A 72,089-nucleotide genomic window follows, 5' to 3' on the forward strand; every position below is an offset into this window, starting at 1 on the left:
ATGAAAGTTCTTAGGAGCAAAAACGAATGATATCTAGAATCAAGGTCAGATAGGAAAATGACATTCTAGGGGAACACAAAAAAAATTTTAAAATTCTATTTTGACATTTAATAGAATAGTTCACAATTTTGGCTATTATAAAAATGACATGTATTTTTGTTTGCTGATTTCTAATATCAAATTATTAAAGATAATATTAATGATTTTTGGAGGTCATTTTCAAATGTGATGAAAGTTTTGGAACAGAAAAATTGAAGTGAATACAGATGTATAAAGAAAATTCACACAAGATTTTCTACTAAAAAATGATGTATTTAACTATGTTTTACCATTTGTAACATATGAATTGCAATCAAATGGCAAAATGTACATAGAAAAATGACTGAATACAGTTCACTTAAAGAAAACTATCATAAAAACCACGGTTAGAACTTGTTTCAGCAACTAAGTACAATGATTGCACAACAGCTATAAGTCAAACGATACTGTGATAAGATTGGATATAAGAATAAACTGTGACAGCTAAAAGACTGGAAGTATAATTTTAAAATACATTGACTAGTATATATATATTCTAGATTTTAATCTATCAAAGATTATTTGGATGTTAATTTTAGTTATAGCTAAATTTTAAATATATAGTTAATTTTAGTTATAGTAGTTTATCAAATCACAACATGTGCCTTTGCAAAATGATCTCAAATTTTAATAAAAATCTTATAGAAACTTTATTGTTCATGATCAGAATAAACACAGTGATAATCATATCACAAAATGTGCTTCTGCAATTTTAAAATTTTTTGAATTAATGTGTTTTTTTGGTCTTAATTCTCTCTTTAAACTGTTTTGAAAATTGTCAAAATAGCTGTTTAGCAGAAAGTATAATGTAGAAAAAGAACATATTGCTAAAGTATATTTGCTTGGAGTTCATAGTTGCACCGTTCTGTAGTGCACACTTTCATATACTTTCTTGATCGTGGTATTAAAATTGAATATTATAACTAGTAAGCACTGAAGCTAAGAAAGACAAGAATCATAAACAACAAAGTTATCATAAGAATGTTACTGATCAAAGGTTGGATCATTTGGTTTTTAACTTGTTGAAAGCACATACCGAAAATATTTTTGAGCCTCAGAAAATTTGTTAAATCCAATTAAATATAATTTTATTTTAAATGATAAAAACTCGAAATGAGTAATTTTTGGTAAAAATTTTACTTTCCCAAGTATGTTATGAATAACTTTGGTTAATTTATCATATTTTTAAACTTAACATGTTTTAACAAGCTACATTTCATTTTAATTTTCAAATTACAATAATGGAATCTCTAGTAAATCTTAATGCCAGTTATTTCTGTCTGAATTAACTTGCAATCTTTATTGACACATGGAAAAGTGAAGGTTTCTTTTCTTGCTGATAATTACATTGTTCTGGCTGTTAGAATTACAGTGTCACTTCTTTGTTCAAAGCTGGTCAGGGCAAGTTTTTGAACTTGGATTTATTACCACTTACTCATCTGAGGTCTACCACCACCTCCAGAGTTGTGACGGAGACTCTTCAATTTATATTTTAGCGTATTAAACAGACAGGAACATCATCAGGTATAAATAAAATTTAGGAATATTTATTTATGAACGAGGAACATGTTTTACTACAGTGTGCCATTTTAAAAAAAAGTAGTCTTGCTTTAGATTTCAATTTTCTGAAATAGAATACATTCCCTGAATTTTATGTTTTTAGTTCACCTAAGAAAACAAGCCAATACATTTTAACAGATACACATTATAGCATTTTCAATCAAATTTGTCCTGTAATATTTTCCCTCATCCTTAAGTCCATGCTATTTTTTCTTACTACATTTATACTTTTCTGCTCCCACTTTACCTGTCTGTCTTCCACCCCCCACCTTCCTCCCATTCTCTTTCAAAGCATTTTTCCAATCAGCACATGAGGTACTGAAAGAATATTATTTAGTCTTGGCTCTCCCCTCAACTTTATTCAGCAAAGCTACTGACTTGAACAAAAGCAGTACTGTACCTGCTCCTGGTCGCCAGAAACAATGACGAGCGCCTTGATAAGATTAGATGTAATTTTAAATGCAATGGGGACAAAGACTCCCTCCCACTCACCCCACTCCTAACCCCCTACTGTAATTCCACCACAGTGAACAGTTGAAAAATCCCGGGCCAGAGCCAGACTGCTCCGTAAGCGGCACCTCAGACATAGAAACATGATCTGCATCATTTTCAGGCTTGGCAGACATTTTGTGCATAAAAAAGAGAAGAAAAGAAAAGGGGGGAAAAAGGCCATCTTTGAAACCAGACACAAGCAAACTTTACACATTCCTAGTTTTATAGTTTCAGGGATGACTTAAATTTAAAATCATCAAACAAAAAAAGAAAGAAAAGCATCATATTGAAAGCACATTTTACAATCAGTCTCTTAACTTGTTTTTGAGCAGCTATTTCCCTTTATATATAAGGTGAATTGTTCTGTGGATTGTGTTGTGTTCTAAACCACAGGAGTAAGCATATGTGGCTTCTTTATGAATCTAGGAAGCTAGAAACCCAGTGAGCATTTTTTTAACAGATAAAAATTTATCCTTTAATTGTGTAAAAACATCTACAAAGGATCAGAGTGCTTTCCTTTGTCATCTATCATTTAGATAAAAAGGTTGACCCAATAGATATCCTTACATCTATGTTTAATATTTCTTTGGGGGAAAAATTCTATTGACTCATCTTTTCATACATTAGTGAGGAAATAATAACTTTTCACTTAATATCTATTTATCCACCCATCATTTGCATAAATACAAAACACTGATTTTTAGTTCCTAAGAAGAGAAATTATATAGGCAGAGATGAAAATATAGTTGTTTGTTTACTTAATCAGATGCAATTCTGTCCACACATAGGCTTTTATAACATGATATTAAGTTTGAATTTTTGTGAAACAAATCATTTAAACTGCATTATGTAAACTTTTTAATCTAAGGTAACTCTTTTATTAGGTGGATAAGATCTTAATTTGTCAGTTCTAAGATGCTCTTTTGGTATCAAATGTTCTTTATAAGGGGGCATGACTGCATGCTGACAAAAAGTCAGATGTTGAAATGGGATAAAGAGCCTTAGCTGACTAAATTTGAGAGCCTCACTAATCTCTGAACTTGTGATCCCATAGTAGCAGATACTTTTGAGTTAATGCAAGAGGACAAATCTATACTCTTGGCTAGTTATGGAAATCAGTGGTGTTTGAATATCGAGCCTAACCATTAACTTGAGAAACAAACTCATGGGTGTGCTCTTATTCCTCTTATTTCTTGTCATAAAACTTCAGAAACCTGAGAAAATACCTTTAGGATCTTAATCTCTGTTCAACCCACCCTGAATTTGTATGCTGTGTGAGAAAGGAAAGAAGCCTGAACAGTAAGAATTTCCACAAGATTTCAGTTAATTAGCTTCCACTAAATATTAATGAAATGTACTATTATCCTTAAAAGCAATTAACTATATTGATTTTTTCAATTGATTGAATTGAAAAATTGAATTCCCTTTCTGCCTTTTTTTCTTTTTTCCCTCCTTCCTTCTTTCTTTCATTCCTTTCTTCCTTCCTTCTTGTTTTCCTTGTTTTAAAATCTGCCAATAGTGTCACAGATATCTTTAATGATCTTCTGTGTCTCTTTTGTATCTCCTTCCATCTGTTCCTGGGAAAATGTGGATAGGACCCTCTGCCAGTCTCCCCACAGGTGCTGAGCACCCTCTGGATATTTCCAGCTTCTCAGCAATCTCCCTGGGAAGTTCTTCCTTTTACTCCTCCCTCTCTCCTCTCTCCTTCAGTCTTCTATCTTCCTACACTGTGGCAGACTGTCTTGTGGATAGGGCTTGAATAAGAGATGAATACAATACTGTTCCTGCTGTCAAAAGGGCCATAGCCAGGACTGGAGTTGTCACTCAGTGGTAGAGAGCTTGCCTCCCACATGTGAGGCTCTGGGTTCAATCCTCAGCACCACATATAAATAAACAAATAAAATAAAGGTATTGTGTCCATCTACAACTAAAAAAAAAAGTTTATAGCCTGGTGACAAGACTGTCAAGAAAGGGTTTACTTGTGACCTTGTTTTCTCACATTCAGCTCCTTATCATACTGAAGATTCCAATTTTCTCATTCCTTCTACTTATTGGAACCTGTGACATGAATGCTAGCTACAATTACTGATAATAGTTTAAAGTGGTGCTCATCTTAGCATTTAAATTTTAATTCTTGCTTTCAAGAGTAAGATAAATAGTAAGGACTTTTGTTAGCAAAGAGCACAAATGAAAGAGGAATCCATTTTATATTAGGGAAGCTTCCTCAGGACAATTTAATCATGATAAAAATGTATTAAACTTAAGACTAACCCCATTTTCTTGATCCAGAGTTTATATAAATCCATCAGAATTCAAACTCAGAGGAATAAATTACAATATTTTATTTTTTTCATATTTATCATCTGCAGTATAGTCTTTGTATGAAAGAAGAATAAACCTGATTACTACCTATATGCCAATAAATACTCATCATTAAACAAGGAAATTTAGACATTTATTGAAAAATTATTTTGCATTACTAACATATCTTTGTAAGAATCAAAAATGGTTTCTAGCTTTAGTAAACCTATACTTAGAAACTCTCCTACCTGTATATTTGTATTAGCATTAATATATTTTATTAGCATTATTGTGAATCCATTATTAATAACTGTTTACTATGAAAATATTACAAGATCTACATAAATAAGAGAAAACAAAAAAATAAGATGTTATCATATTTGTAGAACTTGACATCTGCTTTCAATTTTTTATTCAAGCATTTTTATATTTTTAAACAAGTGAGGTCATTTTGTACACACAGTTTTTCTTTTTCTTTTCTTTTTTTTTTACCATTTTATATTAATAGTATATTTCACAAGTGTTTAAAATTCACAAGAAGGATGTTTACAAATATAATTCTATCGTTATAATGTCTGCATTGTGTGCAGGTAGAATTTATTCAGACCTTTCCTTCTCATTTCTTGTGTTCCTCTTCTCCTTGTATTATTACAGGTTCAGCATCCTTATTCTGACAATCTAAAATCCAAAATGTCCAAACGATGACATTTTTGAATGCTGACATGATGTCACAAATAGGAAATTCTACACACAAAACTTTGTTTCATATAAAAACTATTAAAAGCATGGTAAAAATTACCCAGGCTATGTGTATAAGGTTTATATGAAACATAAATTGGTGTTTATTATTGGTCCTACTCACCAAGATTTTGCTTTATGTCTATGCAAATATTTCAAAATCTTTATGTATATGAAAATATTTTGAAACACTCTGTTCTCCAGCATTTTGGATAAATGCCCCTCTACCTGTACTAATGTCTTCTATTTTGGCTCTTTAACCTCCAGTTTCCATGCCTGTTAGTCCTACCTGGTCCAAATGCAAAGCCTTTTCTTCTTTTATCTGTCTGTCTGGAAATCACATTCATTCTATAACATGAATTCTATAAGACTCAAGTGATAGGCCACTTTCTCAGCAGAACCGTGCAATCAGCTTCATCCTCTGCATTCCTATCATTCCTTTAGTGTGCTTTTTGGATGGAATTTACCACACTGTGTACAGAGTAATAGTGTTCTGGATCAGAGATCAGACTCTGCCAGGCCAGTAAGTGGCATTAGCAGTGTAGCCTCCTAAGTCTGTATGTTATATGCTCTTGAGAGAGGAGCCTGTAGATAGCATTTGGGAACTCCTTATTTTTTTCATAGATGCAGAAAATCCTGCGTGATTAAGTTCCATATTTAGCATCAGACTGAGAGTCCTGTGAGAAAGCACATGAATTCAAATCAAAGCTGTGATTCAAGCAGAAGCAAATAAGACTGAAGAAATGAGGGTTTCTCCAAAGAGATTCAGTTAAGAAAGTGATCACAGCTCCCCAAGAGTAAACCATCCCAGAGGCTGACTGAGTAGAAAGGTTGAAATGTTGGCAGGAATGATGGTTGCCATTGTACCTGGAGACTGTGCCTGCTCTTGCTTGACCTTTCTTGACCAGCCCTGCTCAACCTGGGATTGCTGTTGTAAATAGAAAGACTTGGGCCAGGAGGGATCTAACAGCTTGGCTGTAGAAACCACTCTGACAGAATGAGTCAAACTCAGAGTCAGAGGCACATAGATACAGTGCAGCCTGTGCTTGCTGAGGTCCCTGTGTGGTTCACTGTGGCTGGCAGCAGCATTGAGAGCAGCTTGAGAAGAGATATTCTGGTGGCAGAGTGCTGAGGTCATGTCACAGAAGAACAGAGCAAGTGCAAAAACCTTAAAGAGAGAGTCTTTTGGAGAAGCTCCCCTCCTTACTACCCCCCATCATCCCCAAATTGTTCATTGGCATGTGAGGAATCCCACATTTCTTAAGCATGCAATGTAATTTATTTTGAACTGTGATCCTATATCTCTTTACTTAGACCTGATGATGAAATATAAAATGAACATTGAAAATTACTTGGATTATATAATAAATATTTTTCATTTCTTAATATTCAAGATCCTATGCCTAATTCATGGAGAGAAAAAAAGGTGAATAACTGTTTCCATTTTAGGATAAGACCTAGTAGATTCATCCAGAGGTGTAGTCTTTCAAAATTAATGAGCTGTAAAGTGCTACTTTCCCTGACTGTTGACAGATCAGAACCTTAATCCAGGACACTCAGCTTGGGTGGGAGAGGGGACAAGGAGGAGATGCTGGGCACACCAGAAACAGTATTGTCTGAATTGCCTGTAACAGACTTGGAATGTTCATTCACTTATCCATGCATAATAAATGTGTACAAAGGGGTTTTTCTCCATTTCTCACTTGAGTTCCATTACTTTTAACATCCTATAGTAGATAAATTTGCCATAAAAATAATTAGAAAATAATAATTTAGAGATGAACAGCCAGGTCTTTTCTAAAGCTTTATTTGCTTTTAAAGATAGCTTAATCATAAAAGTAACTAATATGTATAACATTTCATATTTCATAAAGAACACACACATTTAATTTTTATAGAAATTTCACAAGCCCAGAATTTTTGTCTTAATTTTATAGGTGAGAAAATGAATAAAAGATATTAAGTAATATGTCCACTTTGATTAAGACAGGGCAAGAATTTGTTCAGTTATCAGAAAGCAAATATATAAACAAAACTATTTGTTTTTCCTCCCCATAGGGCAAATATAACACTTAAAATTTTTCAGGGAGATGCTGGTGATATGATGGTGTAACCTCTGCTTACAAAGACCTTATATTTGAATGTGAGTAAAGAAAACCATATATGTAAGACATGAATCATATTAAAAAGTGTAAAATATTGTGATATACATTGTAGACACAAATTCCGAGGTCGTACGGAGTAATAGTATAGTGATGTTAAGGCTATCAATTCTGGGGATACTGCTTTCTCAATGGGTAGGAGAGGTGTTGGGTGACTACCTTTGAATCGTTAGAAGTTCACTATAAAATAATTGTGGAGAAACTTGGAAAAGAAAAGTGGGTGTCTTTGAATAGTGGAAGATTTCAAGGAGAGTGAACCTCCTTTACAAAGTCTAATTTCTTTTTTCTTTAAAGAGAGAGAGAGAGAGAGAGAGAGAGAGAGAGAGAGAGAGAGAGAGAGAGAGATTTTTAATATTTATTTTTTAGTTTTCGGCGGACACAACATCTTTGTGTGTATGTGGTGTTGAGGTTCGAACCCGGGCCGCACGCATGCCAGGCGAGCGGGGTACCGCTTGAGCCACATCCCCAGCCACAAAGTCTAATTTCATTATTGGTGAAATGAAAATGACAAAAACTAAAATGCTATTTCATTTTTACTGTAAAGGATGATGTTTTTTAAAAAAATATCTTTTTACAAAAAGCATGAGAGATTAATTGAAATGCATCAGAAATTAAGAAGGAGTCCCTCTTAGTTCCGCAGTTTTTGAGCCAAGCATAGGACAATGACGCCTCCGCTAGCCTCAGTGTCATTGGAAGCAGTTGTAGAGGAAGTGTCTTCCCTTCTAGGAGAGCCTGAAGCAAAGGGAGAATGCAACCCGCACCTCCTGTAATGCAAGGTGATACTTGTTGAAGTAGAGGTTTTATTTTACAACAGACCTACAGCATATATTCCCACAGGTGTAACACTGACCTACACAGAGAGGTTGGGAGATATATACTAATTAGGTTCTGAAGGTTTTGAAGTGAAAAAGATTTTTAAAAGAAAAAAAAAAAGCTTCATCTCTCAAGCCCCAGGGTAGCTATCATTTACATGGACAGTGATGAGTTATATAGGTCAGGGAGTCTCAGCTTGCTGTTCTTGGAGAAATGGTGGAAGCAAGTGATCTGAAATAAATTGTTCCATTTAGATTCCTCTTTTTCAGTTTTGATGGGGTGGGTGGGGAATTCTCCAAAATGTTTTAAACAAGGAAACATACTTAATTGCAGAAAGCTCTGTTTTTTTCCCCTTTATTTTTGTAGTCAGTAATTATATAGGTGGATATTGCTTAAAGTTTTTATTCCTAGATTCATTCTTCATATATTTTCTTAGATTTTGACTGATAAGCCCAGACTAAGAATTTGTGCAAGTAAAACCATCATTTAAAACAACAGCTGGTTAAATTCTGGCATCATCCTGAATTATAACCACAAAATCCAAATACTTTGATAAAGTTGTTGGCTCAGTAATTTATAATAAGTTTTATGAAAATGTAATGTTTCAAATGAGCTTTACTTTTGTGAATGATATTAGGATCCCACAATTTTTACCATTATTTCCAGCTACTATTTTGTCTTTAAAAATGTTGTATACAGTGTTAACCGGAAGTCAAAGGGAGTCTCATCTGACTTTCCCATTACTTTAGTGTACATGTGACTTTATCCAGACCACTTAGTTTCATGTCTACGTTTTCATCATGTCCAAAAAAAAAAAAAAAAATATATATATATATATATATATATATATATATATATATATAAATCCTTCCCTAAGCTACAAGATCTAGAATGGCATATGAGAAGGTATTTGAAAATGAATTCTGAAAATGGTGAAGCCTTCACATACTTGTATGTGACTGTATAATGAATGTATACTTTATATACTCTGTATATAAGTATGATATATTCACAATTCAGAATATAATATGCGTTTTTTATTGATGGTATCAGAAATATATAGGCATTTGTTTAAAACTAAAATGAACTCTTTCCTGTGGCTATCCCAAGAAGCAATGTGGTGTAGTGAATAATGCTCGGGCTTTGATGTCCTGTATAACCTAGCTGAATCCTGGCCCTGCTGTTTACTAACTAGATGATCTTCTGCACATTATTTAACTAATAATAATGAGTCTGAATTTCCCCTTGTATATAACAAGAGTAATTATATCTATATATTTAGGCTTTTGCACAAATTAAGTGAAGTTCAGTGTGGGCCATAGCAGGTATTGACTACTAACAGTATAAGCACTTTTAGGAAGTTAATTGATATGTGAACACAGGAGTTAATTAATCAATATCTAATAGAATTTTTCACCACTTTAAAAAATATGATTATCGTGATAGTCTGAAAAAAATTATGCTCTTCAAAATGCCAGAAATTACCAGGAAAGAAGCAGTATTTTTTTTCTTTTTAGTTTTGACGTTCTTTAATACCAAAACATTAAAATTGTACATATGTAATGTTTTGGTACACGTATATTGTGCATAATATTTAAAACAGGTTAAACATATCTATCTCCTCAATCATTTACCAATTCTTTATGGTGACAACTACAGGTATTTAGTTTTTATTTTTTTAAAAATAATTAGTTGTAGTTGGACACTATACCTTTATTTTATTTATTTATTTTCACGTGGTGCTGAGGATCGAGCCCAGTGCCTTGCATGTGCTAGGCGAGCACTACCACTGAGTCACAACAATTATTTTGCCAGAAATAAAGTATATGGAATAATTGTAATATTATTTGAAACAATTTCTCCTACTTATACTGATTTCCACACAGAACACGTCTTATTTCCTAAGCTCTTTGGAATGAATGAGTCTTTAAGTGTTTACCTTTTATACAAATTAGTACAATTATATGCTGATTTTAAATTATTGTTTTTTAATGTTTTATGATAAGTAAACAGTTTAACTTGTACTTCAAGAAGTTTTACTTAAATGCAAATTTCTTATTTGTTCTTTTTAGATATACATAACACTAGGGCATATTTTTTATTGATTTGTTCTTTTTAAATGTACATGACAGTAGAATTTATTTTGATGTATTATATATACATGCAATATAACTTATTCTAATTAGGATCCCATTCTTCTTATTGTACATTAATGTGGAGTTTCACTGTTGTGTATTCATATACGAACATAGGAAGGTTATGCTCAACTCATTTTGCTGTCTTTCCTATTCCCAGTTTTTAAAAAATTCTTTTTATACCTTTATTTTGTTTACTTATTTTTATGTTGTGCTGAGGATTGAACCCTATGCCTCACATGTGCAAGGCAAGCGCTGTCCAGCTGAGCCACAACCCTAGTCCTAAATGTAAAATTTTAAAATTAAAAGTAATTGATGTGTTTATTATTAGATTTCCAGGGGGAAATGAGGCAAAAACTTTATGATAATAGAAATAATTTGTCATGAGATGTATCATTATTATAATAATGGAATTCTCAAATATTTTTATTACTTTGGAGAATTAAAAAATATTTTGCTTTCTTGTATTAAGAATATTTTTGCTTCTATTTCTATTTCTATGCTCCCAATCTAAAATTAAGAGTCATATTAAAAATGAAATAATAGTCATATTAATCATAATAGTCATACTAGAAGTAGAAAAAAGTCATATATCTTCATAGACATTAAAATAGGACAGTTGACAGATCACAGGTGCTCTTGACCATTTGTAATTTACTTAATATTTGAAGAAGCTAACTGAAGCTCTATGCTAGGTTTTGTCAGCTGTAAAACAAGCATTCAATATAGTTAAAAAGTGGTTTTTGGAAAAACAATTTAGCTATGAAAGCTAATTCTAGTACATAAACATACATTAATTTGGTTATTGTAGATTAATTTTTTAAAATATATGGAAAAAGCTTTCAGAAATAATTTTACGTATTTGTTCAGCACATCTTTATTGTAAACCAAAATGATATAAGAGATAATTAATAGAAAAAGCAAGTGTTTCATTAGGAGACAAAAAATTATACCATTTATTTGAGAATTATGATAACTGTGTTAAAGGGTTTGAAATGCAAGTATTTCCTTTTGGTTGGTAATAAAGTATATGATGCCACATCTACCCTTTCCCTATCTTAAAGTTATTTTCAAGAAATTGATTATTCAAGTTCACAGTGGAAAAATTGCCTTTTAATAATAATAGTTATTTTTGAATTCACATATGATATTTGTACATATTTGTGAGATGTACAAATGTGATGTTTTGATTTATGCATGCATTAGGTAGTGACCAACTCAGGGTAACTGGCATATCCATCACCTTAAATTTTCATCATTTCTTGATGGTGAGAACACACAATTCCTATCTTCTATTTTGAGATATGTAATGCATTGCATATTATTATCTGTTACTGGAGACAAAGAAGCCCCAAAATAAAATTTTTCTAACCTGAAAGAAGAACCTTGTGACTGGACTAGTTTCTATATTTTTAACAACAACAACAAAATCATTATCTTACTTGTCCAAATTAGAATAGATGTGGCTTTAACTTTCTATTAATGTGAACTAGTGTTTGTAGGGCATGGTGTTGATTGTTCTCTTCACATCTGGAAAAACAGAAAGAAACTTTGCATCCAACTCAGAAAGATCTAGTACTACAAAAAGCAATCAAAAAGTGCTTGGGAATTGAGAAGGGCTCCTTGTCTTTTTATTGTTTCCCTCTATTTCTTTTTTCTTGGTCAGTGTTAACGATTTGGGCAGATTCCCTGGAAAACAGAGCTTTGTGTGTGTGTGGTAGGCATTTAAAAATTCCTCTTGAGTCATTTCTGAATGAGAGTAGATAATATGTAAGGATGTCAGGATGTCAGGACTCTGGAACATTTTTTGTCTGGTAAAGGGTTAATTTTCAGAATTCCCACCAGTATCTGCTATGAATTGCTGATGCACTCATGAATTTGGCCATGAAATATTAGTACTTGCTGCTAAAGTTAATTTCAAATAAGCGGAGAAGGTACTGTGTTAAACTACAGTTCAAGTTGAGAGCAATTAAGAAGAGTCAAATCACCTTTTTCTTTTTTACAAAAATGAATTTAATGAATATGCCTATTTTATAAAAATGACTGATACAGAAAAAGTGAATGATACTTATGTGCCTTTTTAGTAATTTCAATTGCATTTTAAAATATTTTAATTCATTAATGAAAGGAGACAAGGTGAAATACTGACATGTTTTATCTCTGTAGTTATTAATATAGCAATTTTCAATACAATCGCTAAAAAAACAAACTTTATTTTATAAAAATATATATTCTCATAAAACAATATTAGTCTTCACATACTGAACTTAAAATTGTAGTTTTTTTTTTTTTTTTACACAAAACTCAAGACCCTTATCATTTCAAAATTTTGCAAGAGGTGAATGGGTCAGGTACATGTCTATCGGGAGATTCAAGCATACCAAACTTTAAATCAGGAATTGAGAATGTTTTGATGCATTATGAGGTTCATATTTTTCATTTTAACTTTTAGAAATTATAGACATAATATCAAAGAGTAAAAGCATTTTGCATATGCAAACAAAAATGGAGGAAAAAGATAAAAACTGGGTGGATAAAAACCTACATACTCACACTTATAACACTCATGCATGTACATGCAGGCATTGGTTATCTATTTTATACCTGGTCACAAACATTAGCTTCTATAGAATACTTCACTTTTCCACTAAGGCTGCTACTTGTGACTCAAAGTTACTAAATTAAAAGCACCTGTGCTTTTTAAAACAGTCACTAAATATCTTGTGTTTTATAATAACCTCCAAATACAAACTGGACACTTTGAAAACATTGGTAGGTACAAGAGAATCAAAGACTAATATCTAATTTAAGACAACTAAGCTAATACATCTTTTTAGTTTAATAAGTACTTTTACCTTAACGTTTCTGATGCCTAACTACTATGAATTACTTTTTACCTAGGCAATGTGCTTATTCTGCATGTATACAATCTTGTGCCTACCGATAAACTGATCTTGTGCATAAGCGATACTGAAACTGCAGCAGTTTTAAGAGTTAAAGTGGCCAGATAAATTAACAGGGCTGATAGTACTAAGTTACACATTTAAAAGTGACACCGTTGTCCTTTGATATCATTTCCCAACAAGGTTATCATTGAAACTTCTTCCATTCCAAAGAATTGTATTTCTCAGTCAGCTAAAGTAGCTGACAACATAGTGTGAGTTGACATGCAGCTCCAGTTTCTTCCTCTTTTTTTTTTTTTCCTTTGAGTTCTCTTAAAAGATTTCAGTTATCTGTCATTAGGCTCCAGTTTAGATTCTCCTGAGCCAACACAGCTTGGAATGTGTTGGTGAAGAGGACACTCCAGACAGGACAACATGCTTGTCTACAGGCTGAGCTCGAAGGAGAATGCTAAGAGGTTGTAGCAGTATTGCTTTGGCTGGGGTAAGCCATGGGAGGAGAGTGGATGCATTGGAAACAAATGCTGGTGCTGAAGGGTGCACTTCAAGCTTTCAGTTTGTACACAAGCCTCAGAGCAACAGCACTATCTGGCAGTTGGCCTTCTTATGCCTCATTTTCAACCCATAAGTAGGAGTGAGGTTGTTGAGGATATCCTCACCCTTAGAGTTATTCACTTTGCATAATGACTCTACTTAGCACGTTAGGAGGGAGTGCTGATGTCCAAGTGAAGATATGCTCTATGGTCATTACTGTGTACCCTTCAATTAAGAGTCCAGATATGAGTTCTTTTAAGATAAACTGAACGTGATTATGATGCACATTTGTCAAAATTCATCTAACACTTAAAATAGGTGATTTTATTGTAAGTAAATTATATCTCAATTGAATTGTTATAAAAATGTTGAGGGATCTCAATATAAAGAATTGTTAGATGAAAGTCAAAAACTTGCTGTCATCAGGAACATGCTAATTTCAATTATTATTACAGGAATAATCTTTCATGAGTTGAAAATTCATGAATCATTAATAATAAATAGTAATACCATTTCATAATCAACTTGTTTTGCAATGCTTACATAAAAAAGCCATGCCTCCTTTACCCCTCATTTTATCCCCAAGGATTTTTTTGTTTCACAGCACATAGTAATCCTTAGCATATAAAATATCATGTATTACTGCCTTAAAATATATTTCAAAAAATATAAAAAGGAAAGCCATGCTAGAAATATGTATTTAGTCTACAAATAAAAAGATAGTTTTGAACTGTTTTGCTAAACATCTTTTAATGCCATCATTCTTAACCCTTTTGGTATATTCCCTATGTTGGATGGTAGTGCACTAACTTGGATGATTGATATCACAAGTAAAAATCCAAGCTTATTAGAGTGGACTTGATTGTGATTGACCCTTAAAGGCAAATCAGGGGATTTCCTGACCATTTCATTTCATGTAGTTGATGCTTTTTACAACCTAACACATAGCTATAGGCTTACTTTGTATGATGGAAAGTTAATAAGCTTTAAAATTTTGCATTAATGAAGGTGACAGAGGCTTTGCTCTTTGTCCATGGACAACATGCACTGTGTTGCGTGGGGTTGCAGGTGTTTGGTATGATCTAAAGGAGCATGCTAAAAGAAGGACTGTGTCTTGATTTCTGCAGAATCTTTACTCAGTCCTATTATTTTCGTAAAACTTTGAAATCATTTAAATTATGAACTCAAAAGAGATAAAGAAAAAGGGAAAGAGAATAGGAGAATTTTCTGAGGTGTGATAGAGGATGGTGATAGCAATGGGTGGATAAAGTAAACACTTAGGGGAGATGTTTGGTTGGAAACTTTTAAAATTTATTTTATGTCTGAAAGAAACACAGTTGAATTTGGCACTGAACTGAGTGTCTGGAGAATTTGAAGATGGAGGGAGAGATGCCCTTTCTCTGTGGTGTGTTGAACTCACCTAAACACACTGAAAGGGAAGGGATGATAGCTATCATTGTGAAGTTACACACACACAGACACACATTGCTGAAGTTTGGAGCTAATGTTCTTTCTCTCCAATCATGCCAACTCTGTTTTTGGGGGAAGGGACAGTACTAGGGATTGAACTCAGGGTCATCCAACCACTGAGCCACATCCCAGTCCCATTTTGTATTTTATTTAGAGACAGGGTCTCATTAAGTTCCTTAGTGCCTTGCAGTTGCTGAGGCTGGCTGTGAACCTGCGATCCCCCTGTCTCAGCCTCCTGAACTGCTGGGATTACAGGCATGCACCACAGTGCTTGGCTATGCCAACTCTGATCATAGACTCATTTTCTAAATAATTTTTCTGTTACAGTATAAGCTGTTTCATGGCTGAAACTCTGTACCACATGCAGTATCTAACACATGATATAGTATTCATTGAATACTCGTGGAAAGATTGAATGTATAAATTAAGAAATAAGTGCATCATATATGTGTTTAAGTGCTTACTGTGGTGAAACACATTAATTGTCCTTTGGTTGCCATGTTCCCTTTCTCCCTACTAGAATGATCCAAGTTTAAGCTGAGCACATGACTGCTTAGGCAGTTTCCATTTTCACTTGTTCTTGCAGCTAGTTTTGATCATGTGACTAAGTTAGGCTAATTCTGATATCATCAGAAAATATGTCCACAGATTTTTATATATCCATATCAAGAGAGGCTACTGGCCTTGGGCTTCCACTTTTTTCCCCGCTTACGAGTTAGCATACTAACTTAATATGAGGAAGCTAGCCCCAATTAAATGACAGGATATGAAGATAGATGGAGTCTGCACCTCTGAATGAAAACTTGCAACAGGACCATCTTTCCAGCTTGGGCTATCTAAATTGGAGAAAGAAAGAAAAGTTAACATCTATTTGATTTATATTATTTTATTTGGGAGTCTTTGTTATAGCAGCTTAACATACATTTTGACTGATACCTATCATGTGCTAATACAAGCTGTGAGTATATAGAACATACATGTATGCAATCACATACCTCATAATTGAATTAAACTGGGAAGGAAGAAAATTAACTAAATGATCCCATTAAAAAACTCATTTGCTATTAATTCACCTCACATGTGAAACATAATGCTATGTAATATTCACCATTTTCTAGTGCTAAATGAGACCATTATGGAATATGAGAGTCAATACATTAACTTTTTACCTAATTATTTTGGGCATCATTTTCAAAATTGAAGATCTGAACTCTAAAATTGTATTTATTTCTGGAATTTTTAGAATCTTTTTTTTATTGGTTATTTTATTATACATGACAGTAGAAGTCATTTTGAAATAAGCATAAAAACATGAAATATAATTTGTTCTAATTTGGTCTCTAGTATTTTTCTCCCCCCTTCCTCTCTTCCCTCTCCTGCCCTCTTCCCTCTACTCTATTTATCTTTTTGCTACTTACTTGTAGTTATTTTTTAAAAATTATTGTCCTATAGATATACATGATTGTGAGATTCACTGTGGTATACTCAATTAAGTACAAAGGAAAGTTAGGTCAGATTCATTCTGCTATCTCTCCCTGTTCTATCTCTTCTCCTTAATGTTAGAGTAATATAATTTTTTTTAAGAATTGGTGAGGTAATTTCTCAATATCTCACACATGACTAAAGTATTCAAAATAAGGCTCATAAAAAGAAAAACCTAGCTTTTTCTAGGTTTTTTTTTTTTTTGTTAGCTTAGGGTATTTCCTCCACAGTTAATCATGGACACATAACCTTATATTCTATCACTTAGAAGACAGAATAATAAAATATTGACTAGCTTTCTTAGCAAAGATAAAAAAAAAATTAGGAATTAGACTCTGTGTTGTTTTCTTCTAAATTTTACTGTACAAAAATTTCACATACTCAATTCACAGAATATTTATTTTACTCATGAATGTGTCAGAGATTTACATTCTTAGTTTTATTTCTCCCAATGTTTGTTGCTCTGAAATTATTGTAAAAATTCATAGATGTTATAGCCATTTTGGGGAAGTCAACTGTAATATTTCCATGAGTCACACAAAGAGATTTTCAACATGATCCCTGCTTTAAGGTGCCTGAAGAGTCATGTTCAAAGAGAACCACCAAAAAAAAAAAAAAAAAAAAAAAAAAAAGAGAACCACACACACACACACTCACACCACTACCATTACTGAAAAGGTAGTGTTGCAGATCTTTGTTCTTAGAAACTCAGATGTGAGAGAGATGTGAAGAAAAATGGGAAAGCTGAAATTTCAAGTCTAAGAGTTGATGTGAAATTGAAATGAACCTTAACATATGAGCAGGCTGTAACTTAGAGTCTGACACTATGTTTTAGTCAGAAGGAACAGAGGTGGGTCTGTGTACAGCTTTCTGTAAAGTCAGGGGCAGCCTAGTTGAACTGAAGGAGTCAGTTGGGGTATATGTGGAATATAGGCTTTGGGGATAATTTTGGACCCAGTCAATTCCTGTCTTAGAGATTAATTTGAGAATTACATATTTTATTAATTTTTTAAAAGATAGAAAAAGACATAAAATCTAGGTTTTTTTTGAAGATTAATTTCAGAGCATTATCTTCAAAGGAGTAGAGGAAACAAGAAGCAGAGAATTAAGTTGGGGGGAAATTATAGTTATCCAGGAAGGACAGGATGTAGATTTGAATTAGAGGAAATGACAGGGTGTATGACTTTTAGAGCCTTATTCCATTGGCAAAGTGTATGTACGTATGTATGTGTATATATATATATATATATATATATATATATATATACACACACACACACACACACACACACACACACACACACACTGAAGATTGAACCCAGGGGTGCTTAACCACTGAGCCACATCCCCAGCCTTTTTTTTTTATTAAATATTTTATTTAGAGACAGGGTCTTGCTGAGTTTCTAAGTGCCTCCCTAAGTTGCTGAGACTGGCTTTGAACTATCAATTGTCCTGCCTCAGCCTCCCAAACTGCTGGGATTAAGAATTTTAACCAGTTTGGTGGTTTTTCTTCCCTCTACTGAGTATTCTTAATCGAGATCTGTCTTTCCATGGTTAACCCCAAATCTTTCCTGGCTCTCACACGAAGAATGTTTATGCTATTAATTATATAACTAAAGAAAGTAATAGTAGTAGTTTTTATTTGATAATACCTTTCACTAATTGCTTACTGTATTCTGTGTACTATCTTAAATAATTTACACATTCTAGTGAACTAAATGAAACTGACAACCTTACAGGTTAAAAATGATAGAAGAGCAATAATTCCATAACATTCACTAAATCCTCACAACAATTATGTGTTAGTTATTGTTAATAACCCCATTTTCATGCAAGAAAATCAATGCACAGAAAGGTAAACTTTGTGTTAGAGCTAGGATTTGAATATTATCTCACAGATAAGCTGTAAAACACTTGCTGTCTGCTTACGCTGAAACCAATTTTTCTCATGTAATCTTCCTAACAACTTCAGGAAGTAGGAATATTTCTACTTTACAAGTGAGAAAGTGAGGAGCAGATGAATAACTTGCCCATAATTATAAACACACACACACACACACACACACACGTCAAGATTTGAACATACTGTTCACTCTGGAATGTTTCTGCTCAACCTGGATGCAGTACTTGGAGAGAGGAGGTGGGATGGGGATCTTCTTGGCTCCACATTGATGTTTTCAAGAGATTGTTCTACAAATTTGTTTTCATCATCCTATTTTCTTGCTTAATTTATGGATGCTTTCAGCATCCAAAAGTGTTCCACATCTATAAGAACATTTAAAGTTTTATCTTGACACTACAATTCACCACCATCCTCTCCCTCCCATCACTACTAGACATCGCCTTCAACCCCATACTGACATTTTGGTTCCTTAATCCCATTTGATTTTACCTGTCTTTTGTCCTTTTCCTTTTCCACTTTATACACAAATCATAATAGATGTCAGTCAGTTATTTCATCTCCTTCTTTCTTATAATTTTCAATTTCCTACCTCCAGTGACACATTTGTTTCAGATTACAAGGTAATTCCCAACCTTGGCTCAACCAAACTATTAATTTTCCCTAATTCTGTTTTTAGGCAATATGAATACAGCTGGAGAAAATTACAGAATCAGGTGGATCAATTTCAATACAAATGTATGATTTTCAACCTAAGTTGGAACCTCTATATTATACAGTAATATGTTTAAAAAACTGTAACTCATTCATTTAATATTTATTCAAGTTTCTAAATACCTATAGAACTTTTTAAAAGCTGTTTCTTTTGTTCTCAAACTGCCAATCCTTTTTGTATCAGTTCCATTCTCCATTCCTAGTTCATTGAAAATTTAAAACTTTGTACTCCTTAGTTTCTCCACCAGGCTTGCTCACTTTCCTGAAACCAGTAGTCTCTCATCTACTCAGAAAAAAATGTTGTCCTCTTCCTCCACCCCCATAAAGTTAACCTTTCCCCAAGATTTTGTCTTCTCCTAGAACTTTGATCCTTAGATTGCCATTTCTTTTGAATCATGAATTGCCAGCTGATTCTTGACTGAATCTCTTGCCACTTAAATACACACTCAAAGCCAAAGTCCCCCCCCTTTACAAAAGGAAAAAGGCATTACAAAACAAAACAACAAACAAACCAAATCTGCTCTTGCTCTACATTCTACAAAGTCTTCTATAGTTATTTAAATTCGCCATATTAATCAATCACATCTGTCTATCTTCTCACAAAATGCTTCTTACACTTCTCCAGATCTTTCTCAACTCTCATCACATGCTGTTTGCCATTTGTCACCTCACCCTGCTCCTCTTCTCTGAGCTTAGCTTTGCTTCTGCTTTGATTCATGCTGCTTGATTGTTTATCTATTTATTTATTTTGCTAAGGACTGGACACACTTGAGTAGATTCCCTACTGGAGTACAATATGCCCATATAACAAGAATGCAAATAAAATTTCACTCTCTGCCACCTTCACTCCTTGATTAACCCTCAAGTCATTCCAAGAGTGATCTACATTTATTTCCTATGCTTAAACTGTGTTTGACATTTTGACATTTTGCAATCTGGCCTGTTCTTATCACTCTGTGAAACTACTCTTGCTCTGTGAATCCATGATCTTCAAGTGGAGTGTCCAAATCAAATGTTCTAATCTTCCTTTCTTCCATGTGGTCAAACAATCCTTTTCCCCATTCCTCTTTTCTGAGTTCTTTGTTAACATTTATTTATGAACTCTCTTAAGTTTTTAAGCATGTTTTATGTTCAAGGCAATTAGTAAGTACCAGCATTAAAGAGACCCATGAAATACTTCTTTTCTTCAAGAAAACCGATTTTATACATAGGGGGAGAGTCAAAAAAGTCAACTTTTAAAATAAATATTTAGCAAAGGGAAACCCAAAGAGAATGTGGTAGTATTAAGATAATAAAAGGACAGTTTCTCAGCTTGGAAAGGTATTTCATATTTCATCTCTCAGCTTCATCTATTAATTTATCCTCTCTTCCTGCTCCTTAAATGTAAGTTTTCTGTGAGTTACTCTTTTGCCCCTCTTCTTTTCTAATTGTAGTATATTTTCTCTGTTGAAATCTCATCCATACCCTATTTTACCTTACCGTTTAATGTGGCAATCAATATCAGTATCTCGGTTCCACCTGCCAACTCCAAGATCAACTGTTGACTCATGTGATCTCTTAATTGTTGAACAATACATTCATTTGCTTATCTATATGATATTTTTTCTCCTCTTGAGTTACCGTTCTTCACTAATGACATTATTCATCCAGTCTCCAATTCAGGGACCTCTCAGCATCTAGGAGACAACTCCATTGTAGATATGTTAGTGTCCCCAACTGGACAATGAATTAAAGAGAGGAACACTGCTCCTTTCACTGGTGACTGGACTCTACTTGGCCTATTTAAGGCTTACTGCTGTCTGTAAATGATGCATGGAAATGAAGAAACATTAATAATTATTAGCAACATACTAGGAATCAATGCAAAGTTGAGTCCTTGTGATGGGGAGAAATTCCATGACACTAATACTGAGTGAGGGAAAGAAGAAACATCAATTCATATTTTGTGTTGAGTATTTTAGTTTTTAAAAATTGATATGTTGCTCAATTTGCATGTAGAGATAATCAGGTTGTATTTGGAAATACTACTCTGGACTGGACAAAGGGACTTGAGAGCACTTACTGAAGAATGGGAAGGGAATGGCACCTTTAATACTTGGATGCAGGGAAATGGAAAAGGAAAATTGTGTTAAAACTTTTAACAATAGTTAATAGCCTCATCTTGGTACTATTGCAGACATCCAAGTAAATTTTTGATGTTTGTTTGAGGTCAAAGTTGGATATCCAAGAGGAAAAACCCCTGTAGATTTGTTTAGAAAACTATGAGGTGAAGGTAGAACTATTAAACTGTAACAGTGTCTTGTCACAAAAATCCAAGTTGATAGAATAATGATCTGTTAGTGTGATTAATCTAGAGAAAAAACTGCAATGTCTCTTTTCATTGTTGTATAGAACTACCAAGAAAAAGGACTCTTATAAAGAGGTGAACAGCTATGTTGAAATAAACTAAAGCTCAGTCTGACAATGAGATGGAAAAAAACCCACCACCAATCAACTTTTTCTTTGATTTAGTGACAAAAGTGACAGCAAGAGAATGATAGGACAAGTGTTAGGCAAACTAGGGGAAACAGGCAATAAAAGGAGGTAATGAACATAAAGTACATTTCAAGGAATTTTGCAGAAAATGGAAGAACAAATATAATTAGTCAAGCAGGAGCAAAGTCAGGATAATTTTATTTAATTTTAACTGCTTTTGTTTTCTCTTTTTTTCTTTCTTTTATTCGATAGGGATCAGGTGGTAGGGAAGTTCTTCCTATCTTGGTAGGTAAACAGAAAATAGGTGGAGTAGATGACAGGGAGGAGAAGGGATAATTGAGCATGAACAAATGGAATGAGTAGTTAACCTGGAAGATGCTCTGTAGTTGAGCATAGCCCACCCCGTAAATGTTCAGTAAGTCTCTTCCTAACACCAGGCTGCAAATAATTCTTTCTTGAGGGCATAATGCTACTTTGGTGGCCTGAGTCCTAATTCTAAGGTGATTCTTTTTTTTCTTAAATTGGGAATGTTCAAGCATGTAGAGCGCTAATCCTACCTCTGACCTTTACATACCTTCCTTTGTGGTTTTAAGGAAAATGGGCCAAGACAGTGAATGGAAACATGGAATTCACAGTTCAGAGGCTGGCTATGCATACAGAAAGTGTGATTTGCAATTTGACTATTTTACTGTTTTTTTTTTTTTTTTTTTGCTAACAGTTTTTTTTTTTTTTTTTTTTTTTTTGGCAGAGCACAAAGTATTTGCTTCAGTACCTCCCATGGGGATTTTACTATGCATAAAAAATAAAATAACTAAAAATCTTCTGTAGAAATTGAAGAAACATCATTTACATTTTATTGTAACATGTCTTTGTGAATACTAATTCACGTTTTATTGTAATTTGCCTTTGTGTACACCAATTCATTTATACTCATGTAATCAACTTTTCCATCTAAGACCTTATACAGAATTGACTGGTGCTACTAGGTTTTATCATGCTGGCATTATGCCTGTGTTTAATGTGGTCTTCTCTAAAAGAAGTTTTAAAAAAACTGCAACATGCTTTAGTAGGTATTTTTCTGATACTCAAACAAATTCATTTTAGAATTCACATTTATTTTAAAATACATGTTTTAAAACTTAAAAATTCAAACTGATTCCCACAGATACAACATATTTAATTTCGAAGCCTATAAAAAGCCCATGACTCATTCAAGCTATTTCTCATAAAAAGTTAACATTATGATATAATGAAATGAAACAATATTTTGCTTAATACTTAATACTTCTGCATTTTCAAATTATGTTCTGCGTAAAGAAATCACAAGTTTTTTTTTCACTATGTAGAAATATATGCATTTATAATTCAGAAAAAGGTCTAGAACTTTGTAAAAACATTCAATCCTGAAGAAAAAAGTGGATGTTTCTTGATGCTGTCATCATTTGTAAGGAGATTAATAGAAGTTGACAACATGTGCCATTTACACGTCATTCTGGTTGGCAAATTCTTTTGATATGCAGAATTATTTGTCAGGTAACATTTCTAGTTCTTTCTGCACCTTTAAGTGGATCTATCTGCTTTGGGTCATTCCTATGATATCTGATAGAGTGGCTTTAGCACAGTTTAGTGTTATGTATTCTCCTGTTTTTCCTCTTTATTAAGAATATTGTTTTTAGAACACCTATTATACTTTTCTTTGCAGCACTACAACAAAAATTAGGTAAAAAATGTGTCACATAATAGATTCTAATCACCAACTTGAGTATTGAGGAGCTAACTTCAATTATAAGTGAACTCCTTTTAGTATCAACTTTGTAATTCAATTTAGATAAATTATACAGTATCTACAATTTTTACATTGGCTCATTGAAGACAAATTACCATGACCTTTGAATTCTTCACAGGTTTCTGATTCCCAGGGAGTTTACAACTTCAACATTTGACAAACTAAACAAATAAAACAAATAAATTTTAAAATTATTTTTCACTAGTTCCAGGATTCTCACTTGCAACATTTTTATTGCCTTGAAGGTATATAAGATTGCACAGTTTGTTAGTAGAAGGCAAATCCATGAACTTAGGTAAGAATTTTTTTTCAGAGACTTTCCCTTTTTATTTTCTTTTTCTTCAACTCTAATTATGTTTCTTGAAATTTGCAATAGTTAACGCAGTTTTTTTCATTATCAAATTAACAATACTTCTATTTTGAGTAGGTATAGAATTATCATGTTACTGTTTTAGAAGATTATTCTGTGTGGTTTAAAAAGTTAAATCTGGGGAGAAAATGTATTTTTGTATCATTTTCCATTGGTTGATATAGAGAACTATGTCTCTGATATTCTAATTGAATATATAAATTGTTATCTATTAATTTCTGGCTTTCTTTTGTAACATAGTCAATGATCTCTTTGGGAATTTATTGTCTTTTAACATTGCTATAATAATAATTAAGAAATAATTTTACTTTTCTTGGCTAGGCAAAAATTAAACCATACTCATATATGATTTTAAACCTCAATTTAATAGTTTCTAAAACTATTAAAGTGCTCTTTAACATGTGAAAGAAACTAAATTTCCAGTGTATTATAATATTGTAACCTTTAGAGTAGTCCAGATATTTCAGTAAATATCAAACCTTTCTATACTCTATATTATTGAGTAAATATTTACCAACTTTTTAAATTCAAATTTGAATTTTTTTTAATAATTTCATCTAATTTTTCATTAAATTTAATTTTAACACATTGTATAGGATACAATTCATTTTAAAAGAAAGTTCTCTTTTATGTTTCTAACATATGGAAACTGCCTTTAAGTTACATTGATTAAAAGATGGATTCCTTTTAGCTTTGCTGGCTCCACTTTCAAGATCTGGCAATTAAAGAGTTATTTAATTGAAGAAGTTCAGAGTCGGATCAGAATTTCCGAGTGGCACATATCTTTAACAGTAAGTGTGGAAGCCAACTCAGAAGAAACACGTTTGAAGTGGCAGAACTAATCACGCAGAAGCAATTTGCGATTTTCTCTCTCAGCCTAGATAAAGCAGAGCATTATGACATTGGCTGCGCCGAACAAGGTCAATTTACTGTGAAAAGCCAGCTACAGACTACAACTTCAAATACACTTTCATCCTGCATAGCTAAAACCAGAATTTACCCTATTGCTTTCACTAAAGAATAGGAAAAATGAAGTGTACAATTCAATTAGGATGCACCCATAATTGTCACTTAAAAAAACAAAAATTGTTTCAGAAAATCAGTTAGTAAGCAGATATGAAGATTTCTCTTAACTCTGAGAATGAAGTATAAATCCTTGATCATTCACATGCTCTGCAATGAAGTTTATTTTTTAGTGTTTTAAATTTAATCAATGAGTCTACCAATTGTCTGTTTAAAAAATGTCCAGGTTTATTTCTTTTTATTCCATTAAAGTTGGGGGGGGACTTTTAAAAGAAATCTCTCAGGAATTTTTACAAATTGTCTTTACATTAACCTCATCAAAGAAAAAAATTTCAGTTCAACATTATATGATGTGCTATCTGAATGTTTTACTATTATCCCTAATATAGGATATACTTCATAAAAATTATCCTGCCTCTTCTGTTGGACTAGATGTAGAAGCCTCATTTCTTTTTAGAAATGATTATATTTATGGGAGCAATCATATAAATCGTTTGGCTAATCTCAGTGAATAAACACAGTCTACTTTTAGCAAAGGGGAAAGACTACCTTCTTTTCTGGCTGATGTCCAGAGTAGATTATTCTTAGGAAAAATGAAATGAGTGTACCTTAATAAGCTGTCCAAGGATCCTGCCATCTGGGATGTCCATGTTTTAGTGCATTTAACTTTATTAGGTGCATCTGATAGACTTCCTTTGTCCACACTCTATATTGATAATGGTGTTGATAATCAATTATATTCAAAATATCATGAAAGTGGGATGAGACTTGTTCTGGGAAGTCAAGCTAGAAAGTAAATGAAGTTATGATTAAATGTCATTGTTAGGGTAGCTCATAATAAAAATGTATAGCCATGTCTGGGACATAATAGCTCTAAAAATTAATGTACTCGTCAACAGTTTCTGGATTATCATCTGGTGCTCCTGTTAAGTTTGGCAAGTGATGGAAGTCCATGGTATTGACATTCACTCCTGGAACATTGGAGAAGCAAGTCTTTTAATGTCTTCATTGGCTCATGGAGATGCTGAGGTCAAGCATCTCGGTAAGCCAAGGATCACTGGGGTCCTGCTTTTGCTGACCCAGTGATTGACAGTAACACAATATTCTTTTAGAGTTTATGACTCTGGGTAAAGGACAGAGAAAAATATGTGACTCAGAACAAAAATGAAGATGAAGAAAATGAGATGTGGGGTGCTTATATTAAACTAAAGGGCAGAATCACTTGCTGCTATGGTAATTTAAAACTCAAATCATGATGATTGAAAATAAATATAAGGTCCTCCCCTGTCAGAATTAATGTATATTCTCAATGGCAATCAACAATATATTTAAAAATTTAAAGCACATATGTGAAAATTCATTTTGTGTTTTTTTTCAAATATAAGCATTTAAAATTAATTATTTGTTTATTCAGCTATTTCTTTTTACTTTGTGAAATATTACCTCCTAGATAATCCTTTGTAATGCAGGATCTATTGTGAACTTTTACTAGGGCTGGGAGATTGTAAGCATTATATTTCCTTGTAATATAGCATAACTCAATTCTATTCTGCATGACAAAATACAATCTCAGTGAATTGCATATGTTGTGTTTTCATGCACGTAATCTCTGAATTAAAAAATAAGTGATTTTTAGATATAGAATATTTATTTTGAACACAGGTTTATTGAATGCATATTATTCTGTAACTGTATATTAACTGTACTGTGATGGTTGTACACTAAAATAAATGATATCAATATAGTTATGTCACATAATTCTCAACCTTCATTGGAATTATCTGGCTTATTTTTTTTTAATTTTTTATTGGTTGTTCAAAACATTACAAAGCTCATGATATATCATCTTTCATACATTTGACTCAATTGGGTTATGAACTCCCATTTTTACCCCAAATACAAATTGCAGAATCACATCGGTTACACACTCACATTTTTACATAATGGCATATTAGTGACTGTTGTATTCTGCTACGTTTCCTATATCTGGCTTATTTTAAAATACATTGCATCTTGTCCCAATCCACAAAACTGTGATTTAATCTGTCTGGTGTATTGCCTGATTACACTATATAAAGAGTTCAATGTGCCAACCATTAATTGATCTAGATAACTCCAATTTACTGGTAGTTTACTATAAATTTTGGGACAGATGTCACAGACCTTAATAATTGTTTTCTATTTTTCCCCAGATTTTTTCTTTATTTCTTTGCTTATTCTGTGTGGAGCCTAAATTATTTTTATTGTGTGCCCTTGTGTGGTGTAGACCAATTTCTTAGAAACTGACTTTAGTACAAACATTTCAGTATTGCCTATATGAAAGAATCTTAAAAGTGCTTTTGAAATGCACCTGCACAGATTGTTTCTTTAAAACATTTGCTGTTTATCAGTCACTACCAAGGCAATTTTATGTTCAATAAAATTACTTTTAAAATGGTATATATGAAAGTGTTTATTAAAGTTAAAAAAGCTAAAGAGAACAAAGGTGAAGCATCTGTATTTAGGTACTATTTTTGATCAACAAATTCACTAACTTGAGACATCTTTATATTTACATTCAACCAGAGTCTCATCATTCTTATCATGAAGAACTTTTAAAGTATCTTCTTATGTAGTTTCATTGACATTTTACACTTAATCTACCCTTAATCAAACTTCTTAATGCTTTAAAGTTCAGGATTTTCATATTCGTGTGTGTGTGTGTGTGTGTGTGTGTGTGTGTGTGAATTTATCTTCAAGAAGCTCTCTTCACTGTTGTGCATATTTTCCATTTGGATAATTTAATCATGACAAGTTAATACTCTTGATTTAGTGCCTAAATAAGGTACATCTTCAGGCTTGGTAATTATCAAGCAAGTTATGGAATTATTTCACTTTCTAACCTGCCACAACCATGATGGTTGACTTGCATAACATAGTTTAAGTGCTCTTAAAATTGCACATACCCCTTCAAAGAGGATTGCATTCATGAGAGAAACCAGTAATCTCTGACTCAGTCAACTTTCTGCCTCTCATGTGCAAACCAACTCACCAGCAAAGATTAGTCTTATTTACATATGGAGGGATAAAATTATCTTTCATTTCTTACAATCTAATTGACAATATGCCATCTGCTAATGTACAATGTAGAAAATGAACAAAGCCAATTAATCATCTTCTCCTCTCATACACAGGAAATTATTTTCTCTCTGTGAAAAATGCAAAAACTATTGGGATAAATCAGATGCAGTATTCTTGACCATATCAGGCATGCAACATGTTTGTTTTAGTTAACCAATAAAATATGCTTATTCAATATTTCATGGAAAGATTTTTATAATTGAGTATAAAATTGATGTAATAACTACACAATACTCTTATATGGCAGAAATTTCCAGATTTATAAAAAAGAGAACATGAGGGCCAGTTCTATATAAAAAAGGTAGAAACACAGAATGATATAGACATTAATTTATAGAAGACTATATAAAATTTCCACAGGAGCAGGTACCAATACTTCATAACTAATGTGTTGAAACTTTGTAGAAAGATTCATCCTCTTCATTTGTGATATTAAGCTAAAAGTATGTTGTTTTGTATGTGTCTGAAAGCAAGAGAAGTAGAGTGAGATGGAGAGGAAGAGGGCAGAGAGGGAGGGAGAGAGTGAAATAAAGAGAACTGCGTGAGACAAAAATTACAAGTGGCTTTTTTTTTAAAGTAAGACTTACAATCAGAAGAAATGGTAAGATGACAATAAATGAGTGGTTATACTTTTAGAAGGGTTAGAGTAGAAAATAATTTTTGACAAGATATTTAGAACACCAGTACACCAAGTTAATTGATACTAAAACGTTGTCCTTCATTTCTTTTTAAAAAAAAATTTAAATTTATTTTTTATTTATATATGACAGCGGAATGCATTACAATTCTTATTACACATATAGAGCACAATTTTTCATATCTTTGGTTGTATACACAGTATATTCACACCAATTCATGTCTTCATACATGTACTTTGGAAAACAATGATCATCACATTCCACTATCATTAATAACCCCATGCCCCCTCCCTTCCCCTCCAACCCCTCTGCCCTATCTAGAGTTCTTCTATTCCTACTTCCTGTCCCACTATGAATCAGCCTCCTTATATCAAAGAAAATGTCCTTCATTTCTAAATTTCAGTGTTAAATAGATGTAAATGGAAGTTGCTTATTGGAGGGACACTGGCCTTAAGGACTTAGTTGTCTTTGAATCAGGACTATCCAGAATGGTAAGTAGAAAGAAAAAGACCTAAAAAAAAAAAAACCAAAAAACAAAAACTGAGTCCCTCTTTATTTTATCTTCAAGATCAATGTCTCCATCCACATTTAACCCTGGAGGTATTCCCCATTGTGAGAGTTTGTATTCCTCTTAACCTCAAATGCATGAACACTGGGGCAGCCAGCAGATTGTAATTCATTACTAAATAGCAGTAGATACTTTTGATGTTTTATTCTTTACACTTTTCTAGTATTTTGCTTCTACTGTTCTGGAAGGTTAGCATTTAACTTGTGAGATCTGCTTATGTTCACTCTTTAAAAGTATTTGAAGCCTCTTTCTCCCCTTTTTCTTCCTCATGAAGGCTTCTGCTGGCACCAGCACAGTGAGGAAAGGATATTGGAGTCTCCAGTACCTTGGTGAGTGAGAAATCAGCAGTTCCATGAAGTCAGGAGTCTTGAATTGATCTGACATAATAAGGGTACAGGACTCAATGGGTTAAAAATATGAAGTATTCTCATTCTCATACTATAACATGTCACAGTCTTAAGAGTCAGAAAAATTATATCTTAGAATGGTGTTGATTTTTGAAAGGCATTGATTATAATACTACCAAGGAGTGGGAAAGTTAGAAAACAGCATAGCCTAGTGGAAAGACAGGCTACGGAGTGTCAGGATAGCTAATTCTGGCTTTGACTTTGTAATATCACACAATTTAGTGGACTTCTCCAATTCCAGTGTTATTTTTTTGCAGAATAAAATTTTTTTTTCTTACCACAAAGAAGTACTAGGAATGAGTGTGAGATTAAGGACTGTTTGAAAGTAAATTGCTGCTGATAATTAAACTTGAAACTCCTCTGTGTCCTTCATGAGCATCTGGGGACTATAATTCACCTTCTTCTCACCTTCCTGTCCTCTCTTCTTTCATCTCCTAGGATCCTCTTTCTACAAAGAGCTGACCAGGGCCACTTGTACAGTTGTGCCTGGTGTGTATGCTGGTGTGCGTAGTGCAGGGGGTGCCACTTGTGCTGGATGCTCAAGTGAACTTCAGGCAGATGACATTAAAGTGTTTTGTTATTAAAAAAAATCTGCATATTACAATAATATTCTGACAGAAGTATTTTGACAATGGAGTACATTTATTCTAATTAGCATTAAATTATTGTTCTGGTAAGCTGTGGTTCATCCAAACTGTATTCTAATTGGATGCAAATTTGCCTTCCTCACTAGACTAGCTTCATGAAGCTGGGAACTGTTTCTGGTGTACTCCACTCTCTCCCACCTTTCTGATGCAATCAGAGGGACATACAAACTGAATAAAGGAGATAGCAACATCTGGATGGAGAGGGTTGGATGAAGTTGGGAAAGCTGATAAATTTTAAAGTTATAGGTATTGTGAAAGTTTTTTTTTTCATAAACTCAAGATATTATTACTAGTGCTAATATCTCTAAAGTCTCAGTAGCTCTTGGGATATTATAATGAGACATTATTAATTATAATTTTTGCTAAAAACCTAAAAAGATATACCTATACCTATATGTACCTCCCCTCTCTCTACAAATACTTTAAAATACTTAAAAAAAAGCATTCTTACCTTTTTTGCTGTTTTTTTTTTTTTTAAACAATATGTTCATACTTGGAGTTGATTATGTAGACAGTAAATGAGGAAGGTAAACAGAGAGGATCAGAAAAACTTGCTAAGAGTTAAGCCACACATTTAAATCAAAGCAGATATTTTCAAAAACATCTTAAAGAGATCCTGACAAGATCTGACTATAACCTGACAAAAAATATTACTCCATCTAAGGAAGGAAAGTGTCAGTCAGAAGAGGGCTTGATCACCTGTGGAAGGGTTGGAAACAGATTCCAGAGTTAAACCTTTGCCTCTCTTAGAAGAATCTGTACTTTATCTCTCCTAAACTTGTCTCCTTGCCCCCTGCATCCTGCCCCCTATCATTTAGTGTCATTCTTTTCAAAAGAGACTGAAGATTATAACATGGCCATGTTAAAACTCCAGGGGCAGGCTGGGGCTATAGCTCAGTGGTAGAGTGCTTGCCTAGCACATGTGAGGCCCTGGGTTCGATCCTCAGCACCACATAAAAATAAATAAACAGAATAAAGGTATTGTGGGGAAAAAAGTAAAAAGCAAAACAAACAAACAAAAAAACCCCTCCAGGGCCTTTCTCTTGCCCTGGCCTACAAACCTCATGGCACTGGTCCTATATGTCCATCCCACTGCATCCCTTAGCACCCTGTCCTCTGTTCCTGTCTTCCAGACCTCTGGCCTTCTGTGTGTTCCTCCAACATGACACCTGTTCTCACTTAGGGTCTTTGTGTTAGCTGTCCCCTTTGCCTGGAATGCTCCTCCACATGGGCCCTTTCTTTAGCTGACAGTTTAAAGGTCATTTCCCTACCACCTACATTACAGAGGTCCAGTCACTCTCTATTATGCTAATGACCTGTAATGACCTCCATAATTATCAGACACCTCTCACTCTCTGACTGCTTGTTTGTTTGGGACACACTTCCTAGTCAGTCCCCAGAATTTGTTTGCTCTTCTTTATGGGAACATAGCTAGAGGATGGAACACAGTAAGGAGCTTAATGCCTGGTTGCAGACACAAACAGATGGATAATCAGGCCAGAATCATGGACAAAAGCTAAGGTTGGGGGATCCAAGGAATGCCTGGAAACCTGTAGGAGTTGCTGAGGGTATGTATGGCCTGGTGAATTCCCATAGTTTTATTTCCAAGGCAGAGTTAAGTGAGCCATTGAGAGGCAGCAGAGCCCCAGTGTTGGTCCTGGACCAGCCAGGTTAATGCTGGGAGACCTATGGAACTTAGGAGGTGGACACATTCGATTCAGCAGTTGGCTGTAACAGAATGCATATTGTCCCAACCTCAAAGAATTTTTCCTCTGAGGCGTACTTTAAGCTCTTAAGCATTTCTTGAGAAGACAAGAGTAGATCCCAGGATGTAGGCTCACTTCGGCTATTAACTGAACATCATGCTCTCACTCTGTAACATTTTTATTTGGCCATGCAATAGATCAAATTATGTCCCCTTTAGTCTAGGCAGAGTTTCAAATATTTTTGAACCCAATCCAAACTTCTTCACTTTAACTTCATTCTCCTGGAACAAGTATTCCATTTTCTCTATTAATTGAAATATTGTAGTTGTTGTGGAAAAAAAAAGCATGACCTAAGGATGCTCATGACTAATGCTGAATGTTTATTCATCTTCATGGTCTCCAAATTACTAGTGCCTAACAGCAGCCTAGCTGTTTTTCCAAATTTACTTCAAAACCAGTCTTGTTTTGTTTTGAACTTTGACTACTGCGAATTCCATCTTATCTCAGATTAAAGATGGCAGTAGGAAAACGTTAAAATTACAAGTCAGTCGACTTAAAAATCAGGAACATACACAGAAGAAAGTTTGTAATTGCGTCCTGATAATCCCCATGGCATGAATAACTGAAGCTCGCCAGAATGCTCCAGGGAATCAGCAGGAGGAGAATCAAGGACTTGAGCTTTAGGCAGAAAAAAAAAGTCAGGATAAGCTTGTGACTTACATTGCCACCCATGACTCAAAGAGCAGCTATTCTTTCCAATGACAGGTTTTCTAGTTTAAACTACACCAATGAAAGAGAACATGCCTTTCACTGATGCAGCATTGTTGCTGTGGTTTAACTTCTTAACCCCTCTTCCTGTTGAAGATTCCTTTATCCTGAAGAATGTCTACAGCTCTAGTCATTTAATACATTTCCACCAACTAGAATCAGAAAAATAAAATGCAGGGGAACATACTCTTTTGTGGTATGCACTGAAATTATTTTAAATAAATATGTATTTTGGTCCATTCTACATTGGAAAAATCCTTCGCACAATCTGTGTAATTACAAACAGTTTCTTGGTGTTACCTTGATTTACTGAAATGAACAAAGTTAATTAAAAAAAATACTACTGTAATTATACTCATAGATACATAAACTTGTTCATTGAAATAATTTCATGTTATTTGCCAGAAAAGTTTTAAATTGTTCAGAAAATGAAAAGTTGTTTTGATATTAACAACTTATTTTCACTTTTTCTGTTTAAATCAATAAAGTGTTATTGCTGCCTTAAAGAGAAATTACCATCTGTTTGATTCTACGTATTTTCACACAGAACAGAGTATTTGTGTTCAGGGCTAGGATACTGGTTTTCAGTTCTAAAACTACTTAAATTGTATACTAGAGATGTATTTGTAAGGAAGTGTATTATAGTTAAAGAGTGTCAGAATTCTCACTCTAAGAAGATACATTATGACATTTCAAACAGGCAAAGGTAAGGCTGAGGATCTAACTCAGTAGCAGAGCACTTGCCTCGAAAGCACAAGGCCCTGAGATCAATCCCTAGTAGTCACTGGGGGTAAAAAAAAAAGACACAAACAAAATCAAGAAAAACCAAGAAAATAGGCAAAGGGGTAATGATTATAAGGAACCATGGAACCGTGTAGTCAGTACTAGTTTGGGTTGTAGATATCATCCAGGAGTGTGTGTACACTGGGCATATATAAAAATAAATACATGCATGAGTATAAGCATAGAGTTCTCTGTGTGTATATGTGTACACACACACACACACACACACACATTTTCTAACTCTGCTTGCTAACAGGGTCTGGAATCAGTGACATCCATGAGCAGCAAATGTAACTGGCCCTCAGACCTTCGTTTCTAATTCCACACTCCAGTTAGAGGAGCCAGGGTTTCCTGGAGGAGTGGCTGGTCTAGGGCTAAGGCAGGAAAAACATATCCTGAGACTGGAGCATCTTGAGTTAAAGTAAGGAAGTGAAAAAGAAAAAAGAAAAAAAAGGAGGAGTAAGAGAAAGGGGACCTGAGGTATTTTCAGGAAGAGACAATAAACAACCTAAAATAAAGGGTTTCCAATAGGCAAAATTGGAAAATAATTCAAATGACAAAATAAATATTAATAATATTGAAGTTACTTTACATTACTTCTAATGTGTGAAGTACAGAAAAGAAAAGAAACAACAGGGGAAAACCTGGGGTGGGCCACCTTAAACCAGCAATCAAGGTTAACATCACAGTAACAAGGTACATTGACCTCATGTGCCCTCTGGTATGCTCTGAAAAGAAGAGTGTGTTACCTCTGTGGCTTTCTTAAAAAAAAAACAGAATGTTAGAAAATAGACAAACCCCAATTGAGGAACATTCCACAAACTTCCCAATATCCTTCAAAAGTGTCAAGATCATGAAAGACAAAGACTTAAGAAGTCTCACATATTGGAGGAGACCAAGGAGACAGGGCAACTGATTGCACTATGGATCTATGGACAGAATCTTGAAATAGAAAAGGGACATTAATAGTAACTTGCAAAAAAAAAAGGTTTATAATGTTATACTAATGATAATTTCTTAATATTGTTGGCTGTTTCATGGTAGATGTGATGTTAACATTAGGGAGAGCTGAATGAAAGGGATATAAGGTAAAGGTATAGAATGTACTAAATAAATAAATAAATAAATAAATAAATAAATAAATAAATCAGGTCTTATTAGAGTTTCAGTATTAAATTATTTGACATCTACATTTTAAGAAAATTGTACTGCATTTTCTGGAATATGCAGACTTTACAATAGCATATTTCCAATTCTTCCCTCCCCTGTTTTGTGCTATTTTCATAATTTTCCTATTACACACACCATAAACATATAGTACATTGTTCCTATTTATCCTTTGGGAAGTAAAGTACATTTTTACATTTTGTATTAACATTACACATTTCATTCTTTTTTTTTTTTTTTTTATTTTTTTTTTTTTAATTTTTCATTGTTGGCTGTTCAAAACATTACATAGTTCTTGATATATCATATTTCACAATTTGATTCAAGTGGGTTATGAGCTCCCATTTTTACCCCATATACAGATTGCAGAATCACATCAGTTACACATCCATTGATTTACATATTGCCATACTAGTGTCTGTTGTGTTCTGCTGCCTTTCCTATCCTCTACTATCCCCCCTCCCCTCCCCTCCCCTCCCCTCCCCTCCCCTCCCCTCCCCTCCCCTCTTCTCTCTCTGCTCCCTCTACTGACATTCGTTTGTCCCCTTATATTATTTTTCCCCTTCCCCTCACTTCCTCTTGTATGTACTTTTGTATAACTCTGAGGGTCTCCTTCCATTTCCATGCATTTTCCCTTCTCTCTCCCTTTCCCTCCCACCTCTCATCCCTGTTTAATGTTAATCTTCTTCTCCTGCTCTTCGACCCTACTCTGTTCTTAGTTACTCTCCTTATATCAAAGAAGACATTTGGCATTTGTTTTTTAGGGATTGGCTAGCTTCACTTAGCATAATCTGCTCTAATGCCATCCATTTCCCTGTAAATTCTATGATTTTGTCATTTTTTAATGCAGAGTAATACTCCATTGTGTATAAATGCCACATTTTTTTTATCCATTCATCCATTGAAGGGCATCTAGGTTGGTTCCACAGTCTAGCTATTGTGAATTGTGCTGCTATGAACATAGATGTAGCAGTGTCCCTGTAGCATGCTCTTTTTAGGTCTTTAGGGAATAGACCGAGAAGGGGAATAGCTGGGTCAAATGGTGGCTCCATTCCCAGCTTTCCAAGAAATCTCCATACTGCTTTCCAAATTGGCTGCACCAATTTGCAGTCCCACCAGCAATGTACAAGTGTACCCTTTTCCCCACATCCTCGCCAGCACTTGTTGTTGTTTGACTTCATAATGGCTGCCAATCTAACTGGAGTGAGATGGTATCTTAGGGTGGTTTTGATTTGCATTTCTCTGACTGCTAGAGATGGTGAGCATTTTTTCATGTACTTGTTGATTGACTGTATGTCCTCCTCTGAGAAGTGTCTGTTCAGGTCCTTGGCCCATTTGTTGATTGGGTTGTTTGTTCTCTTATTGTCTAATTTTTTGAGTTCTTTGTATACTCTGGATATTAGGGCTCTATCTGAAGTGTGAGGAGTAAAGATTTGTTCCCAGGATGTAGGCTCTCTATTTACCTCTCTTATTGTATCTTTTGCTGAGAAAAAACTTTTTAGTTTGAGTAAGTCCCATTTGTTGATTCTAGTTATTAACTTTTGTGCTATGGGTGTCCTATTGAGGAATTTGGAGCCCGACCCCACAGTATGTAGATCGTAGCCAACTTTTTCTTCTATCAGACGGCGTGTCTCTGATTTGATATCAAGCTCCTTGATCCATTTTGAATTAACTTTTGTGCATGGCGAGAGAAAGGGATTCAGTTTCATTTTGTTGCATATGGATTTCCAGTTTTCCCAGCACCATTTGTTGAAGATGCTATCCTTCCTCCATTGCATGCTTTTAGCCCCTTTATCAAATATAAGGTAGTTGTAGTTTTGTGGATTGGTTTCTGTGTCCTCTATTCTGTACCATTGGTCCACCCGCCTGTTTTGGTACCAGTACCATGCTGTTTTTGTTACTATTGCTCTGTAGTATAGTTTGAAGTCTGGTATCGCTATACCGCCTGATTCACCCTTCCTGCTTAGCATTGTTTTTGCTATTCTGGGTTTTTTGTTTTTCCATATGAATTTCATGATTGCTTTCTCTATTTCTACAAGAAATGCCGTTGGGATTTTGATTGGCATTGCATTAAACCTATAGAGAACTTTTGGTAATATCGCCATTTTGATGATGTTAGTTCTGCCTATCCATGAACAGGGTATATTTTTCCATCTTCTAAGATCTTCTTCTATTTCTCTCTTTAGGGTTCTGTAGTTTTCATTGTATAAGTCTTTCACCTCTTTTGTTAGGTTGATTCCCAAGTATTTTATTTTTTTGGAAGATATTGTGAATGGAGTGGTTGTCCTCATTTCCATTTCAGAGGATTTGTCACTGATATACAGGAATGCCTTTGATTTATGCGTGTTGATTTTATATCCTGCCACTTTGCTGAATTCATTTATTAGCTCTAATAGTTTCTTTGTAGACCCTTTTGGGTCTGCTAGGTATAGAATCATGTCATCTGCAAATAGTGATAATTTAAGTTCTTCTTTTCCTATTTTGATGCCTTTAATTTCTTTTGTCTGTCTAATTGCTCTGGCCAGTGTTTCGAGAACTATGTTGAACAGAAGTGGAGAGAGAGGGCATCCCTGTCTTGTTCCAGATTTTAGAGGGAATGCCTTCAATTTTTCTCCATTCAGAATGATGCTAGCCTGAGGCTTAGCATAGATTGCTTTTACAATATTGAGGTATGTTCCTGTTATCCCTAGTTTTTCTAGAGTTTTGAACATAAAGGGATGCTGTACTTTGTCAAATGCTTTTTCCGCATCTATCGAGATGATCATATGATTCTTATTTTTAAGTCTATTGATGTGGTGAATAACATTTATTGATTTCCGTATATTGAACCAGCCTTGCATCCCTGGGATGAATCCTACTTGATCATGGTGCACAATTTTTTTGATAAGTTTTTGTATCCGAGTGGCCAGAATTTTATTGAGGATTTTTGCATCTAGGTTCATTAGAGATATTGGTCTGTAGTTTTCTTTCTTTGAAGTGTCTTTGTCTGGTTTAGGTATCAGGGTGATGTTGGCCTCGTAGAATGAATTTGGAAGTTCTCCCTCTTTTTCTATTTCCCGAAGTAGCTTGAAAAGTATTGGTATTAGTTCTTCTTTAAAGGTTTTGTAAAACTCTGCTGTATACCCATCTGGTCCTGGGCTTTTCTTAGTTGGTAGTCTTTTGATGGTTTCTTCTATTTCCTCAATTGATATTGGTCTGTTTAGGTTGTCTATATCCTCCTGACTCAATCTGGGCAGATCATATGACTTAAGAAATTTATCTATGCCTTCACTATCTTCTAATTTATTGGAGTATAAGGATTCAAAATAGTTTTTGATTATCTTCTGTATTTCTGAAGTGTCTGTTGTGATATTGCCTCTTTCATCCCGTATGTTAGTAATTTGAGTTTTCTCTCTTCTTCTCTTCGCTAGCATGGCTAAGGGTCTGTCGATTTTGTTTATTTTTTCAAAGAACCAACTTTTAGTTTTGTCAATTTTTTCAATTGTTTCTTTTGTTTCGATTTCATTAATTTCAGCTCTGATTTTAATTATTTCTTGCCTTCTACTTCTTTTGCTGTTGCTTTGCTCTTCTTTTTCTAGGATTTTGAGATGAAGTATGAGATCATTTATTTCTTGGTTTTTTCTTTTTTTAAGGAATGAACTCCAAGCAATGAATTTTCCTCTTAGAACTGCTTTCAATGTGTCCCATAGATTCCGATATGTTGTGTCAGTGTTTTCATTAATCTCTAAGAATTTTTTAATTTCCTCCTTGATGTCTTCTATAACCCATTGATCATTCAGTAACCTATTGTTCATTCTCCAAGTGATGTATTCTTTTCCCTTCCTTCTTTTATCGTTGATTTTCAGTTCCATTCCATTATGATCAGATAGGATGCATGGTATTATCTCTACTCCTTTGTATTGTCTAAGAGTTTCCCTGTGACATAATATATGATCTATTTTTGAGAAGGATCCATGTGCTGCTGAGAAAAAAGTGTAACTGCTTGATGTTGGGTGGTATACTCTATATATGTCAATTAAGTCTAGGTTATTAATTGTGTTATTGAGTTCTATAGTTTCCTTATTCAACTTTTGTTTGGAAGATCTGTCCAGTGGTGATAGAGGTGTGTTGAAGTCTCCCATGATTATTGTATGGTGGTCTATTAGACTCTTGAACTTGAGTAGAGTTTGTTTGATGAACATAGCTGCACCATTGTTTGGGGCATATATATTTATGATTGTTATGTCTTGTTGGTGTATGGTTCCCTTGAGCAGTATGTAGTATCCCTCTTTATCCCTTTTGATTAACTTTGGCTTGAAATCTATTTTATTTGATATGAGTATGGATACTCCTGCTTGTTTCCGAAGTCCATATGAGTGATATGATTTTTCCCAACCTTTCACCTTCAGCCTATGTATGTCTTTTCCTATCAAATGCGTCTCCTGTAGGCAGCATATTGTTGGGTCTTGTTTTGTGACCCATTCTACTAGCCTGTGTCTCTTGATTGGTGAGTTTAAGCCATTAACATTTAGGGTTATTATTGAGATATGGGTTGTTCTTCCAGCCATATTTGTTTATTTATGTTACTAAACATGGTTTGTTTTCCTCTTTGATTATTTTCCCCCCTTTAGTGTCCTACCTCCCACTGTTGGTTTTCATTGTTATTTTCCATTTCCTCTTCCTGTAATGTTTTGCCAAGGATGTTTTGAAGAGATGGTTTTCTAGCTGCAAATTCTTTTAACTTTTGTTTATCGTGGAAGGTTTTAATTTCATCTTCCATCCTGAAGCTTAATTTCGCTGGAAACACAATTCTTGGTTGGAACCCATTTTCTTTCAGTGTTTGAAATATGTTATTCCAGGATCTTCTAGCTTTCAGAGTCTGTGTTGAAAGATCAGCTGTTATCCTGATTGGCTTACCCCTAAATGTGATCTGCTTCCTTTCTCTTGTAGCTTTTAAAATTCTCTCCTTATTCTGTATGTTGGGCATCTTCATTATAATGTGTCTAGGTGTGGGTCTCTTATGATTTTGCACATTCGGCGTCCTGTAGGCTTCTAGGATTTGGGGTTCTGTCTCATTCTTCAAGTCTGGGAAGTTTTCTCGTATTATTTCATTGAATAGATTGCTCAATCCTTTGGTTTGAAACTCTGTCCCTTCCTGTATCCCAATGACTCTTAAATTTGGTCTCTTGATGTTATCCCATATTTCTTGGATGTTCTGCTCATGGTTTCTTAACAGTCTTGCTGAGCTGTCTATGTTCTTTTCAAGTTGAAATACTTTATCTTCATTGTCTGATGTTCTGTCTTCTAAGTGTTCTACTCTGCTGGTAGTATTCTCAATTGAGTTTTTAAGTTGGCTTATTGCTTCCTGCATTTCTAGGATTTCTGTTTGTTTGTTTTTTATAACCTCTATTTCCCTGTGTAGTTGATCTTTTGCTTCTTGGATTTGTTTATGTAATTCATTGTTGAAGTGATCTTTCATTGTCTGATTTTGCTGTCTGATGTCTTCCTTGAGACTCCAGATCATCTGAAGCATGTATATCCTGAATTCTTTATCTGACATTCCATCTGCTGCAGCTATTACCTCTTCTAACGTTGAGTTGACCTGCATTGCTTGTGGTCCTTTCTTTCCTTGTCTCTTCATACTGTTCGCGTTCCTTTCTACTTAGTGAAACTGTTGTGCTATTGAATTTTCCCCCTATATATTTATATTGGTCTTGTATAGTTGCAAAGTCTCCCTCGCAGGCGCGGGCGGCGGTTCTGTCCCTCTGCGGGCCGCTAGGCTTGTTCTGTGGGTGGTCACAGTTCTGTCTACTTTGCAGGTGCAGGCAGCGGCACTGCCCCTCTGCAGGCCTCTGGGGCTGTACTGCCAGTGGGTCGCAGGTCCACCTACCTTGCAGGTGCGGGGGGGGGGGCGGCTCTACCCTTCCTCAGGCCACTGGGCCTGTTCTGTCTCTCGGTTGCAGGTCTGGCCTGTTCTGATGGTGGTCACAGTTCCACCTACCTGGCAGGCGCGGGGGGTGGGGGGCGGCTCTGCCCCCCAGCAGGCCCCTGGGCCTGCTCTGTGCGTGGTCACAGTTCCCTCTACCTTGCCGGTGCAGGGGGAGGGGGCGGCTCTGCCTCTCAGCCAGCCGCTGCTCCTCTTCTGCAGGTGGGTCGCAGGCCCACCTACCTTGCAGGAGTGATTGGAAGCTCTGTCCCGCCGCGGGCCGCTGGGCCTTTTCTGTCCGTGGTCACAGTTCCCCTACCTGGCAGGCGCGGGGGCTGGGGGGCGGCTCTGCCCCTCAGCAGGCCGCTGGGCCTGCTCTGTGCGTGGTCACAGTTCCCTCTACTTTGCCGGCGCAGGGGGAGGGGGCGGCTCTGCCTCTCAGCAGGTCGCTGCTCCTCTTCTGCAGGTGGGTCGCAGGCCCGCCCACCTTGCAGGAGTGATTGGAAGCTCTGTCCCACCGCGGGCCACTGGGCCTTTTCTGTCGGTGGTCACCTGGCAGGGGCGGGGGATGGGGGGCGGCTCTGCCCCTCAGCAGGCCGCTGGGCCTGCTCTGTGCGTGGTCACAGTTCCCTCTACTTTGCCGGCGCAGGGGGAGGGGGCGACTCTGCCTCTCAGCAGGTCGCTGCTCCTCCTCTGCCGGTGGGTCGCAGGCCCGCCTACCTTGCAGGAGTGATTGGAAGCTCTGTCCCGCCGAGGGCCGCTGGGCCTTTTCTGTCCGTGGTCACAGTTCCCCTACCTGGCAGGCGCGGGGGGTGGGGGGCGGCTCTGCCACTCAGCAGGCCGCTGGGCCTGCTCTGTGCGTGGTCACAGTTCCCTCTACTTTGCCGGCGCAGGGGGAGGGGGCGGCTCTGCCTCTCAGCAGGTTGCTGCTCCTCTTTAGCAGGTGGATCGCAGGCCCGCCTACCTTGCAGGAGTGATTGGAAGCTCTGTCCCACCGCGGGCCACTGGGCCTTTTCTGTCGGTGGTCACCTGGCAGGCGCGGGGGGTGGGGGGCGGCTCTGCCCCTCAGCAGGCCGCTGGGCCTGTTCTGTCCGTGGTCACAGTTCCCTCTACCTTGCCGGTGCAGGGGGAGGGGGCGGCTCTGCCTCTCAGCAGGTCGCTGCTCCTCTTCTGCAGGTGGGTCGCAGGCCCGCCCACCTTGCAGGAGTGATTGGAAGCTCTGTCCCACAGCGGGCCACTGGGCCTTTTCTGTCGGTGGTCACCTGGCAGGGGCGGGGGGTGGGGGGTGGCTCTGCCCCTCAGCAGGCCGCTGGGCCTGCTCTGTGCGTGGTCACAGTTCCCTCTACCTTGCCGGTGCAGGGGGAGGGGGCCCCTCTGCCTCTCAGCAGGTCGCTGCTCCTCTTCTGCAGGTGGGTCGCAGGCCCGCCTACCTTGCAGGAGTGATTGGAAGCTCTGTCCCGCCGCGGGCCGCTGGGCCTTTTCTGTCCGTGGTCACAGTTCCCCTACCTGGCAGGCGCGGGGGGTGGGGGGCGGCTCTGCCCCTTAGCAGGCCGCTGGGCCTTTTCTGTGCGTGGTCACAGTTCCCTCTACCTTGCCGGCGCAGGGGGAGGGGGCGACTCTGCCTCTCAGCAGGTCACTGCTCCTCCTCTGCAGGTGGGTCGCAGGCCCGCCTACCTTGCAGGAGTGATTGGAAGCTCTGTCCCGCCGAGGGCCACTGGGCCTTTTCTGTCCGTGGTCACAGTTCCCCTACCTGGCAGGCCACACATTTCATTCTTGACACATTCTATTTCTTTCTATACATTCAAGTTTCTGATTAACATCATACTCTGAAGAAGTTCCTCTAATGTGACTGTTTCTTGTAAAGTATGTGTGCCAGCTCAATTCACAATAGCTAAACTATGGAACCAGCCTAGGTGTCCTTCAACAGATGAATGGATTAAAAAGAAATATTACTCAGCCATAAGGAGAAATAAAATTACAGCATTTGCCAGCAAATGGATGGAACTGGAGGCTTATTTCATGCTATGTGAAATAAGCCAATCCTCCCAAAACCAAAGGCCAAGTGTTCTCTCTGTTATGCCAGTGCTAACTTACAATATGGGCTAATAGGAAAACAGGGGGGAATAGGCATAGAAAAGAATGAATTGGACATTACTTTCCTATGTTCATATATGAACACATCACCAATGTAATTCCACATCTTGTACAATCAGATGAATATGAAGTTGTACTCCATGTATGTCTAATATGTCAAAACACATTCTACTGTTGTATATAACTAAAAAGAATGGGAAAAAAAGGAAAAAAAAGAAAAGCTGATTTCTAGGTTTCTGGGCCATAAGCTCTCTCTCTTTCTCATTCCACTCTGCTCTACCCTACAGAGTGCTGCTTTTACCTTCACTTTCAATAAATCTGTACTTTTTCAGTTTTTTTTTAAAAGTATGTCTGCTAGCAAAAATGCCCCTCTATTTTTCATTGTGTGAAGAGATATTATTATTAACAGTAGTGCTGGGTATCAAACCCACAGTTCCATGCATGCCAGACAAGCACTCTACCACATTCACAGTCCTTCATTAATTTTTTAACTGTCATTTTTTGCTACAGAAAGAGTTCTGAAGTGGCAAAGTATTTCTGTTTTTCTTTTAGTATTTTGAAGACATTACTCAGTTGTCTTCCATCCATGTATGGTTTCTTACAAGGAATTTGCTCTCATTTTTATCTTTATTCCACTGCTGGTAATACATCATCTTTGTCTGGCTTTTCAAGATATTGTCTTTGGTTTTTGGCAGTTTCGTTACACCTAGGTATTCAACTGACTATCTTATTTTTTTTTTGTCTTCTTTTTTTGTAAAATTTTGTATTTATCTTACATCATCTTTTCTAAGTTTTCATGTCTGTTGGTTGCTGTCTATCATTAGTTTTTGAAAATTATTGGTCATTATATTTTTAAATATTTTCCTGACCAATATTTTCCTTCTTTCCCTAGGATTCCAAATATACACAAATTGTACTCCTTGGTACGTTTGTGGGTACTCTTCTGTTCTTATTTATTTATTTATTTATTTAGCCTAATCTTTCTCTTTGTGTCTCATTTTGTGTGACTTTTATCACCCTCTCTCCATGTTTGCTTATTCTTTCCTTGCTGCAATGAATATGCCTACTGATGAATCTGTCAAAAGTTTTCTTCATGTCTAATAATTTGCTTTTGATTTCTATCACTATAATTTGATTTTTCTTTAGAGCCAGTACCTTTGCTGAAACTACCTGATTAATCTGAAACTTCATGTTTTCTGTCTTTCTCATTAGAGCTTTTAACATATTTACCATGATTAGTTTAAGTTTCCCGACACCTATGCCAACTGTGAGAGTGATTCTGAGGACAGTATTTTCTCTTGAGGGTTTTTTTTTCCCCATGAATTTTTCTATACCTTGCACTTTTATTGTTGAAAGCTGGTCATCTTGAAGAAAACAGTAGATACTGAGCCCCCCGCCCACACACACACCACATCAGGGATTACTGTGGAAGTTTTATTAAATTCCACAGGAATTGAGCTGACTTTAATGTCTGCTGTTGCTGTATTTTCCCTAGTGCGCCATACTCTAAACACTTCTTTAGTGATAATTTGTGTTGAATGTGTGGATTGGTTTATCAGGGCTATTTTCTCCTGGTTACCTCTTTGCTCTTTGTTCCCTTTGTGCTGCTTTTCAGAGATAATTTGTACGTTGTAGACCACACAGCTCTGTATCCTGATGCTTCTTAAGATGATGGAAGAAGACAGTAGGGAGTCATTGCAGATATTTTGTTCAGGATTGAATCTTGGGTAGGTACTGTGCACTGGTTCAGAGTGTGGCCTTCACAGTGTACTTGTCATTCTTCCAGCTATACTGTTGGGCCTGTGACATATTCCTGCCTCTTCTCCATGCACAATGTCTTTCTTCCTTTGTTTTTTTCCTCTGACTGCTTCCTCTAGTACCCCAAGACAGTAAGTAGCCTTCTTGCTCTTTCTCCTATTCATTAATGTTTCTTCCCTTGAGAGACAGGTTCTGCAGTAATTGCCTTTTCTCTTCCGTATTAGTACCAAGACAATATCTACTTCAGGATTCTCCCAGACCTTTCCTGTATCTGGGGAGGTATATGGGAAAAGACCTGCAAAGGGCTTTCCCTTATGTTCCCCAGGGACTAAGCACGTATCAGGTAGAATTAAAGATACCATCTTACTCCAGTAAGATTGTCAGCCATTATGAAGTCAAACAACAACAAGTGCTGGCGAGGATGTGGGGAAAAGGGTACTCTTGTACATTGCTGGTGGGACTGCAAATTGGTGCGGCCAATTTGGAAAGCAGTATGGAGATTCCTGGGAAAGCTGGGAATGGAACCACCATTTGACCCAGCTATTGCCCTTCTCGGACTATTTCCTGAAGACCTTAAAAGAGCTTACTACAGGGATACTGCCACATCGATGTTCATAGCAGCACAATTCACAATAGCTAGACTGTGGAACCAACCCAGATGCCCTTCAATAGATGAATGGATAAAAAAAAATGTGGCATTTATACACAATGGAGTATTACACAGCACTAAAAAATGACAAAATCATGGAATCTGCATGGAAATGGATGGCATTAGAGCAGATTATGCTAAATGAAGCTAGCCAATCCCTAAAAAACAAATGCCAAATGTCTTCTTTGATATAATGAGAGCAACTAAGAACACAGCAGGGAGGAAGAGCAGGAGGAAAAGATTAACATTAAACAGAGACATGAGGTGGGAGGGAAAGGAAGAGAAAAGGAAATTTCATGGAAATGGAAGGAGACCCTCATTGTTATACAAAATTACATATAAGAGGTTGTGAGGGGAATGGAGAAAAAAAACAAGGAGAGAATTAAAGTCCAGGCTTGCAGCTCCTATTCTAATCAAGATTTTGTTTATTTAAGTAATAATAAATAACAAAAATTTATTATTTACCTGTTCTGTTATAGCCTATATCTAGACTGGGGGCCAAAATTAGTTAAACTGTAGATTTACTCCTTAGAGTTCACAGCATAGTGAGAGAAACAACATGGCAGTGAAGAAAACATTGCAATGGCATCTTATATTGAAAGTAAGAGCAGAGATTTTGAGGTCACCCAGACAGATGCTCATATTCTTGTTCTGTACTTTGGATAAGTGAGCTCAGGAAATTAATTAATTAATTAAAGTTTGAATTAGAATGAAATGACAATTGGGTTTTCTAAAATATTTCTTAGCACGAAGAACACATGCTTACTTCCTGTATCAGAGGGAAGAGAAAGATTACTACTTCCTTCAATCATCCAAGTAAGAACTAAGATTTGCTGTGATTGAATCATATCTGAAACAATTCTTGTAGCAGAGGAAAAGATTGGATCCTCATGAAAGGGTACATCTTCTGTCTCACTAGGAAGAAACAGGATGCTGTGGAGACAACCACCAAGTCTCATAACTTTTTCATCATGAATCTTGTTATTTACATTCAGCTATTTCTTTTCTTTCATTTAACATTATTATTGGGACATCAGCTTTTCAGTTCTGAAGGATTTTAGATGACCTAAAAAGATCACATTTCACATAATAAAAAGTCTCAAAACAGAAAAAAAAAAAAACAAAACATGATATTACCAGACATTTGGGGAATGGAGATTCAAATGGTAACTAGAAAAGTAGCAATGACTTTAAGAAAAAATGAGTCTGGGGATGTATCTCAGTCAAAGAGCACTTGCCTAGTGTAGAGAAGGCCCTGGGTTACCTAGAACCATATGTTTAAAAAAGAAAACAAAAGGAAGAAATAAAACAGAAAAATTTGGCATGCAGATTCAGAGCCTATACCAGTTTACTATTAAAAACAAAGAATATTTGGCATTAAATTAGCAATTATTTGTGTTTGTGATGGGTAGGTTATCAACCAACTTGGTAAGAGAAATTAATTGTGTAGAGTCACAAGTAATATCAGTGTGTATTTCCTAAAATAATACTTAAGAATATATTTTTCATCACAAAATATTGTTTCAGTAATTTAGATGAGAAAAAATCCTTTGTGGAAGCATACTATGTAAAAGACAATAAGAAACAATTGGAATTTTTAACATATAAGACTAAAAATGATTAACCATATGATATAATAAAAACAGCCATTATCTATTGAATATGATCTTTAATAGTTTCAATTGGTAAATAATTATGTTAAAAATTCAAACTAGCTGAAAAGTTTTTATTGTATATTTGATAGATTACAGTTGTATACATTTAGAGTATACAACATGACATTTTCATTTATGAATACAATATGGAATAATTAAATCAAGCTAATTAACATATCCATCAGTTCAAATATTTATTGATTTTTTTTTGTAGTGCAAACATTTGGAATTTATTCTCAATGATTCTGAAATGTCAAACCAGATTTAACTGATTTAGACAATGTGTGTATGTATTTTTGCTCAAGGTTGGAAATTCTGCAAAAAATAATGCATAGTTTTTTTGACATTAAAAATTGGATAACTTGGCTTGCCAGTAAATGGATGGAACTGGAGAATATCATGCTAACCAAAATAAGCTAATTACAAAAAACCAAAAGGCCAATTTTTTTCTCTAATGTGCGGAGGCTAATTGACAATAAGGGGTTGGGGACTAGGTGAGAATAGAGGTACTTTGGGTAAGACAGAGTGGCATGCAGTGAGGGGAGGGGATATGGGGGTAGGAAGAATAGTAGAATGAATTACTCTATGTTCATAAATGATTACATGACTGATGTAATTCTATGTCATGTAGAACTAGAAGAGTGAAAAGTTATACTCCATGTATGTATGATTTGTCCAAATGCATTCTACTGTCATGTATAACTAATTAGAAGAAATTAAAAAAAGAAAAAAACTTGATAACTTGGCTTAAACACGTGATTCTCAGTAGATAGGATAACAGAATCAAACAAATGTCCATTAATGGATGACTAGAAAAAGAAAATGTCATCGAATATAATATTTGGTAATGATATTTCTAAAGTTTCTGATGTGCTTTACATGTCTATCATCTCTGGTTCTTTTTTTCTCCTCTTACCTGATAAAAAAATTGGGACTCATAAAAAGTTATCTGACAGAGAAGTGAATGCTGATTTGAAGGACTGTTCTTGGCTGAACAAATGGTAAGTCAGAACTGATTCTCCTGTTATCAAGCCTTAGGGAGCACACTGGACTTCTCACACTAACCATGAAAAATGTCTAGAAATTTGGTTACTCTTTTCAGCTTTCCACGTGTGTTCAAATTCATGGCCCTAAACTCATATTTATATATTATAAAAGGATATATTTTTTGTCACTTATTTGGCTCCCTACCCTTTGGTGAGAGGAAACATGAGGGGGATGGAGTTGAGTTTTTCTTCTCTCTTAGGTTGATGAAGTCCGAAGTAAACCCCACTCAGAATCTGATAAAATAGTTTTTGTTGAGTGCAGGTTTTTTTAAGAACAGAATGCTCAGGACATTTTTCAAAGTGGTTATTTTTCTTTTTCCCTTCTGGGAGCATGAGAAGATTTTTTTCCCCCTAACATTCTCTGACAAGTTCTGAGAGAGAGAAAAATACAGAGGAAATGTGCATGTTTTCTCCATTCCTGTCACAGTACATTTTGTGCTACTATAATAAAACACCTGACTGAGACTGGGTATCATCTAAAGAATTAAATTTAATTTTTTTGACAATTCTGGAGGCTTGAAACTCTAATATCAAGGTGCCAGCAGGTTGAATTCTCTGGTGGGTACTGTGTCCTCTGGAGGGGAGGAATGTTGTATCCTCTTGTGATAGAAAATGGAAGAGGAAAAGGCATCAAGCATAAGGACACCTAATCCCATTCACCTCTCAAAGGCCAAACCTCTGAATACTGTTGCAGTGAGAACTAAGCAGAGGAAATTTGCTCAGCTCATTTGAGCCAGAAAGAGTGGTGGTGGGCATGGAGGAAGAGAAAACACAACAAGAGCCAGGGACAAAACATAATACCCAAGGGCACACCCCCAGTGACTTTCCTCCAGTCATACCCCATTTTTCTGCAGTTACTATCCAGTAGTACATTAAATTATTAATATATCAAGCGGATTAATCCACTGATAAGGCTATAGCTCTTTTTTTTATTTTTTAAAATTTTTTATTGTTGGTTGTTCAAAACATTACAAATTTCTTGACATATCATATTCCACACTTTGATTCAAGTGGGTTATGAACTCCCACCTTCCCCCCCATATACAGATTGCAGAATCACATCAGTTACACATCCATTGATTTACATATTGCCATACTAGTGTCTGTTGTGCTCCGCTGCCTTTCCCATCCTCCATCCTCCACCCTCCCCCCTCCCCACCTCTCCCCTCCCCTCCCCTCCTCTCTCTCTACCCCCTCCACTGTATAACCCTGAGGGTCTCCTTCCATTTCCATGCAATTTCCCTTCTCTCTCCCTTTCCCTCCCACCTCTCATCCCTGTTAAATGTTAATCTTCTTCTCCTGCTCTTCGTCCCTACTCTGATCTTAGTTACTCTCCTTATATCAAAGAAGACATTTGGCATTTGTTTTTTAGGGATTGGCTAGCTTCACTTAGCATAATCTGCTCTAATGCCATCCATTTCCCTGCAAATTCTATGATTTTGTCATTTTTTAATGCAGAGTAATACTCCATTGTGTATAAATGCCACATTTTTTTTATCCATTCGTCTATTGAAGGGCATCTAGGTTGGTTCCACAGTCTTGCTATTGTGAATTGTGCTGCTATGAACATCGATGTAGCAGTGTCCCTGTAGCATGCTCTAAGGCTATAGCTCTTTTAATCTAATTGTCTTACCTCTGTACATTACTGCATTGGACATCGTGTTTCTAATATACGAGCTATTCAGGGGACACTTCATATCCAACCACAGCACTCCAGCAGAAGTATAATTTCCGATTTTCTCTATCCATCCATCTAACTAATTTTGAAGGTAGGCACTTACTTTTTGGTCTAATTTCTCAGATAGACCTGAGAAAAATGTTTGATTTTCACTTTCTTCAGTATTTTTGCTTAATGTCAGGACTGGAATGATAATGTCCAAGTTTTTCATGCTCTGGACTGGAAACTAGAAGTCTAATTAATCTTGTGTAAAAGTAAGGTTAGAAAATGATATATTCTTTGGTCTCTCATAAGCAAAAGGAAACATTTTCTGTGCTTTTGGTAAATACGAAGTTTTTATTATTAACTTGATTCAGTATTTTCCTACAGTTTCACCATAAGTAAACTGTACCACACTCTTTAATGAATATAGATCATAAAAATTTTGCTCAATGCAATATTCTAAATAGCAAGTTTCACCAATATGCACGTTGCATATATATGGTTATAGCAAAAATTAAATTTGCTTAAATTTGTTGGCAAAAATTTTGTTTTGGTTGTAGATTAGTCACATGCATCCAGTTGGGTAGATATTTAGAATCAAAAGTTTGGTGGTTTTTAAGTGTTACAATTTGGTACAGAAATGGCTTGTGTTTTAATTTAGATGTTTATCCTTGGTTGGTTCTTAACTTCTCTGAGCTTTGCACGTTTCTTTCTTGGAAAAATGGGGATAATAATACCTATCTCAGAAAGTCACAGTATTTTTGAAATGTTTTCATTAGTGCACTATAGTTTTGCATAATAGTGGTGCTTATTTTGACATTAGAATACATGCACTAGAATATAATTTGCTCCATTTCAGTCCCCAGTACTTCCTCTTTCCCTCCCTTTCTCCCTGTTCCTTGCTTCTACTCTACGGGTCTTCCTTCTATTTATTTATATATTTTTTTTACATTGATGCTTTATAGATGTACACAAAGGTGGTATTCACTGTGATATATTCATATATGTACATAGCTTAATTTGGTCTCTTTTATTCCATTATTCCTTTATTATCCCACCCTTCCTTCCTCTCTGGATCCCTTTCCTCTCTCCTTCACTGATCTCACTTCCATTTTCACTCCACCTTTCATACCTTATTTTGGTCTACATTCTGCATACAAGAGAAAACTTTCACCTCTTGGGTTTTTGAGTCTGACTTATTTAATGTAGCATGATTTTCTCCAGTTCCATCTATTTATCAGTAAATGCCATAATTTCATTCTTCTTTATGGCTGAGTAAAACTCCATTGCACATATATAGCACATTTTATTTATCCATTGATCTGTTGACAGCCACCTGGGCTGATTCCATAACTAGGCTATTGTGAGTTGCACTACTACAGTGTTGAGCCTGCATTATTATAGTATGCTGATTTTTTTTTTTTTTTTGATATGAACAAAGGAGTGGAACATCTGGGTCAAAGACTAGGAAAGACTAGACCTATTTCTAATCTTTTGAGGAATCTCCATACTGATTTCCAAAATTGTTGTACTTATTTGCACTCTCACCAACAATTTATAAGTGTACATTTCCCCCCATGTCCTCACCAGCATTCATTGTTATTTGTATTTTTGATTGCTATTCTAACTGAAGTGAGATGAATTCTCAGTGTAGTTTTGGTTTGCATTTTGCTGATTGTTAGGAATGTTGAACTTCTTAAAAATATAGTTCTTGGCCATTTGTGTTTCTTCTTGTGAGAAATGTCTGTTTAGTTTTTTTTTTTTTTGTTGTTGTTGTTCATTTATTAATTGAGTTCTTTGTTTATTTGGTGTTAAGTTTTTTTTTTTTTTTTTTAGAGAGAGAGAGAGAGGGAGTGAGGGAGGGAGAGAGGGAGAGATAGACAGAGAGAGAGAGAGAGAGAGAGAGAGAGAGAGAGAGAGAGAGAGAGAGAGAATTTTAATATTTATTTTTTAGTTATTGGCGGATACAACATCTTTGTTTTGTATGTGGTGCTGAGGATCGAACCCGGGCCGCACACATGCCAGGCAAGTGCGCTACCGCTTGAGCCACATCCCCAGCCTCTGGTGTTAAGTTTTTTGAGTTCCTTGAATATTCTGGATATCAACCAGCTGTCCAAGTAGTAGCTGACAAAATTTTCTTCCATTCTGTAGGCTTTTTCTTCAAGCTCTTGTTTCCTTTGCTCTGCAGAAGCTTTGTAAATTTGATGTCTCCCACTTATGTTTCTTGGTTTTATTTCATGCATTTCAGGGGTCTTTTTAAGGAAGTGAGTGCCTGCACCAATATATTGGAATGTTGAACCCTATTTTTTCTTTTAGAGTTACCAAGTTTCTTATTTAATTCCTGTCTTTGATTCTTTTTTTTTTTTTGGATTCACTTTGATTTGACTTATGTGCAGGGAGAGAGAGAGAGATCTAGTGTCAATCTTCCACATATGGATATTCAGTTTTCCTAGGACAATGCTTTTAAAAGTCTGTATATTCTGCAACTTTTTTGGGGGGGGCATTTTTCTTGTGTATTGGATGACTGTGTCTCTGGAGGTTTGCCTCTGTGTCCTCAGAAAGTTAATTTGAAGATTAAATGAGATTGTATGTACAAGGCTAAACACAATATCCAGAGCATAAGGAGTCTCAAGTCATCATTTTGTTCTGTGAGTTCTGCAGGATATCTGAGATCAGTAGGAACTGAATCCCAGAATTGGGTGAGTAGGGTATTAGCCTCCCCTTGGGGAGCTGGGAAAGATCTCACATTGGATGAAAGTTAAGCAGATGACCTGTAAGAGCCCATATAACTCATGTCTCATCTAATAAGAGAATTACATCATTAGTCTTCTGTTTATATTTGAGATGTCAAATTTAATTACTGGTTTTAATAATGGTCTCCTTACCTCATTAAACTCATTACTACATATATCTATGAGATAAAAATATTAATTAATTTGAATTTTTAACTTGTCTCTAAAGGTTTATGTTATTCACTAACTTATGAATTTCTTTAAAATATAAAATGCTTCTAATTCAGAAATGTCTGGAATGTTCCATATTAACTGTGTAGTTTTAATTTTCTTTTAATTCAAATTAAGCATTTATGGATCATGAGGTCAGTGGTTTAGAATTGAAATAGCTAGTTAATTGTTTAGATTTGAAAGGCAGCAACATTCTGGATGGGATATGTGTTCTTCATTTAGCCACAGTCCCTACCACTCCCTAGTGTCCTACACAAATCTCAGTTTGTTCATTTTTATTATGCACTTATCCTTTCTAGGCATTTGAGTTTGCAGCTTTTTCTTTATTTATTTATTATATTCATTAATCCTTTCCAGTTACTCAAATTGACCCCTCAATTCTTGAACTTAATTTTTATGGTCAGGAAAGACAAAAATTGAGTTACATGAAAGGTTGTTGAATTTCTGGTAGTGTTATGTGATCTGGTTTTCTAAAAACTTGCTAGTTAAAAAGAGTAGAAGACCTAAATACTTGAAGGCTGAAGGGAAACAATTGTGAGGTTGCAGGAAACTAAAAAGGAAAATGTAAGTGGTATATCATAAGTCAATAAAAGCTCAGAAAATGTTTTAAAAAGAAATATAGTCTGAAAAGTTAGATCTACCATTACTTATATAGATTAAAGTGGTGGAATTTGGCATTAAAATTATTTGCTAGAGGAGATATATACTTATGTGTACTGCCAATTAGTCTCAGGCATGTGAATGTGAATAAAGAGTAAAATTATAAATTGAATAGAAAAAACATCTGGCATTTGGGACTAGGTTTTAAATTAAGCATTACTAATTTGAGCATGTAAAAATGTCTTTAAAAAACATATTTAGATGCATGTCTTAAAACCAAAACAATATAGATGTGAGAAAAGTTTTGTTGAAAAAAATCCAATATGGAAAAATATATCTACCTTGGTATGTTTTAAATATATTAATGTTCTATAATCTCATGTATTATTCCTTATTCATTCACTTGACATCTGGTCCAATTCATATAATGAACACAATACAATTTAATATTCTTGATTCAAAACATAGTGACTCACTATAATTCTGAATATATCATTATTTATTGGTGTTCATATTTCTTCTAAGAAAAACTAGATATCTCAATAACAAAAAAACTAGATATGTAAAAATATTGATAAAATTCTTGAGTGCTATTTTAAATGCAATGTAATTCTTAAATTATCTAAACAGGAATAGACTCTGAAGGGTTCCTGTGAGTAAATTTTACACAGAACGTATATAGGATATGAAATGATACAAATATGGTACTGCTGCAGTAACAACTGCATGTTTTTATTACTATGTATTATTCTATCAATAGTTACATTAAATCCTATTTAAGAGTCTAGTTCTAGTGAATGTACCTATTTTAAGCGCAACTTCTTAAAATTTTATAGGCAAAGCCCTTCAATGAGCAATGAAAAGATGATTAAAAAAAGACGATTGAATAGAAAAACAGCTGGCAACAGTAATTCATTCTGGATATAGTTTTACTTTTTATGAATAAGTCTGCAAAATATCAACATAAAGAGTGTACCTTTTTTTTTAAATGAATGCAGCCTCAATACTGAAAGCCTGTTCAAATAGTGAACATTTTAAACTTCTTATGACATAGTATTGCACCCTTGTGGTTCACATAGCATATCCTGCATTGGTTTAAATTTTTACTACTCAGAGAACAGGAGAGTACAAGGCAAATCATTTGGTTTCTTTTAAAATAATCTGCCATTTTATTTTTCTATGCTATTTTGGATATGACAAAGGTAATGCCATACAAAGTGGCATCTGTCTTTATGAGTATTTCAAAGTTAATGTGTATTAAAATATCATTATCATTAATAAATGCACAGCTTATATGAGAGGCACTATCTAGAACTAGTAGAAAACACGGAATTTGATCACAAAGAACTTTCTTATTAAAGTAGGAATATTATAAGGGGTATTTACTAGCACATATAAACATTTTGCCAGCTCATTCTGTCCCATGGAACTATAGTGAAAAGAATTAGCATTTTTAACTGTTGTCCAGGATCAATGGTGAAGTAGGCAAATAACTTTCATGTCCCTAAAGTTGAGGAAACAGACAAGCAAATGGAACACATCAGAATTCTGCCCTCTCTCCACCATCTTCAGCCTAAGGAAGCATGATGTGCTGGAGAGGACCTCTATAAATTAGCTGATCAAATAAACAATCTTTTAAAAAAGATTGATTTTCAAGATATAGACTGCAACCATTTCCATACAGAAATTCCATTACACAACATATACACACTGAATATGTATATTGAAGCATTACTTGGCACCTCACTAATATGTACAATTTTCCTATTTTTATGTACTAGTTAAAAGAAAAGAAAAAAGAAATGGCAAAATCATCCCCTTTCCACAGGCAAGAATAAAAAGAAATGTTATCAGAATGAGCTGCCCAGAGAAAAGAAGTTCTGAAGTGTAAACATTTTGGTAAGTAAGAAGTAAGATTTCATCGAATGAAAATCACAGGAATAAGTTTTTAAAAGCTGAGCCTAAATAGTGATAATTGTAAAATTTATATTTTCAAATTATTATCAAATTCTTTTTTAATTAAGTAATTTATTTCATCTAATTTGTTATATATGACAGCTGAATAGATTTCAGTTCATAGTACACAAATGGAGCACATTTTCTTTTTTTCATTTTTCTGGTTGTATACAAAGAAGAGTCACACCCTTTGTGTCTTCATACCTTTACCTAGGGTGCTGATGTCCATCTCATTCCACCATCTTTACTACCTCCATGCCCCCTCACTGAACCTCCCTCCCCTTTGCTCTATCCAAATTTCCTCCATTCCTCCCATGCTCCCCACCCCCCCCCATTGTGGATTAGTATCCACTTATAAGAGAAAACATTTGGTCTTTGGTTTTTGGGGGATTGATTTACTTGCCTTAGCATGATATTCTCCAACTCCAACCATTTACCTACAAATGTTATGATTTTATTTTCTTTTAATGCTCAGTAATATTCCATTGTGTATATGTACCACAGTTTCTTTATCCATTCATCTATTGAAGGGTATATAGGTTGGTTTCACAATTTAGCTATTGTGAATTGTTCTACTATAAATATTGATGTGAACGCATCATTGTATTATGCTGTTTTTAATCCTTTGGGTATAAACTGAGGATTTTTTGGGATAGCTGGGTCAAATGGTGGTTCCATTTCCAGTTTTCCAAGGAATGTCCATACTGCTTTCCAGATCGATTGCACCAATTTGCAGTCCCACCAGCAATGTAAAAGTGTACCTTTTCCCCCACATCCTTGCAAACACTTATTGTTGTTTGTATTCCTAATAACTGCCATTCTGACTGGAATGAGATAAAATCAAGTTCTTGATCTAGGTTATAGCAACAAGAAAGAAAATACATTAATGGTTCATTAAAAAATTAATATCACTCAGCCTTAAAGAAAAATGAAATTATGGCATTTTCAGGTAAATGGATGGAACTAGAGAATTTCATACTAGGTGAAATAAGTCAATCCTCCCAAACTGAAAGCAGAATGTTTTCTCTGATAAGTGGATGCTGAACTACAGTGGGGGTGGGGGGTTGGATAGGGAAGAATGAAGGAACTTTGGTTTGTGTAGAGAAGAGTGATGGGAGGGGTGGAGTTGTGGGGTTGGGAAGGACTATAGAATGAGACAGATATTATTATGCTATATACATGAATGATTATACTACTGGAGTGATTCTGCACCATGTACAGCCAGAGGAATGAGAAGTTGTGCATTTATGTACAATATGTCAAAATGCATTCTACTGTAAAATAAATAAATAAATAAATAAATAAATTTAATTATATCAGTGAGGATGGTAGAGGGAAGATTGTTGAGAAAGATCGAATACTAATTAATTTTTTTGTGGATTTAAATTTGGGAAATAAAATTTCAAATTTCACATTTTATTATAATAAGTGATACTTTATTGAGAAATTACAATGTCATTAAATGAATTTGAAGTGTGGCCAGGCATGGTAAGTTTCATGCAGCAATGATAAAGAGGCTCAAAGGATTCACTTAAAATAATGGCATTTTGGAGTTTAACTTATCTCTTATTTATGGATTTACCAAAACATCAATATGGATTAAGTACAGCAAAGAAATGGAAAAGTATAGAAAAATATGAAGAATTTAAGGATATAAATTAAGTACCCATAAGGAAATTTCTTTTAATAATTTACTCTGCCCTTTTTCATTATTAAAAAAAACTATTTACACACACCTAAATGTTATATATTGCTTATTTAATGACTGAGATGATAGTGCATATCTGGTATTGTTAGACTCATTGTTTAATATAATTAAATATTAGTTAAACATAAGTTTTAAGTGTTCCATTGTATTTTCATTGGGTAGATAAAATTTTCAACCCCCAATTCATGGACATTAAGTTTTTTCTATTATTTTACTCTTATATATGACTCTACATAAAACTAAACATTATTAAATATAAATTCTTGACAAAATCTTTGATAATGTTCTTAGGAAAATTTTTTTAATTGATTTTCTTTTTTTTTAAATACACGACAGCAGAATTCATTACAATTCTTATTACACATATAGAGCACAATTTTTCATCTTTGTATATAAAGTATGTTCATGACAATTCATGTCTTTATACATGTACTGTTTTTTGCATTACAATTCTTATTACACATATATACAACAATTTTTCATATCTCTGTTTGTATATAAAGTATGTTGACACCCAATTCCTGACTTCATATATGTACTTTGGATAATGATGTCTATCACATTCCACCAATCTTGCTAATCCCCTGCCCCCTTCCTTTCCTCCCTCCCCTCTTTTCTATCTAGAATTTATCTATTCCTCCCATGCTCTCCCTCCCTACCCTTGGGAAAATTTTTTGAGAAATAGGTCACCAGATTAAACAGTTTAACTATTTCAAGTATCTTAATTTATATTTCCCAATTGTTTCCTAGAAACCTTTCTATATTTAATATACCTCTAAAAGGGTGAAACAATCCATTTCATCTCACATTTACCAATATAGGGTATTATAAAATAGTTTGGGATTTTAAAAATTGTTAATAAAGTAATTATTATCAATTTACTATTTTTAATGTATATCCAATAGTTACTTCTGTGACTTGTTGAAATTATTTATGTTATTGCTTATTTTTTTCATAGGAGTGTTTAAAAATACTTAAAAGCCCACTTTATACTTTCAGAGGATTGAACCTTTCTCATATAGCAAAATTAAAACTCAGTTGGTAGTTGGATTTTAATTTTGCTCATAGTGGGTTCATTTTGGCACACAAACTTTAAAATCATAGCACATTCAAATAAGTTTTTTTTTTTTTGTCTTTGGAATTTTTCCATTTCTTTATATTTTGAAACTCTTTCTCTACTCTAAAAGTATAATACAGCTATAAATAGGTCATGAAAATATTTCAAAGAACTATGGAGAACAAAAGATACACATAACATTTATATACACACAGACATGTGGATGTGTAACCGATGTGATTCTGCAGCTTGTATTTGGGGTAAAAATGGGAGTTCATAACTCACTTGAATCAAATGTATGAAAGAAGATATGTCATGAGCTTTGTAATGTTTTGAACAACCAATAAAATATATATATATATATATATATATATATATATACACACACACAGACACATATGCCATATTAGAAATTAAAATAACAGTAAATTAAATTTTCTCATTATGATGCTATCTATTAATACATTTTAAATACTAAGTGTTTAATACATTGCAAATTTAATATTATGTATTGTATAGAGGAATCTTATAAATCTAGTCTCTCATTCAACAACTAGAACCATATTAAGTGCTAAGGGTAGAGCTATGTCAAAGTAGAAACCCCTACCCTGGTGCAGCATAGATTCTAGTAACATATATTTTTTACTAACATCTTTCACTAATCTTTCAGTATGCCTTTCTTGATTTCATTGTAAGGATTTTCCCAGACTGTTTTCAAAAATATGATTGCTTTTTGGTAACTCTTCCCTATTTTATTTGACTACTGATATTTATAAATATAGCTGACACTGTGTACTTATAGTACATTTCAAATTGGGTGTTTTTTTTTTTTTTTTTAACTGGTGCCTGTGATTCAAGGTGCAGGCCTTGAGCATGTTGCAACTGCCTCTACTGCACAGCTACACTTACAGTTTTGATATGCTATGTATTTCCTTCCGCATCTTTAAAAAATACTTTCCCGTTTTATTTGTAGCCATTTTCTGCTACCAAATATAATTTAGAATCACTACATTCTAAGTAGAGTAAAACGGTACTGCTCGAATTTGGATTAAGTATAAATTACTTTAAAAGTCTTAACTTTTTTATGTTACTTATCATACTCTCCCAGGTACTTGGAAGATCTTACTTTTATTGATGTCTCTAAATTTCTTAGAAAATTAAAAAAAAAATCTTGTCTTTCAGATTTCGTGTATTGCGTGTTGAAGTTTTGCCTTATGTTCCATATTTTTATTGCTCTTATGAATTACATATTTTCATACACTTAATGATTTATCAATATTATATGGAAAAGATTTTCTCTTTGAATTTAGGTTGCATCATCAATTTGTTGATCTATCTTATTTGTTCTAACAGAGTTTTCATTCAATTTGTGGGATTTTCTGCATAGGTTTTTTTTTTTTTTTTTTTTTTTTTGTATTAGGGATTGAACTAGGGGCGCTCTGCCTCTGAGCCACGTCCCTAGCCCTATTTTGTATTTTATTTAGAGATAGGGTCTCACTGAGTTGCTTAGCACCTCACTTTTGCTGAAGTTGACTTTGAACTCATGCTCCTCCTGTCTCAGCCTCCTGAGGAGCTGGGATTACAAGTGTGCCACACCCAACGATTTTCTGGATAGTTTTTTTTTTTTTTAATCAACAATCATTAAGATATCAATATGTCAAAGTCTTCAGTTACTACCTTTACTTCAGTGGAAACTTCAAGCAGTCATGTGAATGAGTGGCCAGAAAATTGTCTATAATTCACCTGCTGGGCAAATACCTCATGGAGTTTATAACATCATCCAGGCAAGGTCTTGAACACTTCTGAGCATTGCTGAAAAGATTATATTTATAGAAGGATTTTTAGTTTGCATTTCAAAATGTTTCAATTTCTACCTCAGATGTTATCAGAGATTTAGACAATATAAATTAGCATTTCAAGAAGTAGAGCTAGGCAACAATGATAAAATATTTTAAAAACAATTTATTGCTCCTCCCTCCCAAGGGAACCTCATCCCTCACCCATACCTCAGGTGGCCATAGTGACTAAGAACCAAAAGCAGTAGAGGACAATAACCTTGCTTTCTGGGAAATAGATGCAAATATGATTCATTACAAAAGAAATGAATGTAGAGGAAAAAGATGTTACACTAAACTAATTTTTATTCCCCTTTCTTGGAATCCCTTATCCATTTCTTTCATATCACCATTATTATATTTTTCACTTAAAACCAAGAAATATTTCCATAATGAAAGCATAAATTAATTTTTGAAGACCTTTTAAAAAATTATGATGCAATCCAGCCTGTGAAAGACAGAATGATTGACAAAGGTTTCAAGAGCAATAATGAAGTGCTAGGAAATACAGACTTTTAGCAGAAGTATCAGGCTTTGGAAAGGAAAAAGATTCAGTGTCCATGAAAGTTAGAAGTAAAAGTTTACAATGGACAAACTTGTTGAAAAAATATCAAGAATAATTTTTCAGCTGAAACAAAATTAATTTTCCAGGCTAAATTTACTCCTCTCCCTTAAAGCAAAAACAAAAACAAAAACAAAACCCATTACTATTTTTTACTCTTAAATCCTGGGAGTTGGCAGATGCGAACTCATGGTTGTGCTTAATTTAGAGATGTTCCAGGGTCTGGCTTTAGGTGAGTGCAGTTAAGTTTGTAGTTTCACTGACAGGGAGATGTAATAAAGATTTGAAGGTAACAGCTGGTTCCTTGAGAAAAATAGACATCAGGCCAAGAGATGCAGGGCAAGTGTTCTTAGGTCAGAAGAATGAGGGTAGACTTTCAATTATACTATGATCCATATTATGGGAGACTTTTATATAGACAATTATATGTGGGAAAAGTTTACTTTAAAAAACACAGGTTTGGAGATCATGATAAATCTACTTCATTATGACAGATTTTGTCATATTGTTTTCTAAATGTTAAATTTAATCCAAAAATGTCACATGTGCTATTTTGAAATTCTTTTGTCATTTAAAATCAATGATATAGTCTGGGTCAACATATGCAAATTAATATTTGAGACTACTTCCCTCATATGTGTATCTTTTTTTATTATGATACTGATATAATTATTCAGCTCTCAAATCAATGAAATCCTTAAGTATTTAGATGTTACTAGATGCCAGACTCAGACACTACAAAATATTGCACTGAAGTGTATTTTAAAAGTGCATATTTTTGGTCCAATTATTCATATGGAATTTTAATAACGTGAAACTCATTCTTATTCTGAATTATTACAAGTTCAAAAGGTTTTAGAAAACTGACACATTCTCTGAAGTGCTTTGAAAGATTTTAAAAAACGTGTCTCGCAAAAAAATTCTTGTTTTTTTACATACTTCTTTGCTCATGGTCACACCAAGACACCACTTCAAACGTTAAGGGCAGAGCTGAGGACAGACAGGCTGCCACAAGAGAAGCAGGGCAGTCTTGAGACAGACAAGCTGCAATCAAGAGGGGGAGACATTAAAAAATAATAATAATGAAATAGAGAAAAAAAGAAAAAACCCTTAAGTGTTTCTCAGACTGGAGGTACAAATTCATTTACCAAGCACCCCAGTTTCTGTAACCAGAGCCTGAACCAGGCTGAACCTTGCGCAAGGAACAACATGAGATATACCCTGCTGGACCCAATGGCTCTGCTGACCATCAGATTCTCAAAACAGAGTATGAGTTGCTGCAGCAGTACCTTTGACCTTGGAGATTAGGGATAACTCTGCTCATCAGTCAAGCTCTATTTTCAGGCACATTATTAGTAATATTAACAAAATGAATTTTAAATAAAAGATACTTTTCAAAAGAAGAATTTTTTGTTTGTTTGTTTTTAAATAAACTCTTTTGGGTCCTAAGATACTCTCAATGTACATTAGGGAAAGCATATAAAAATCAAAACACTTAAGAATATGTAAACTGGGCATGGTGGTACACTCCTGTAATCCCAGCAACTGGGGAGGCTGAGACAGGAGGATTGTGAGTTCAAAGCCAGCTTCAACAAAAATGAGGCACTAAGCAACTCAGTGAGACCATGTCTCTAAATAAAATACAAACTAGGGCGGAGGATGCCCCCGAGTTCAATCCCTGATACCTCACTTGGCCCAAAAAAGAATGTATAATATGTTCAATAAATTTTAATATTATTACTCTTTAAAATATTATTGTACTTTGGATTTGATACATTCATGTGAAAGTACAGTTTATCAAGCATGGCTAATAGCTTTGGGCTCCCTGTGATAACACTGAAGTCCATATTGCGGGAACTACTGAACTATTCTCTTTGGTGCCTGGAATTATCCTTTTGGCTCATTTGATTTTATCCATGGAATTTTCAATTATGGATATGACTTTACTTTCAAGTTTCTAAAAATATTTTTTTTTGAGGAAAGTTTATCAATCTTGGTTTTATAAAGAAAGTTATACTTACATTCAATAAGTGTCTCTTATTAGGATATCTGGTTGTAAAATTCTTAGACAAAAAGACTAATTTTATAAAGTTAATAATGTTTATTTCCAATGTTTGGCATTTCATGTATTAGGTAACAGATAATTTAAGACTTGGTCTATACATGGTAACATACGACACCTAGACTAGAGGAGAAAAACATCACTAAGAAATTTTTGTCTGGTCAGTAGGAGGGTAGATGCAGTAGATTTTGAATAATGTGATCAAAGATTAAAAGTCAATTTAGATTTTTACCACATATTAAAACAACAACTACCACTACCAGATTTTGGGGGAAAAATGATTTGGGGTCAGAAGTAGAGACCAGATCACAGAACTGGCTCAGCAGGAGAGAGAAAATTAATGTTGACAATTAGGTGGTGGAAAAGAATAGGCCAATACTTCACTAGTCCATCTGAGTCACTGAAGTAGCAGCTTCTAGGGTTCCATGTTAAATTATTCAGTGAAAAGATGATTATTTTTATGGCATTGGAGACATTTAGAGTCAAAGTTATCCACACTATTCAAAATGTGAATAAAGATAATGAATCTTGAAATAATAAAATGCCAGTTCTCCTGTAATCGAAGAAAGATTACATATTCACTGACTTGAAATTCTTTTAGATAACTGAGTTTTATAATAATTTATAACTTACAAATTAAATGACATGAAATATAAAAATATAATGAAAATATGTTAGAAAATAAAAAAGTTTTGTCAGTAGAAACATGAATAGTTACCAAAACTTAGTCACAGAAATTAATAATTAGCAGATCATTTAACACTCTGGGAAAAAATTACAAGTACATATGCATATATACGTATATATGTGAACTAAAATACCCATATATATTCTACTTGCTGGTAATTTAAAGAAATATTATTATTATTTTTCAATGCACCAGAGTTAAAATCTTTATGAATTTTATTATTAGTTATCTTAATAGTGAATTAAAAGAAAAAACAATTTTCAAATTCATATTTTTCTTAACCTCCAATCATCACTTGCCTTGCAAATTAAAAACAATTGTTTTTTGTATTTTTGTTTTTACAGATGATAATCAAAAGAAAGCAGCCCAACAGTGGCCTTCTGCCTTTAATGTGGACTCATTTTTGATGACTACAGCAACATTTTACTTACAGAAATAGCTTTTAATTTCTATTTACTATATTTCTAAAAAAATTTCTGACTCTTTTTTTTTTTTGAAAAAGAATATCAATATATAATTGCTGGTAAAGAAAGACAGAGATAGAATATGGCACCTTCTATTTCTTTGTTAAATTGCTTGTTTGCACTTTCTCTTACTAATTTATAAGATACATTGTTCTATTATAATCCAAACTAAGACAACTAAAAGAGAAAGATAAAAGTCTATGGGATTATAATTAAGGAACCCATGAGGTGTTGTTGAGTATTCTAGATACTTATTCTTTAAAAATGCTGAAGAATTCATTTTTTAAAATAACAAAGCATGAATTAACAAAAATGTGATCTTATTTCCATGTTCATGTTATGAATTATTTCATCTTACATATTTAAAAGGAGAATGAAATAACTTTAATACACAAACTATGGTCACAAAGTCTCATCTCTCTTGTAGTTGATTGATTGTTTTTTTCCACTTCCATTACCAACAATGACTATCCAAAAAAAGAATCAGTCTTTGGGACTCTGAAAAAGGATTTTTGTTTGTTTTTGTTACCAAAGAGTGGGAAAAAAAGAATGTGTGTATATAAGTGGCAGATACTCAAGTTGAACTTGAGATCTTAGGTGAAATTTACAGTAAGCATTTACAATATAGGGACAAGTAGGAAAAATATTTTGTGAGGAAAAAGCACAAACTTTTATATTGCTGAAAATTTACGTAGAGTTTTTCTGAGAAGATTGGGCTTATAAGGAAAAGTCTGGGTAAAATTTCAGGATTTAAGAGAATACCAATAAAGTGAAGACTGACATTAACCAGACCTGGCTATAAATACCACACAAAGAGACCAAACACGTCCTCCCCTGACAGGTCTGGCCACCTCCCCTTCAGAACAAACCTATACCAAACAACAGGAGAATGAACCATTGTTCTTTTAGGATCAACGAAACTTAATATGCTAGTTAAAGAACTTTTGCTTTAGGATGATTTCGATGTGTGTATTACCTGATTACCATGTTAAGTATAGTTAAACCCTGCAGCGTACCAGCAGAGCCAAGAATCTGCACATGTCATCATTTAATCATCTCTATTATCTCCCTGTCTTATCAGTCAAAGTAATATGACTTCTTTCTTCTCAACATCATTTTGATGTGAAGGAGGAAGTCACTTTTATGTTGCTGAAAAACCTCTAATTACCTTTATTGAGAAAAGCGAAAATACTAACGTGAAATAAACATGCTTCTTTTTCTGTTCTATCTTATTTGCTTGGCAAATACTAGTGCACAGACCTTACTTCTGGTTGATAGCACTGATTTACATGTGTTTATTCTCCTTTTCAGTCTTCAAAATGTACATGTATTCTAATAGGAATATCATATCCTGTAATTGTTATAGACTAATTACATGTTACTGAATAGTTAAATATTTTTATTATTTATTGTTCAATATTCCAAAAATGATCTTAAAGGTATGACTTCTGATACTTAAAGAAAATCTTTTAGAGTATTATCTGTAAGGACCAAAATAAATATGAGTACTATATGAAGGCAATATTTTAACACAATTTTCATTGACAAATAATTATTACCTGAAATATATATTTGTTTAAAGTTCTAAATTTTATTTTAAATTATTATGTGACTTGACTAAGAAATATCCAACAAATATTAATTGAAGATTTTGCATGTAAAAGGTATATGCAAGTTATGAAAGTTTTGAAATGTAGCCAGAAAACAAAGTGACATTGTTATTTATGTTTAATTTTCAAATTAAAGTATTTTTTTGAAATGAATATTTGTTCATAACACTAAAATAATTTTTTTTCAATTTTACTAATGACTCAAACTACAAATGCTCTGCAAAGGAAATCACCCTATTACAGATAGCTAATTAATAAAATTGAAGTCATCTTCTGTAAAACCTCCAAGGTTTATTTCTTTTATAGAACAGAATTCATACATTATATACACTATAGTTGAGTGATTTGGATCACAGCATACTGAAAGTACCAGTAATGTTCATTACTAAAATATTTAAATGGGGACCTGTGTAGCACAAACTTTGAACCACATCTTATGAAGTTAAGGCAAATATGTTCCAACATCACTGAAATGCTTTACTCATGGGGATTTATTTCTGTTCCTAGTAATTCACCAACTCCTACTCTCTTTTACTTGTTTTGGCCACATTTGATATTGAGGATGCACTGTCTTTTATTAAGAATCAAACTCTTCTTCAGAAAAAAATTAGCAATGGCTGTATTCTTGTTAGCCTCTAGTAAAATATCACTGAAACAATTTACCGAATTCAGCATGGAATAATAAATAAATTTTCATTTTTTCGTTATTGCTGCATGTTAGTTCTATTTTTCTCTTGGCATCTTTTAAACAACTTGAAGTCTGAGATTATTAGTTTTTTCATGTTTGCTTAGCCCAGAACCTGCTCCCCCTGGGAAATGTCTACTAAATAGTTTGTGTATGTACAAACAAATGGATGAATTTGTGCTAGAGAAGTATTTATTCAAACAGGCCTTCACTGTCGTCTTTGGACTGTTGTGTGGTACACTTGTTTCTGAAGTGCATCTGAGAGTTCAAATTAAATGGAGGTAAAATGAGAAATCCGAAGAGGTTTTTCAGATGTGCTCTACAGATCCTGGGAGGGTGGGAGTTAGAATGTTGTTTCAGAGAGCGAAAGGTAAAACAAGGAGGGATATCAGGTAAAGAATCTAATTTGCAAGTTGGCATCAATTTTTAAAGAAAAGGCTATGCTCTAAGGAGACAGGTTTGAAAATTCTGTATTTAGGAGGTGAGACAAACATTTGATTTAAATTAAAGCCTCCATGGTGAGAGCCTGGACTGCCTCTTTACCTTCCTGGGTGCATCTTCATTATGAGGCATAATCTTGGCACATGTTAGGTGCTCAGTAAGTATTTTTACCAGTAATGATGATGATGAATTGGCTAATGTCCTGTTTGTATACAATGACAGTTAATCCCAATAAACTCAGCAAAAAATAGTGCAAAATTCAGTTTTACTTGTTTCACACCTTGTTTCTATGTTTAACTTTGAGTTAAATTTGATGTGCTTGTATCATTTTTGAATGTATACATTTTACATGAGTTAGAGGTAAAGTGAAACAGTATTTCTTGAAACCATATGTTTAAAGGGAGAAATTTAAAAGAATATATTTAACAATGAAATTGGTGACAAAGTTCAAGTTCATGTTTACAGTCATCAACTAACCACACAGCTATCATCACCCATACTAATAAGCATGCATCCAATGAAATCAATATTCTGAAAAGTCACACTGATTGAGGTGAAGAAAAAATGCCATTGATCATCACAGATCACTTTTCAGAGGATAGTCTCCCATAGTAAAATTTCACAAAAGCATACCCTGTTTTTCTCTTAAATCATTTGGAAGCACAAGTAATTACAAAAATAAGATTCTTTACTTCAGTATAAATAAAACAACACAGTGTTATATAAACTTTATGCAACAAATTTAAAATTTAAAATATTTAAAATATGTCAATTTAATTTCATTTGTTAAAATTTTCAAAAGAAATACATCAGGTGTAAAGTATAATCATGTACTATTAGGAAAATGCTTGTCAAGCTTTTCTCTTATTGACATTGTCACAAGTATACAGAGAGGAAAACACAGTTTATAATATTGCCTCATAATATAATTTAGAGAAACCTCGAGATTGATCATCCAAAATATTATCAATCTGAAATATTGTACCATACAATGTCTTACTCATTCAGCTAGATAAAGCAGGGTTTCACGGATAATCCCATATTTTGGGTTCAATATATTACACAGGTCCATATAAAGAAAATCACATACTTGTAAAATACTGGAAAAATATATAATACAAAAACAATATCTAAAGCTTTTATCACATCATTAAATAAGTTGACCAAGATCTAGTGATGCCTGTAGTAGCTGAAAACAATGGCAGAGAAGGTAAGAGCAGTGTTTTTTTAAATGCTGATGTAGAAAATATGTTTAGATTTTGTATTGTTGGATGGTGCACATATAAAAATAACAGTTCTTAAGATACTTTTGTCTTTCATAATAGCATTAGATAAATGTCATATAAATTAAATATTTTTAAGGTCTGTTCTTTCAAATGCATATTTTTCAAAACTATTGGTGTGAACAGCATTAAGTTTTAAACTTCCTTTGTTTTCATGGTAGAGCCTATTGACTTGTTTTATGTCAAGGTGCTAATACATCTATTTCAAATAGACAAGAAACATCCCTGCTTTCTAACGCAGGGAATTTCTTAGCTAAAATAAGCTCAGCTATTCCACTGGCTTTCCCACAATGCACATCCTATTAATATTTGGAGTAAGCCAGAAAGGATCCTTTTAGTAATGTGCTATCACAATGTCATTTTACTTATTTAAAACTGCAAATAAAGTGTCAGTAATCAAAACAGAGCTCTTAAATTTGCCTTGAAATGTAAGTAACATATATTTACTGTTTTGAAACTTTGATAGAGATAGGGTGAGTTGGCTAATTTTAGAGGCTGACATTGTTGAACACAGAATGGATAAGATATATTTGAACATTAGTTTCCAAAGAATGATAATTTTAAATGGATGAGAAACTGTTCATCAACCAATTCCAACTTGAAAATTTAACAATTAAGGTTTGAGAGCAGATGTTAGATAATGCTAGTAATTCAACCTTGAAACAATTTTCTGCTACTTCTCCTTTAGTCTTTCAGATGAGTTAAATTGAAGAGCATCAGGAAATTGCAGGATGAGCTGTTTAAAAACTGTTATCATTTGCAATTGTTCTCTATAATACAGAATTGTTTTAATATCATGCAACCCAAAATAAAACAGAAATAATTTTTATGTTCAAGATTATGTAAATTGTTAGCTCTCATTTACAATCTTTACTTAGAAATTCTTTGCTTTGAAATTACCTTTGTGTTTTCATTAATTGCCTCTACAGGAAATATTATATATGAAATTTAAAAATAAATACATACAAGTAAATTACTGTTTTGTGTACTTATGGTTTGTGGTTGTATGTCAACTTTTTTTTTTTTTTGAAGAAAAGTTTCAGCTACTAAAAATGCATGAAAAGAAGATTCTAGGTGTTTTATTTAACTGTTAATGTAAAGAACACACCTTTGATTTTCTAACTTAAAACATGGTCATTGCAATAGCTTATTTTTAGTGTTGTTGTAAGAACTAAGGACAGTATGTGTAATGTTTACAGATAATTTATGAAGCAATATTGAAACACTTAACACAGTGTTTGTCCTGAAATAATCATGCCATAAATTTCATTATTATTGCTCTCAGAGATGCCCTCTTTGTGAATGAGCGAGAAAGGAATCTTTAGGAGTACACTGAATAGCTCTGGTACTTCAAACTTTGATATCACAGCTCAGCATCTAATATTTCTCCAAGTGTGTTTTGTCACAGCTTATTTTAGAATCTGACAGAAGCTGGGGACCTGCAGCTCCCACATATGTAAGTTTTTTGTATTTTCCTTCTGAGTTTAAAATTTCCTGTAGGGTCTCCTCTATCTAGAGATTGCAGATTGAGATCTTACCTCAAGTTTGATTTTTAGAGATTATAGTAACACAGCTAGTTCTTCAATGAAATAACCCCAAGACATTTTTTTTCTCAGATATATATTTAACAATCAGTAGTACAACTTTAAGATTTCAAAATTCACTGTGTTGGTTTAATGTTTAGCTGTTTGTGAAGCGCATTCCTGTAGCCTGTAAATTGGATATTCAGTTATCAAGTGCAGTTGTCTGTATCACGCCTTGTCTTAAAATGGAGAAGAGGGCTGGGAAAGAAGCACACGGTGACAAACGTTCTTTCTTCTAGCACACATCTATAATTAAAAAAAAAATGTTTCCTGAAGCTATTGTCTGACATTTATGAAAACAGAAATATGTATATCATGGATAAGAAAAAAATAAATGAAGAATGCAAGTGAGCTGAAATGCTGTAACCTAGGTTTCTAATTTGTATTTACACAAACTGTAAAATTTTCAAGGGCACCACAGGGTATAAAGTCCATTCTTTTTATATTTTGAATGTTTTAAATAGTATTTTCAGATAAACCTCTTCTTTCTTTCAAAGAAATAAAATGCAGGGTGATTAGTATTACAGTACATCAGTTAGTGTCTCTGTTCTCTTCATAATATATCATATGTCAAAACTTCTCTCTTTAGAATAACAAAAATGACCTTTTGGTGCCATAAGCTCTGGCTGACCTTTTAGTAGCCATAACAGTGGCAGAGAAACAATAAAGATACATCCAGCCAGGGTCACTGCCAGCCACTGGAACACTCAGGAACTGAACCAGAATATTCTATGAAATTTGTTTCACTAGATTTGAAAGTAAAAATTAACAAAAGGACTTTCTATTATGAGAATCAACTTCATGACCTTAAAGTGGTGTTTAAGTATTTCAGTTTAACATAAAGCTTACAGCAATCTGCACTTTAGAGAAAGTGCCATTTTCAGAATATACTTTAGTGAGTGATGTAAGTATCAACATTTTGAAGGCTACATCTATAGCTTGAAGTAAATTTATTAATGGAAAATAAAGTTTAAACACAAGAGTATTGTGGTTTAATTTACAAAAATATAAAACAGTATAATACTTTTTTATTTGACTTTTTCCCATTAATTAAGATGTTAACATTGGCTTGTCACAGAGAAACGATTTCTTTTCAAAGAACTTGGAACCACACACTGACTGATGTTTGAAATCCAGAATCTATGTGATTTATCTGTAGGGCAACGTTTGAACATTTATTATCTTTGCTGTCCAGCATTTCTAATTTTGTTTATGTTTTTCATGAAGTGTGGAATCACAATTATGAATTTATATAAACCCAAGCTTGGTAGTTAAATAAGATGAAAGACCAGAATTACTTCAGAACATTCCAGTGAGAGCAAACTGGGATTCTGGTTACAGTGAAGCTCCTACATGGTGAAGCTGTTATCGGTGAGGGTGAGAAGGGGGGGGGGGTACCATCAAAGGAAGCTAGGTCTATGTAGGGAAACTCTGCCTGACAAAGAAAGGCTTCTTCAAATATGGTTTCAATAGTTATATATTCTCCTGGTGTCCTGGTGTTGTTAATTGATAGATATCTGTGATCACTGCTTTTTTGTTTTTTTTTTTGGCTATTTTTGCTGTAATCTTTTATTTTTTCCCTAAATACTTGTTTTTTCTTTCTTTCTTTCTATCTTTTTTTTTTTTTTTTGTAAACCTCTGATCTCAAAATCTATTGCAAACAATTTGGACTCTCTGTTAAAACAATGAAACACTTGTTCCATTCTTTTAGGCATTTGTGTTTAAATTGTTTTTTAAAGCAATATATTCTCATTCTCAGCTTTTTTCCCCCTCCAATGAAAATTTACATATGTATTGTTTCTCATTATTGCCATTCTGTTAAATTCTGCCTCCCTGAAAGACAGTCTCTTCCTCTTGACCTTTTTGATACTTTTTCTTTATTTTAAATAACATTCCATCTTCTTCCCTTGGTTAAATAATTCCTTCTGTCTCTTCAACAGCACCTTTTCTACCCAAGCATCCTGTTGATGCCTCTCTATCTTCTACAGCATGTGGGGCGAAGCTATGCCCTGTGTTGCCAGCCATTATACTCCAGAAACGTTTGCACCACAGGGGACTATTTACTGAAAATAAAGTGTGAATGTTATACAACTCTGAGGTCATGCATACGACACAATTTTATCTTACTGAGTACTTTATAATTGCTTTTCACTAGTTTTTACCCCCTTTTCCTTGAAATCGGTGTTTCTGGAAGTGTGGTCTGAAGAAGCCATGCATTAGGGACACACACGAGTACTTATGAAACTCCTTGGACAGCCTAAACTCCCCTCACAAGGACAGAGAGGAGTCTGAGCATCTGCTTTTCAAATAGACATCCAGGCGATGACTATGCCTCTTACAGTTTCAGGAATATTTGATGCCTTGAAACTTCTCAAAGGCACCAGTCATTGACTTTTACATCTTTAGTATCTACTCTGGCCTATGGAGGCATTAAATATTTTAAAGTGAATATCTATTCTCAAATATGGAGATAAACATTTTTTTGTGACTATGAATGGAATAATCTCTTCAGTGTAAGACTATGGTTCTCAAATATTTTATAAGTAACTATACACAGTATCAATAATGCGGGGCAGGATGTAAGCACTTCTCATCTTACCTCCAGTTATCAAGACAAGTGTAGTCAAGAGGTAAGGGTTTCCCTCTTCCACTGAGCCCTCATTGGTAACACAGTGTCCCTAAGAGTGTTGCAAACCATTTACCTTTGCCTTGGATCATAAGGCAATAATTGCACTACGAGAGTCAAGTTGAGAAGAACTAAAGCTACTGCCCTCTTTACTCCTTAGGAATCATCTCCGAAGGCAGGGATGTCTCTCAGGGAGAAACCTGTCATTGTTCATATTCCAACACCATAGCCATGACTTAGATTTTGTGCAGGAGATAAAGCAGGTTAGAGAACAGAAAGCTCCAAATCACTCCCCGAAAGAGGCTGTTTTCATTTGTAACAGAGCATGGAGAAGTTCAAGCCTAAAAGAACTCTCAAAAACAGCACAGTGCATGGTGGAAGGCAACTGCAAAGACCTAACAGATTTCTTGAACATATGGGTTTATCTGCAGGTTAACTAGTTTAACCAAGAGAACATGGGAG

Source organism: Marmota monax, unplaced genomic scaffold (genome assembly GCF_021218885.2).
Source record: "Marmota monax isolate L192 unplaced genomic scaffold, Marmota_monax_Labrador192_F-V1.1 WCK01_AAM20220418_F8-fsc00037, whole genome shotgun sequence".
Taxonomy (NCBI): domain Eukaryota; kingdom Metazoa; phylum Chordata; class Mammalia; order Rodentia; family Sciuridae; genus Marmota; species Marmota monax.